The sequence below is a fragment of the Spea bombifrons genome, chromosome 2, assembly GCF_027358695.1.
Source record: "Spea bombifrons isolate aSpeBom1 chromosome 2, aSpeBom1.2.pri, whole genome shotgun sequence".
In the NCBI taxonomy this organism is placed as follows: Eukaryota; Metazoa; Chordata; class Amphibia; order Anura; family Pelobatidae; genus Spea; species Spea bombifrons.
In genome coordinates, this window is record NC_071088.1 from 29,040,964 (window position 1) to 29,113,052 (window position 72,089).

The window sequence follows — 72,089 nt, forward strand, 5'->3', positions numbered from 1 at the left end:
CCATTCCAGTTCATCCCAAATGTGTTCGATGGGGTTGAGGTCATGGCTCTGTGTGGGCCTATCACGTTCTTCTACACCAAACTAATCCAACCATGTCTGGAATGGTATATAATTTCCATAGAAATACCCCAAAATCTTGTGGAAGGCCCTCCCAGAAGAGTGGAAGCTGTTATAGCTGCAATGTCTAGGTATTTAGAATACAATGCCATCAAAGTCCCTGTTGCTAATGCAGTATTGGATCTACACATTAGCACGTACGTAGTGATCAGACTAGAATATTAGCATGTAGGTACTGTCAAATCATCATCATGTACTAAGTGACCAGCCTAAACATTAACATGTGTCAAGCTATCGTTTCAAGACTTCAGCAGGTATCTAGTGACCAGACCAACACATAAGCGTGTGCCTACAAAACCGCCAACTTACTGACCTTAATAACACCATCTTGTTATCCTTGAAGACCCCTTTCCCTGATAGGTTCAGGAGTTATATACTGCTAGCTACACATAACTATCAGTTATCAGGATCAGTGATGGACTTCATGTTTCCACCAGTTTCTGCAGCCTGAAAAGAAGAGCGATCTTCATGATATGCATGTAGATCAATGCCAGTAGTGGAACATATAAGCCAGTGTATATATAGTTTAACTGTTTGCTAACATTTAGAGTTGACTTTAGAGTGATAAGATCATTTTCAGTTTCTATATTTTTTGTAAATTATATATTCAAATGTAAATATAATTATACCAAATATTTATGATAGATCCCTTAGATTATGTACTTAAGTCTCTAAACAAGTTTATTGGTTATCCCTCTAACAATCTAACAGTTGAATATGAAGTAACTTTGAAATATTTAATTATTGAAGATTTGAATGGCTGGAAAGGAGTGTTTCTTTCTAGCTCATCTCTAACATTCATGCTTCCACCTCTTTACTCAGGTGTTTATTTACAGTTAAGAAACAGAAAACAAATCTCTTGAGATGTGAATACATGCACATTCTTACGTTACTTAGTATTCTAATTTGAAATTATTTAGATTTCACACAGCGAATAAGAAAACCTGACATATACAGAGCTCCACAAGTGCCAATGCATTCCCACCCCATTTAATTGAGGCATTTAGAGGTCTACAGTACAGTACGACTGAATCATAGGTCTGCAAATGTACCCTGCACCATATAAACTAAAAACTATAAAAAAAAACAATAGGCATACAATAGAGTTCTGTTCCAATTGCCATCAGTAGCACCAGTAATTTAGAGGGTACAATACAATCAGTGCAACAAGAAATATAAATAAAATAAATAAATTAGAACATTTAGCAATTTTCTATTGATTCTAAATCAGAAATAGTCATAGCCTAGCAAGCAGGTGCAAGTAAAGCAGTAGATGAAACATTTCTGTCAATGTTTTTGGGTAAAGTGCTCTCTTCACTGTTTGATCATATAGTGGCTTGAATTTGAAAATTTTGCCCTAGCTAAAATGGATTAATTTTGTGTGCACTGAAGCACCATGTTTGAGTAGTTACAGACCCATGTCATTAGTATACCCAAGGGTATATACTTCACACTTCATCGTTCTAGTTGTTATATAACCAGCTTGTACTTTAATTAGCATGGATCAGAATAACCATGCTAATCATTCTAGTTAAGTGCTTGACTCTGGGAGCATCGCTTCAACTTACTTCTAAAGCCCCCTGAGAAAAACTGATTTATTTTGCTTTCTTACAGACATTCCTGAAACTGTTCTGCATTAAACCTCATTTCACTTTTTATCTTTTTTAAAAATCATATTCAATCCCTTTACTCTAAAGGCCCAACAAAGTATTACAGGTTGGTCCATCTCCTTAAGGAAAGTCTTGCCTATTTCTTAGTTATACATATATATTATTTTACTTTTACATTATAAATTACTTTTCATCCTCGTCCCCTTCACTCAAACTACTGATGGAGGCTGAAGCACCCTTGGGAGATGAAGGAGGGGACAACTTGTTAATCACCCAAGGCATAGTGGGAGATGGTGAACGTGATGGAGAGCGTTCTCGAGTGGGACTGCTGGTAGGGCTTTGTCTTGGTGATAGAGCTTGAAGCATCCGTCCACTCCGCTCCTGAAACATCTGCTTCTAGAAGAAAATGCATCCTGTTAATCCATCTTAATCATTGGGCATGTGGTAGGGTAATATACAGCCGTGTGAAAAATAAAGTACACCCTCTTTGAATTCAGAAGATAAGAACAGTCATTTGTTCCTTAGCAGGTCTAAAACCTAAGTAACTACAACCACAGATGAACAACAATACTTGACATATTACACCATGTCATGATTTATTCTACAAAAAATGTTTGGAAAAGGCCTTATAACCCTTACCAGATTGATGGGCAGCAACAATTGCTTCTCTAAGATCATTGCTGATGTCTTTCCTGGTCACACTTGCTGATGATCAATTAGTCAAATGCCATTTGATTAGCAGCACCTGTCTACTACTTAGCATGTTTATTCCTATGGAAGCAGTAAGGGATGTACTTAGATTTTCACGCATGGCTTCTCCATTTTGTTGAATAAATCATGACATATGTAATATGTCACGTGTTGTTGTTCATCTGAGGTTGTAGTTACATAAGTTTTAGACCTGCCAAGGAACAGATGATTGTTATTATGTCCTGATATGTAAAACCATAGAATTCAAAGAGGGTGCACTTTCTCTTTCACACGACTCTGTGTTGTCTATAAATGGGGTTGCTTAAGAAGCACTATTTAGGGTACATATTATTTTAATGCAAGCATATTTTTGCTAATGCTAGGGCAATGGGTATAGAAGTGTAGAGGGGGTCCAATGGTATTAAATGTGCACCTATCAGAGGTTGACTGCCTACATTCAATAGTCCAAGAGCAGCCCATATTCTTAACAAAGTGCAGACACACCATTGCCATTGCCATTACCATTACAATGCAAACAAAAGATTCTCCTACATACATAACATGCTGGGACTGTTATCATTATACCCTGAGTTAGTGGCTCGGCACTGCTGTATGCCTTCCTCGAAATGTTGTTCCAAGAATCAAGCACAGAGCACCGGCTGTAGCCAAATATTGAGGGTTATGTTTAAGCGATGATAAGCAGAGGTCTTATCACCATAGCAACCAATGTTCTTGTCCTGACGACTGGACTAATCAACGGATTAATGGTAAAATTAAATCTAATACTTACCCAGGCACCATCAGGTCCAAATAACTCCAGGAAATTTCCAATAAACTCTCTTGATTTTTCCTCCCACTTCTGAATTAGATCATGACTCTTTTCTTCTACTTTATAAACAAACTCTTTTGATTTTTCTTCTACGTTTTTCACTTTTTCTTTCATTTTGTCTACTTGATTTTGAAATCTATATTTTTTCTCCTGGTTTAAAAACAAAGAAATGTAAAAAAAATAATATCTGTAATGATTTTGTTTTATTCTAGAGGCCATTCTCATCTATTAAATATAAATAAATAACATTTGCATCTGTGTTGCACCTCTACAGCAGGGCTGTATAATTCAAATCCAGTATCCTGTAACTCCTTGCCCTCCTGTGTGGTCCTCCATGAAGGGCTTGGAGATGGTATGTCCCAACACTCAGCGTCCATAGGGGTCCAGTGAGTTAAATCTCTATGTTCTCCCTTGGCTGACCCAGGCTGACTACCCACGCTGACTGATCAGGAGCTCCTCATCTCTCCTCCATATGGGTGGTGGAGTCAAGTTGACAAACACATCAGAACTGGGTTTACGGTTTGAGTGTTAATCCCCACCAAGAATATGGTACATACCCTGGAGGACAGGAGTCATCTGCAGTACCCAGGGGGTTCCCAAATGTGTCAATTATATTTTTGGTATCTGATCGATCTATGTTTTCCTGATAATCTATAAACTGATTAACTGACCAGGCAAAACCATTGCAAAAGTTATTAAACCATAATTTCAATATTACTTATTCCTCAGCTATATAAATAGATATATAAAAAAAACTGAGAAACAACTTAAACACTGAGCTTAAAAAGGGGACTTAAATGAAGTCACTCAAACAGTAGTCTTTATACTTACATTTATATAACTAACATTTAGCTCTTTTGCAGTGTATCCCCTCTCAAGGTTGCGCCTCGCATAAACATCATAATCACGTACAATTCTAGTGATTATATCAGAAGTAGAGATACCTTCTGTCCTTTGTGTAGGTACAAACATGCCTATAATGGGAAGGAAAATAAAGCACTTCAACATATCCATTATAGCGGCTGCAGGCTGAACTGAAAAACTTTCTTCAGAACATAAAGCAAAAGATAACATGACTTGTTCAGACAAAAACAGCTTATTTGCCCATCATTGCCTATGCATTTGGCTTGCGCTATACTTTTTGGGGTGTACTTACTAAAGTGTTAGTTTGTTGGAAATTCACTGATATTGTGATGAAGAGGTAAATTAGTCATTCATGCAAGGTAAGTAGGCATTGATAATATAGTGATTTTAGGGAGTTGCAAAGTTTCATATTTTCTGTGAGCTCCCAGGCTAGAAAATATATGCTAGAACTATTTTATATCAAGGGTTGTACAAGGATTTGATTTATCACAGTGGGAACACTTATCAAAGAACCAAATACTTACCTGCCTCCTTTATGTGCTTATATACATCATCTGAACCAGCAGAAGAATAAGGGATATCGTCATGAGCTACAAAATCAATCTGCGAATGGATGGAGGAAATGTCAAATATAATATTTCTTTATATGAAAATCCTAGGTAGACTTGTGTATTCGGATTCGTACAAATTGCAAATTTACGGAATTTTGGCAAATTTAGCAATTCCTACAAAGCCACAAAAACAAGATCACATTTTCACATAATGACATCAATGTTTCAGAAACTGGATGGCAGATGTAGCTCTACCTTATGCTTTTCTAAGAACTCTGGAGTTAGTGTCCATGGGGCATCGGTGATGACTTCATCCACGTAACGACAGTGACGAAGTGCCTCATATCTTTCAGTTTCGTTCATTACTGTGAATCCTTTATACTTGTGGGTTAGCTCATCACTGCAAACTGACACACACATTTAGAAAAATAACATTGTGTTTATATATAATACTAACATACAAGCTAGAACATGTGGTGTTATGAAAATGCCAATACTTAAATAGTTTATCGAAAAAATGTTGGCACTAGTTTTCTGTATGAAGAGGTCATGAAGTTACTGATTTTTGGTCAATCGGTAAATACTGAAAGTAACACAAAATGCTATATACTGTATCTAGACTAGACCTATGTGTATCTAACGTGGATATTCTCAAGTTTGACCATATAAGCCAGACCAGAGGGGAATGGGACTTGACCACTAGGATAAAATGACTGCCCCCGGATAGAAAATTTTTGCCCATTTGAACATTTGAAGCCTCAATAAAAAACAAACCAAACATTAACCTTGGTAAACTATTATAGTAACCCAAAATATAATACTAGATTATAATTTGTTTCAAAACTGTTCTCACCACTGTGCTACTGTCCCCAAATTATCATTCTTTACAATCACAGAAACATACAATATGACAGCGGACAGGAACCATTCGGCTTATCTGGTCAGCCTGTTTTTCTTGCTGTAAGCCTCGAATTCTGAATAGTCATATGCCTATGCTATGCATATTTAAATTCTATCACAGTAGTAGCCTCTGTATTAGACAGTAAAGTATAGCTTCCTTACATTACATCACAACCCTAACCTCATAGTTTTAGATTATAAAACCATTCCTCATTATTTTACCTCCGACTAGCAGGTAGCTGTTTGGAAACAGATGTTTAGCTTGCATTAGGGCTCTAGCATGACCTGAGTGGAAGAGATCAAATATGCCATCTGCATAAACCCTGACCGGGCGGTCAGCTGGAAAAGACAAACAGAAGGTATTACTGTTCACATTTTGCATATTCAAGGGCATATGCTCATAAATATTATATTAAAAAATCATATATTCACATCTCATATTGTTTTACAGGCTTCTAACAGATACATATTAATCCAAGATGTAGAAACTAAACGTACAAGATCAGTTATAATCTTGGATACATGAAGGTGCTACGATGGATATAGATGTGAATTTAATTTCCTTCTATATCTTTTGACATTTCAAAAATAAAACCATAACTGCACGTTACTGATGCGGATATCAGCCGCAAGTCTCAAATCTGAGAAGTTCAAACTTTTCATATAATATAGATATAAATATAATGCCACTAAAAAGGTGGGGCAAAACCTATACCATTATTTCATAAAAATATTTGTAAATAAATTACTGAATTGTGTAACACACACATGTTGTTGAGGGAGATGGTCCCTCTGAGTGCTCCAATTCACATCTAAAAACATAGCGATCCATACAAAGTAGCCAGCATTCTGTCCACCAAAACAAGGCTATCCCTACAATGTGAAATCAAATATGGCGCTTCATTATACTACTGTATGCAACACTAGTCTTAAAGTTTTTTTTCCATGAGACTTCAAATGAATTTACTTCTTAAAAATACCATTGGTCTATTTTTTTTTAATATGGTGTATCTGATCTGAATACTTCTCATTTACTACTATACTAGAGTCAGATGCAGGACTCGCATATAAGTAAGATAAAAAGCTATTTAGGGTTAACAAAGATCTTGAACAAGGACAACATATGTATCAATCTTCATAGTAAGCTATCACCTATATCTAACACCTATTGAGCTACAACTATAGGTTTACAGTGTCCAGCATGTCACAGCAGTGGGTTTTTCTTTATTTGTCGTTTTTTTATATGTTTCTACCTCCTGAGTAAATTACTGTTTGGTACGACACATTTTTTCTTTATTCATATTATATTATTTTATTATATATTAATTATTTATATATTTACATAACTGCAAATAGATAATATATCTATATCCGCAAGATATCGTAGAAACTGTTATAATTCAGGATTAATAGAGCACTTTGGCAGAACAGTTGAGGGTGACATTTTATGGCTTCAGAAGACTAGGTAAAGAGGAGCAGTAGCTCCTGTGTCGCTTTAATAAACTATTAACTATTGTCCTCCCTAATGCATTGCTGCTCCCAACAGGTTGTTTAATAGATCAATGATTTCCCATTAAATTGCATCATTTACACTGTAAAGGTCAGTGCTTACTTCCATATTATACTTTCTGCCTAAATCAAGGTAGAGCTCTGGGATTTGACATCATATTGGAATATGCACAACAACGATATAAGCCAAAGTGGAGGAGGACCCTCATGTCATGGGAGGCAGCTGGAAGTGCTGTCTTGGTTTAGACCTAGGGCAACAACACTCATAAATATACACATCACTGAAATAAGGTGAGAAAGTGTAGAAGTGTAAGTGCCTTTGTGCAAATTTACAAAAAAATGGATGAATACGCCATGTACAATATTTTGATTTGCCATAACATATTGGTCCATTGAAGCATAATCACTGAAAAGAAAATTGCAGACAGGATCAACTGTGCCTTGTAAAGAAAGGACATCTTCATGGTACAATACAATTTGTATTATCACAAAGACTGGACAATTCTTCTTTTATATTCCTGTAATTTGTTTGTCACCTAACAAAGAAATTCCTTTTCAAATGAGAACCCGAGCAATGCTTAAGTCTGCTATTCTGGTTGCTTCCTGCCATCTGTGTTCTCAGCCGGAGGGAATTTGTGAACAAAATCTGAGTTCGACCCAATATTTTAAACATTAGAAAAGGCTTATGAACAATAAATCATTACATAAGCAAATACATACCCCCACATATAGTTTATTCACTGTATGCTCAATTATTTTCTTCTTTTTATTGATATCCATTTATTTTTCTATTCACTGAGTAACTCACAATTTTAAATGAGGATAACCTAACAAAATCTAAAGCATTCTATTTACAAATTTTAAATATAATATTTGAATATTTTAGATAATCTAATAGCATACACATAAAACAATCATCTTTTTCAAAAAAGCCCAAGAGATATTGGGGTATAATAATGTGTTTTTGTGCATCTTTATACAAAAAAATCTAATCATATTTCTTGTCCTCTATTCATGTTAAAATGTAAACACTTTAATTTTCATTTGTAAAAAATTGACACAGGGTGTGGTCAATTTCATGAAATGATTCCAAGATTATTAGAAAATATTACCCTCTAATTAGTAGTATTTGACGGCATTTTGAGGAATACACAGTAGACCAAGCTTGAGTCATGTCATCACAGCTGGAGAGTGAAGAGCATCAGCAGAAGGTGACAATGTCATCTTGGTCTTGTTTTGTTGTGGGGGGGCTAGGTTAAATGGGTACCTATCGCAAGATTTATTTTTTATGTATTTATTTAATTGTCTTACTTTAGTGTTCTCCACTTTTCAGGGGCTCGGTATTAGAATATCATTTTTGTGTAGTGTGTCAACTGAATACTCTTTAATAAGAAGTAACAGACCACAAGCCTGCCTTTTGGATTTTGATTGAATCTGAAGCGATATTTTTAGTGTCTCTGCATACAAGAATATGACATATGTTTCCTAAATAACTGTTATTAACTAAACTCATTGTTCTTACTCACTGTGGGTTTCCTTCAGTCATGTGTGTTTACTTTAGAATACTAGAACAGTAAATTCTCTGTGAGATGTTTTACGTGGTAGTGTGACTCATCGTAAAATGGTTTCATACCTAAATCTCGATGGAAATTGCCATAACTGTTAACATGGTTTATAGATGCAAAGTAGCAGAATGCTGCAGAATCTTTAAATACCTTTTTATTGGACTAACATTATTTTGTAATGACCAGCTTTCAGGGGTCTTCAAAATGCTTTTTACTTGGTAAAGGGAAGACTCGCAAAATAATGTTAGTCCAATAAAAAGGTATTGAAAGATTCTGCAACATTCTGTTACTTTGCATCTACATTAAAGGACTAATACAGCTATTCATTTTTTCTATCAAAGGTAACACGAGAAGGTAGACTTTATGGGGATTCTCAAAAAGTTGTAGGAAGAACTGTTCTGCTTTTCAAAGCTTTTCAAAGTTTCAAACATGAAACTTTCAAATGTTATGTTTCAAACATGAAAGGGTGATGTTATCACAGAAGACAAAGCACATGTTAACTACAGAAATACTAAATGTGTGATAATCAAGATATAGCTAAATACACACACTTACCTGGTGTCCCTAAATGGGCCTGAGCAATAGTTAATTTTTCATGTGGGGCTTTGCATGGACAGCTTGTTTCTATAGCAAATGGAGCAGGTTCAGTAAGAGTCTAAAATACAAAAGGAAGAATAAGTTCCCAATAAGTTAATGAAATGTTTGAGCACAAGCCTAATATTTGGAAAATCTCAGAAAGCATCACTGAAGAAACATATAATCCCGGAGGAGGAATCCTGATGACGTTGGTAGACATTGACAGAAGACATTTCAGAAAGAGCACTTATGGTGGCCATATTATGAAACATATTACTACATAATGTATTGTTATATCAATCTTAAGTTTAAGTAATCCAAAAAGGATCCTTCAACTTAAAGGTGCTGTTCCATACTCTCTGTCCTGTTGAATGCCTATACCCTTCTCAGAAAAAAATATTTAATCAAGTAAAATTTTGTCCTATTCATATTTTTGCAGGCCCCAATGTTATAGCCACAGAAACTGAAGGAGCTTCTCAAAATTGATGTGTTGTTTTTATGAGTGTGTCACGTGTGTTTTGTATTGAATCTAACGTAATTAATCGTCTACCTGCACATACTAAGATTCTGTAGCTAAAGCAGCTAAAAGCATAAAAAAATCAATTGCTTAATTGCTTGAAGGACACAATAGTAATTTAGAGGAAAAAGCAAAATTAGCACTAGACACTTTTTTTTACTACTACTATTCTTAACCAGAAGGCTGGATTTCCTATGATGTACAGAAGAAATGGATGGAGATGGATGTTCTATGGAAAAATATTCAGATATGCCAATAAACCGTAGTGTAGGGTCCTTCGGGACATGTACCTCTGACAGTGGGCCAATTGTACATGTATTGTGTTTGTGTGTAATTGTGTCACTTGTGATAATAAGGACCACTGTGATTTTACATTTAAGTCTCTTTATGAGCCACCTCGCAGAGTAGTATATAGGCATCCACATAGAAGACTGATGTCATGAAGATAACCAGTGGAGATTTAACAGTGCTTTGAGCAACCTCATTACTAGTGATTTTGTTAATCTGTATATAACGATTTCAGTAGTGGTGCGCAAGCTCTGGTTTCAAAAAGAGAACGGTTATATAAAAAAAGATTAAATGCAATTTCAAGTGTGTGGTCGTTAGGGAAATTTAAAAGCCCTGTAACTGGAAAAAATATAAATTCTTCGATGAATATTTAACTTTTAATCTCAAAGGAGATAAGTGTATAAACAACACATCTGTGAAAAAAAATGTTAAATAAATGTGTACCACAATTCTTGACACCCTTTTACTCAACACTTTGAGCTCCCTCCCTTTGCCTATAATGCCCAATGAGATTGCAGAATACATGGCAAGGGATCTGAGGTCATTCTTCCATACAGAATCTATCCAGATCATTGTGATCCTTGGATATTTTTTGGCCATTCGAACCATCCTCTTCTCAGTGTGTTGAGAGAATATAGACACATATCTTCTTCCATGTTGATTCATAACATTTTTATGTCCAAGTTGACTTGGACTTAATTATTGCCCTGATGGTGGAAATCAGCGTTTTTAATGCTTTTGCTATTTTCTTATAGCCACTTCTCACTTAGTCTTACTCTGCCAATGCCTCTCTGCCACTGCATGGTCATGTAATGCATGCTACATAACCCTGCTGGACAACCCGCTCCACCTACTTCAACGCTCCCCTGCAGCCAAACCCCGTTCTTCTCCTGAAAACTCTAGGCCCCGGGAACATGGCGGATCCAAGATGGACAGCGGCATTCTCCATCATGTTAGTGTGTGAACATGTGTTTATGTCGAGGTATGTCTGTGTGTGTATTTTAGTGAAAGTGTCTGAGTAGACTAATATATGAACATGTATCTTTCAGTTTGTTAATGTGGGTGTCTTGGAATGTAAGTAAAAGTTTGTGTGTGGTTATGTTAGCGTGTGGACATGTTTCTGGTTATGTTATGTTAATTTTGTTTTTATTTCTTATTTTTCTTCCTTTGTTTTAGTAACACTAATATAAGTATGAAATAGGTGCTTCATAAAAAGCTCAAACCACATGTCTGATATTAAACACATTACCACTCTATACAAAATCATCCAAGAAACTCAAATTAGCCATATTCTAGCACACAGACCTGCAGGGCTTTATATTTTTTTTCTGAACATAAATGGCTGGTAGTTATGAAAAAAAATACCTTGATGGTTTCTTTTTTTTAAAAACCCAATGATATATATTTTTATATTTAAGAAACGATAACAATATGAACAGAAAATAGCCTTTCGTTATATGGGAACTCTATAAACATGCGGGAACAATGTACATACAAATTCAGTACATGAAGTATGTTACACTTGCTTTATCTTCAAAATCCACAGTACCTCTCTTCCCATGGTACTCAGAGGAACACCTGATGATACGGCTAGAATTGTTTTATTATATAATGACTGTACTTTAATCCTCTTTCTTTTTGAATGGGCCTCAAACCGTGTCTTTATCTCCAAGCAAGGTCAAGTTGCACTATGTATCATGTAGTCCAGTTCACGCTGGGATAAAGAAGAAGGTGGAGAACTTAAACTAATAATAAATATGGTTTGGGGCCTGCAGCTGGTAATCAGTTCCTGCCCAGGCAGAGGATATGCCCTAGGAGATTATTGAAAGAAAATAGGCCTGGGTTTCAACATTTGTTTTCAAACAGAGTAAATGGTTTGACCGTTATTTTCGGGCACTTTTCTATTTCAAGAGAAGATTTATCTGCAGGGTTTAAGTAGGTATAATTTACAAAGTGAAAGTCCACTCAACAGCATTTGATAGGTGGGGTCATCATACAGTTAGGAAAGATCTACATCTATAACACAAACACACAATGACGTCCCATCATGTCCCATGTGTTATTAGCCCTCAGAGAAAGACATAGTCACAGCCACATGAAAAGGCATATACCTCTCTAAATATACTTTAAAATGTACCAAATGCTTTAAATAAAAACTATATATATATATATATATATATATACGGTATATATATATATGTATATATATATATATATATACGCATACATACACACATTCACACATGTATCTATATGTAAACAGATATGGAGACCTCAAGCAAAATCATTTTTGTGGCATGACAAAGGTTTTACACAACGTGCATATCTTGGCATAACAAGAAGGGTCAAAATTATTTGAACATGGAATCTGTTTAGATTATAAGAAGGGCTTCTTTATCTATATATCTTTATATATTTTTTATATAAAGATTATCTGTTGAGGTTTATTCACTAGATGGAGCGTTGTCCCAAGACAGTGCAGGGAAGCTGTGGTTTTAACAATCTTATTTCACTATTCATTACAACATTGGCAAATTTCTTAAGCATTAAGGGCTGAGCTGGCCCTGGATAATGTATAATTGAAAGTGAAGAGACTTTGGAGAAATCTCACTGATTTACACTATACATGGCCAGCCAAGTTCTTGTTGCAGCAGAAGCTCACTGGGGGTGGTCATTTATAATGTATGGTGAAGTCAAGGTGTTAAAACTACAACTCCTGCAATCTCTCCTGACAACTCTCCTGTTAGTGAATAAACCTAATTATGTCCCATAAGTATAACATTAGCAATATAATTGCATTTAGCATTATTTCCATTGCCCCTTGGTTTTCTAAAACAAGCTTACTTCAGTCTCAAGTTTTTGCAGATGACTCAAAGCATTTATAAAACGTGTTAATCATGTCCATATCCGTGGCTCATCTCAGCAGGAACACATCCCAGATATGTTCTTCTCAAATTCCAGTTGTTGGGGGTAGCGCTAGGTATAAAGGACCTCCACAGACTTTGTTCAGCAAGTAATGCCAACTCAAGTCCAGATGTACTTTAGAGAATACAAGAAGTGCTAATTATCATATTTGCCAGGACCATCTCATTGTTGCGGGGCTCCCATGTACTTAATGCTTAATTTTATTAATGACTGCCTAAACCCTCATTATTAAATGCAAAATACCCTTGTTATTGCTTCTAGTATAGTAAATTCACTTATTAAACCACACATAGCTTGTGCTTTTTTTGTGTGATTGTTTAGGGAAGATCTAGGTTAAAACTTTATGATAAGCAGCAGCCTGTGGCAAAATCAGCATTATCTGATCAATATCCTGTCCTGGAGTTCCTTCACTTCTCCTGGGGGCCACCCCTAGAAAAGCTGCCTAAACAAATTAACAAGAGTAGTACCGTAATGCAGATCCTAAGAACAAGAAGTTAAGATACCTTTGCTCAAGATTATATATATATATATATATATATATATATATACACCTAATGATATACGTATACAGATTTTGTGGACATAGGATTTTAAAAAAAGTGGCAGATCCACAGTAAGGGGGAAGATAATGTAACACTTACAGTATGTTCTTTATTTTGATTTTCTGGTCTATCGTGGCCTCTAGCTTGCACTAGTAACCTTTCAGCCTCCTAATACTGTAATTTGTAACTGAAGAATAAGCTTTACCAATTCACCACGTGCATGACTACAGGGGAAATTCCAAAGCAAATATAAATGCCGGGCTCGTGGATTATTATTATTATCATTATTATTTACTAATTTGATTTATATTACGCCATCATATCATAAACTAAACATAGGATGAGTTTCTTTATCGTAATAGTGATTAGATTATCAAAGGCTCATCAGAACACCCTTTTTGCAGAAAACACAGTGCTACTCTGTATCACATGCATTTTGGAAGCATCCCCATTGCTAGCTAATTGGGTTGCTTCTTTCTGTGGTGTGTGTGTATTTCGGGTTACTTAAATGCCCATTAAATCACTTTACATTATAAATCACCTTTTTCCCTTGCACATAACCAACCACACATTATGGATGTAGTTACTGTGAACGCTGGCTCCCAGGCACACACTCACATGGCTATTACCTTTGAATAACTTCCAACAAGGCATTGAAGTATTTCTTAAGAGGGCCATAAGTGAGTCCGCCAAAGCCAGATCATGATACACGCCATAGACGGTGCTAGAAACGTGTGATGGAACTGTCATGTTGATGATTTTTTCAAGGTCATTATATTATTATATATGATATATTATTATATTATTGTGTTAATGTAATTTCTCCCCTATTTAGTCCCACAGGCTGATGAACCACCCTTCAACACCTTTCATGTGGAGTAAAATGTGCTGTCCCACAAAACATGAACACTTTAGCAACTTAAGGAAATAACCCTTAGCAGATCTGTCATTTTATTATTTCCTCTCTATAGCAAGAACCTACCAGTACATGTGCCTGCTTTTGTGTCACATGAAAATTAAGCATTCCCTGAAGAAATTGTGAATGATGCATACCTTTACATAAATAATTATTCTGGTATGGATTATGTTTTTTTTTTTTTTTTGCTATAAAATGTATTGTCTATTATATAATTATTATATACCGTATTATATATATTTATTTGATTTGGTTTCTAATGCTACATTTAGTCATAAAAGTGAACCAGGTTGAACAGTACCTTTAATAAAAAAAAACAGGTTTCTATTGTTCATGAAATGTGTCCTCTGACAACACTAAATGAGACTTCATGCTGTCCATAAACAAACTACAATTAGATGTTACACAATGTAACTCATCAGGAAGTATAATTTGATTTGTGACAATAGATGCAGGTACAATGCACACTATATAGTCATAAGGTAACATTCCATCTAAACAACTTTAGTTTAAGCCGAGGAAACCAAGCAGGTTTGTCATTTTATTATCTCCTCAAACATGGCTTCTTTTGTTGCCATGGTAACAGGGCTTTTCAACCTTGTTTCTTATGTCAGATGACTTCAGCCTAGAATAAAGTATGACTGCAGAACATATGGATGCTGTTATTATTGCAATATATATATATATATATATATATATATATATATATATATATATATATCACAATGACACACTAATGTAAAAATGCATTATGATTTAGACCTTAATAAAACATATTATATTTTTAGAGATGCTAGAAGCTCAGATTATTTAGCCCTTCCTGTTGGAGCCACTGGAACCCTTTACATCCTGAAAAAGGGTGCAACAATGTATATAACCTCCTATACATTTTCTTTAAGGAGGATGGAAGCAGCACAGCTTTCATTGCACTTCACTCCGAAGCAGCATTTTGGCTTCTCCCAATGTGATCTCACCGTCTACCCCATATGGAGTATGCCCTATACAATAACTTATATTAATAACACAATAGACAACACAGCTGCAGGGGACTACAACTCCCATGATTCTAAGCTAGCCAATAGAGTCTCAGCCAGGCATCCAGTTTCCCACCTCCTAGTAGAGTATTGCATCAAACATGATTCTATACATTGTATCAATAACATGTATTAGAACATAATATTATGGAAACAGCACAAAGTGTAAGCAGTCCTGGATCACAACACCCTGGACGCTGCTGCTGCTGCTTTTTAATGCACGTTCCCTGGCTGCGGATACCGTATGAAGCATTCAGCAGATGGACTGTTTACACGATGATATTACATGCACAGCTTCCTTTAAATTCTTTCCGTCTCATGTAACATTTATCTCTACTCACCAAGCGAGGCTGAGGGCAAGTGTGCTCTAATTCCTCCATGGTGTTTAAGGGAAGCTCGCCACAAAGGGATTTTGGGATACCTATTTCTGACTCAGCATCAATGCTGAGAACTGGCATGGCCAGGAAAGGCTCTTCGGTCTACACAACTCCTCTCGGGATTTCAGCCTGATGCTTTTTTTCTCTCCTCCTTTCCTTCTCTTTATCCCTTGAGATAAAAAAAGAAGGTTGTTTCTATCTTCTAATGCAAAAGCTATGGTACTCAGGGCCTGGGCTTATCACTATAACAACCAAGCAGCAGTAAAGCATGTATTACAGAACTCACGGGCTTCGTTTGCATCGCGCCTTCTGATTGGTCAGTGTCTTCCCATCACAGTTTACAGTCAATGATGCTGCCTTTCAGCAGGATGCTTACAAGTAAAGCATACAGATGCTGGGGTCAGTTCTCATTACAATAAGGGGTTAATTATGGGCACTGGTTTACAGGGAAACCTAGATCACAAAATAGTTAAAGTTTATACAGATAACATTACTTTAGAAAACTTGCTGTGTTCTGTGAAGAATGTCTGTACTTAAATGGACACTGGCCATCCTAAGTACCTTAGCACATATGGCAGATGAGAGGTCCCTTTCAATTTCTGTGATGTCCCCCTTGCAAATGCATTAGAAGAGACTGCCGAATGCCGCCATATGCCTCGGCCTCTGTGCCCACCCTGGCTATTTTCTCTGCAGATGCGCATAGCTGGAAACACTGTGATATACCTACCGGATTGTGATATACATAGCGCTGGATTGTGCTATACCTAAAGTCAGCTCCAGTTTTGGCTCTTTGAGAATTTTGAGCAGTGGTTTAATGAAACCTCCATTCGCTTTCCTGTCACTGATTGGCTGCTTCAAGGAGCCAATCAGTGTCCCTAAACATCAGGACATAGACAAGGTGGAAAGCTGCAGCTTCTTTTAAGGTAAGTACAGTTTTTTTTCAGTTTCAACTGATTCATATGAGAGTACTAACGAAGTACTTTCATATGCATTGGTCATTTAAGGGTGACGACGTTGCTTGTGGGACCCATGAAGCACAGAGTAAATGTACCAATCTATTTAGTGGACGCTAAGTAGTACTTTTTGCTAAATGTCAAAATTTTATATAAGAAAAATAAGGCTCCAGGCACTCAAGGGTTCCAGCGTCAGGCAGGTTTATTAGAGGAAGAAAAAAAAAACAACGTTTCGACCTCACAACGAGGTCTTTTCCAAGTATATAAGGACCACAGCTTTTCTACACTACAGGACAGCAGCAATTTTCATGTTTTTACTATGTCTCTGTTCAACCATAATGCCCCTTTTCTTCATTTAAAGCATGCACTCAAATAAAAGTTTTACACGTACATAAATTACACACCATTAGAGCCAACAGGTAAAAAATACCAAAAAATAAAACATTTAACACTCGGTATTTTGCTAGGGTCATTTTGACACTTTTTAGGAGGCCATATTATCACAAAAAAATGGTGGTTGTTTTTCCAGTTTTCACTCATTCTTTGTATGTGTGCTTTTTATTTCTTGCTCAGAAATGTTCAGTAATATCCCTCTGATTTAGTTAATCGTATAGCAATTCATATTACCCTATGTGTTTTTCTAAAAAGTAGTCAATCCACTTTGATATGCCTTTTAACCCCCTATATGCCACTCTGCCTCCAGAAATGCCTTATACCCTCCTATATGCCACTTTGCCCCATGATATGCCTTTTAACCCCCTATATGCCACTCTGCCTCCAGAAATGCCTTATACCCTCCTATATGCCACTTTGCCCCATGATATGCCTTTTAACCCCCTATATGCCACTCTGCCTTCAGAAATACCTCATACCCAGAGTGTCATATAGGGGTTAAAAGTCATATCATGAGGCAGAGTGGCATATAGGGGGTTAAAAGGCATTTCTGGAGGCGAAGTGGCATAAAGGGGGTTAAAAGGCATATCATGGGGCACTCTGCCTCCAGAAAAGCCTTATGCCCCCATATAACACCCCCCCCCAACTTACCAGTGCTTCTGACTCCCTGGTATCTAGTGGGGCAGTGGGTGGAGGCACCGGAAGGTCATGTGACACAGGTGCTCCGTCATAATAGCCCCGGCGGAAGTGCCAGCAGCAGCGGGGGTTGTCTGTGTCCATCACGCAGATGTTCGCCGGCTGCTAGAGAGGAGAATTCCCCGCAGCGCTGCAGGAAGGTCAGGGACGGTCTGCGTGATGCTCGTAGACAACCTCCGCTACTGCTGGCACTTTCCCTGGCGCTCGGTGACAGAAGCCCCGGTGGAGGTGCCGGCAGCAGCGGAGGTTACCAGCCAGGAGGATCCAGGTCCCCTGCAGCGCTGCGGGGGATCTGGATCGTAGTCTCATAGTCAGACCTCTATTTGAGGTCTGATTATAAGACGACCTTGATTATAAGATGAGGGGTATTTTTCAGAGCATTTGCTCTGAAAAAAACTTTGTCTTATAATCGAGCAAATATAACATATAACAATATATATATATATTTTTTAAAAATACTATAGGGATGAGAGGATTTTTACAGACATTTTTTTGTTTGTTTTTATTTTGTCACAGAGCAGTGCACAATGTATAGGGATTCTCTTTGGGTTCTTTTATGACCCCAGGGCCACTGGTGCAACTACAGTGCCCTGTACAGCTCTGTCGCAGGACTGCACCATACCTACACATGCACTAATTGCTCAATGTGCAATCACTCAATGAGTTACTGTGGCAGGAGAGCCCACGATTCCCTGCCACATCATGGGGATTCCTCTGTGTCATAATATTTGGGCATTAGATGTTGGCCCCAGTTGTCAGAGGGGAGACCTGGCTGTCACTTGTTCTCCTTTTATACAAACGCATGTTTTCTTCAGCAAGGCTTAGACTGATTTGACGTTTCTGAGGTCAGTTGTAGGTCTGGGGCCAGGAATTCATGTACACGCGCTTGGCATTAAATAAGGATGCCCCACAGATTCTCAATAAGGATAGTGTATGTGTATTTCCTTTGATTTGTTTTTGTATTTGTTTTATTGGCTTCACCATGATAAGTAAGTGTGCTTTGTGTGTTGATACATTGTGAAACATCCATTGCTATTTTGTCAAGTTGCTTAGGCCAGCTCAATGAAGTTGACTTAAATGGAACAATTCTTCTATTCACACTAGTCAACATGACAGCCAACTTGACTTCATGAAAATGAAAAGCACAGTAACTCAATTTCACTCTCCTACTAACTTGACTGACAACTCAACCCAGTGCAACTAAAGACCCCATCTTCTCTTGAATCAATTCAGCTATATCCATTTTCCTTGCTTATATTTTAATAATTCAAATGTGGGATAAAATTGTGGTTTTAAGGTAACCACGGTCAATTTAAGCTTCCTCTCCTATTAGCAATAAATAGAGTTATGTTGTAGTGTCTTGGTATATAGCAAAGCCGGACTGGTCTACTGGGATCCCGGGAGAAATTTTGGTAGGTCACCTTCCCTGGGGCTGGTATTGAGACTGGTCATCTAATTATGTGTGTGTCCGTGGCCGACAATGAAGCTGCAAAAGCTGCAATGAAGCTGAAAAATAGATTTTGCCCCTGCAGCTGCTTTGGCGCCTGTGGCCATATGCTTAATTACTCCCACTGTGCGTATGCCAGTCAGCGCTGTTCCTACTTCCGTTGGGCCCTTCCAAAATTGGTCCGATCTGAACTTGGATTCGAGAGAAAGTATGTATGTTAGAATGAGAATGTGTGCATAAGTGTGTTAAAATGAATGTTTAAGTGTACTTGGGTAGGCATTTGTGTGGGACTGTCAGCACTGTGTTAAATGTTATGAATTAAGAAAAATGATTATTGAATACTGTATGAATATGAAGGAGGGCATGCTAAGGGTAATAATATGATGGGGAAATAAAGGAAGGGTATTGAGAAGATGAGATGTAATGTTAGGGTGCATGAATATTGATACATACACATGGCCACTCTAACACCATGCACATTCATATAAAAACATCCGTGCATGTATGCATGAATGCACACTCTAACACCAAACACTTAAACATAGATGCACAAATAATCTAAAACAATACACCTAAATACACACATATCCACTCTAATGATATACACACATTCACATAGATACATAGATATATAAGTGTGTGTGTATATACACACTCTCTCTCTGATATTCCATGCAGCTTACACACATCCCTCTCCCTTAGCCCCTGTCTTACATGTTTTTTAGGAGAGCTACTCCTAATGTGTATTACTTATTGCCAAAGTAATTTAAATAACTTTGTTTTCAGTAATTTATTCAAATACGTTTGAAAAAGGTACAGAGCATCCACACTAAAAGTTAACAGCCTTGTCCGATGCCTGCTACAAATGACGTTTAAACTGTGTCTGGATTACTGCCTATATTAATATTACGTTAAGTGAAAATGAATTTGAAAAGTTGTTTTATCAACATAGCACCTGCTGTTCCTGCTGTTTGGACTATGGCACTGTTTTTTTTTCTCCCAAACTTTCCACCAGGATATCTCATTTAGCTATAACCCCATTACAGCACTGAAAACCTTTCCAGATGGAATACTTGGAGTTGTCAAAAAGAAAAAGTGCAGCATGCCAATGGATATATCCATCTTTGCACAGCTGTTAGTTGGCAAATACTACTTTTTTAATACACCACTAGCATGCTTTAGAATGTTTTCTATTGCTAGTTTTTTTTACCATGTTTATGTTAGTAAAGTAAGCAGTTTAAATATAAGTTGGCTTAGTAATAAAGCAGCCTGAAGCACATTTGGAAGTAACATTTGCTATGTATACCATCCAGTCCTGTCCAGACTGAACTGAATAGATTACAGCACTGAAAATCTTTACAGATGGAGCACTTTTCAAAAAAAAGAAAAAGAAAAAAACGCAGTATGCAAGGGATATATTGATTATATATCCTGTTAGTTAGTTAGGTAGTTAGTTAGAGCTTTAGAAAAACATAAAAACACAAATAATACAGAAAAGATTTAGACAATGAGTAATTATTCTTAGATGCCCTTTCACTTCAGATGGGAGGATTTTTTTCAAGTTTGTTTTTTTGTGAAGGGTAGTAGGAACACATAAAATACACCAGAGACAGTAGACAGGCACAGTAGAATAATCAAAATCGGTCTGATCGCTTTTACTTGCAGTTCTCTAACTATGCCGTATGTATCTATTATAATATAAGTCCCGAGTATTCCATTCATTCAATGGTGGTTCAATGAAGGTCAACCAATCCATTGCATGAGTAGGCAAAAGCCTACACTTGTAGACAGGCAGTGACAGACCAAGTAGGTTTCCAATCAAGTAAACCAGTCCCTGCAGGAAGCACTGACCAGAACTCTCTATAAGCTTGAAGGTAGCTGCCATTGCAAGCAGTGCTTGCATAGGTATCCACTCCATCATGCAAACCATCATGTTTGGGAAGGTGGAGATTGTGTTCCAGCCATATACACGATAGTGATCTGTTTGAGTGGCCCAAGAGTGATATCCCAACAGCGGTTCTCCAGTAGGATATCGTCAGACCCGTGCACACCTGTGTCTGGGACCTATTTGTCTGAATATCCAATCTCAACTTCCCCCTTTTCCTGAATTTGATAGACCACATGAATTGGCCGCTCCGATTTGCTACCAAATTTGATGGATCTGCCATGCTGCTGGTGTTTTACTAGAAAGCAGCTTAAAGAAACTTTATTCTACACCAATTTTCCCGGACTAGAATGGCCATTTGCTTCAAAACTGATGATAAAATACAGCTGGTATGTCTAAGATATATTAATTGTGAAGATGCAAGAACTATGAATTACATTATGGGTGATTAAAAAAAAACAAGTCTCAAGAATTTATACATTCATTAAAAACTAGTAAGCCTATTGAGTCAATGAATTGGTCCTGTCTGACTTTGATATCTCATATCAGTTTATTTCCTTTTAGGTTTAGCCTTCAATTAGAGAATGGTGCTTTGCTAAAACCACATGAGAAAAAGCAGGAATCTATATGAAACTACAAATACAATCTGAATGTGGGTCTTTTTCGTTCATTTTAGCAATATATTGTAGGCTACTGACTTAATTGAAAAAATATTCCAAAACATGATTTTATGGCATGAGAATAACTATTATATCAACTCAGAGAAGGCATGTCCAAATCATGATTTAATAGGTGGAATTCAGAAAAATTGTTTCACACTGGGCGCTTTCCAACAGTGAATGCATTAGTGTTCTGTATTACCTACTGGTGTCCTAACTGCTAAGAAACACTTGGAAAATTTTCTTATTTGTACTGTAGATTTGCTGATTATAATTCTACCACTCAAGAACATTTTTGGAAACCCTCTTTAGCCAATAATGTGATTAAAATGACATATTTTCTATGGTGACCCAACCTCATTTCAGAAATGACTCACAGTTTTGAACCAGTAAGTCTATAAGGACTTCAAAGAATTAGCGTCCTATGTAACATTCTATAGCATCCTTTTGTATTCTTTCTATTCTGTTGCATAGCAATTTTATATCTGAACGCTACCACTATTGGTACTATCGGGCAAATTAGACTCAAGATCAAAGCAAGCTGACCTTTTTTTGTAACTGGCTGAGTGGCTAACACCCAATACATCACTGTTTATTTCAATTGGAAGGGTTTCTTTTATGCTATTGCCTGTGCAGACAGTTAACCCATCATTTTAGAAGACAATTTGGACAATTGTGTTTTTCAAAAAAACTCAAAAGGCTTGCCACTGAAAAGAACTCAAACCAGCAACTAATGGCGCATTACTCTAACCTCGTCCTGGATATGCTGTACCGTTATCAGGAAAACTGCACGCCGGCTAGTTAGAAAGTAAATAAGCCATTCAAACGCATCGAAGATAGAGCTGAAAGTACTTAGTTGATTTGCTGATTCCAAATTGCTTCCCAATAGCGCTTAATGGCGATCTCCCACTGCGCTCAAACCATTCAGAACCTCTTTCAACTGAGAAAACCTTTGTTAATGTTAGAGTGGGGAGAAGAATACAGCACCATTCTATGTGTGACCTGAATACATGGAGTCCAGAGTTTTGTTTGGTCAAAAGAAGTATGCGTCTTATTAGTTAAAAGCATTATAAAGAAGACATAAGAGGATGGTAGATGAGTCAAAATATTTCTGGTTGTTGCTATATACAGTATTTTACAAGGGGCTGCCCATCCTTCATTTTCCTACCACTTTTATTGCCTGAAATATTCCCTTTCACACCATCCCTTCACCTATTATATTTAAGTATTCTCCCACTTACAGCAAAAAGCTAAAAGTTTTTTTCTTTATAAATCCACATTCGCTAAATCATTCTTCTTGTTGTGCAACTATAGCATGCTTTATTTGTTGCTATCACAATAAGCATGCTAACATAGGATTCCAAGTTTTCAGATTCTTAGAAAAAATATTTAATGTAGAGCTTGATTTTTCAGTTAAGATGCAGCTTCATAGTACTCTCAAGTATTATGCATGCAGCTCGTTAGGGATGTCCATTGGATGCATCTAAGTTAACTTTTTGAGAGTTAACCTCCGTTAATACGGTCAAAATAATGTTACTTTGTGAGAGTTATGATGAAAATATATTTCAGATTATGCTTGATTATTAGTTCTCTGTTGCTGTCATTCTTAATTATTTAGGTATTCCACTTTTTTGAATCAGAATCAGTCTTTTGCTTGTCTTTTGACTTGTCTTCATTGAATTATTAGTAGCCTGTTAGCTATCATGACTTCTACGTATGTGTCTGTAATTTTACTATGGTGTAATTAATCAGTTGAGACATACCTAGCAAGCAGCCATCTCTTATATCTAGGCTTTCAAAAAACTATCCTTGGCCCTCACAGATCCGTCCAAGTACTATCCCATCTCTCTTCTTCCTCTCGCCTCCATGCTTCTTGAACACTGTCAAGTCCAAGGGCCATTACTCTCTGCTAATCTGAGTCTTTCTGCTACTTTTGACACTGTGAATCACCATCTTCTCCTTTAAACCCTTCACAATCTTGGTCTACATGACAATGCTCTCCACTCACGCCCTACCTTTCTGATCGCATCTGTACTGCTTTTCTAGTAGCTCTTCCCCCTCTCAGTTGGTGTACCCCAAGGCTAAGTTCTAGGACATCTTCTATTCTCACTTTGCAAACTAATCTCAGTCATTGGCTTTCAACACCTGTATGCCGATAAAACTTAGGTCTACCTATCCTCTCTCAATCTCTCTCCCTCCCTCTTAGCTAACTGCCTTGCCTTCGTTTCTAACTGGATGTCTGAATGATTTCTAAAACTCAATCTATCCTAAACCAAACGTCTTATGTTCCATCCCTGCAATTATAACAGTCATTCAACAGTATCCCCTAATGTCAATAGTGTATTCATCACCCCTTCCCCACATGCTTGTTGCCTTGGTGTCACCTTTGACTCCTGCATTTCTTTACATTTTATTACTATTATTATTATGTTTTGTAGAAATAAAAAAAGAGAACAGATCATTAAGCATTTATAGAAATACTTATATGTAATTAGGTAATGTTTTAAGATGCATAAAAAAGGCAAATATACTGTAATAGCAAACACAAACTAAAACACCCTTAATAAAAAAAAACGTTTATTGGGTAGATGGTCAACTAAATAAAAACATATTTAGAAGTGAGACATGTCAATGTATAACTCACAAAGGCTTATAAGCCTTCTTGTTCTCTATCTGTATTGTTAGTACAGTAAGACTTTCTAGAAATATTGATAATTGATTTGAGTTTTAATTTCAGTCCAAGAAGGAATTCCCTGCTTCTTCCAACTAAGCAGATTTTAACTGCTAGTAATGTATTGATGGCAAGAACATTATTCCCCATTTCGCAAAAAGGAAAATCTATTTTTTTAATGGGGATAACAAAAACCCCTCAAGGACAGAGATGTTTTTTATTGTTGTACAATTTATGAAAATGGTTGTTTTAACATTTTTGTGATTTTTTTTAGCTGTAATTTTCCTCTCTCTCTCATTTAGTGTACCCACACAAATTATACATTGGCTTCTTTGTATATATTGGGCTTTCTTTAGATACCATTATTTTTAGCAAATCATCTAATTTATCCTAAAAAAAGAAAATATGGTGAAAACTGAAAAAAGCACATTTTTTCGTACTTTTATTTGAAACATCTTTTACTCATCTAAAAAAATCTAATAAAAAAACAACTGCTAAATAGATTCTAATATTTGTCCCCAGCTTAGAATGTTTGTTTGTTTGCAAGTTATAGGGCAATAAGTACAAGTAGCTTAGTGGTAGGTTGTATTTATCTAATTTTTAGACCTGCTAAAGAACAGATAATTGTTATTATGTCTTGATATATAAAACCATAGAATTCAAAGAGGGTGTACTTTCTATTTCACATGACTGTATGTTTGACAACCCATGGCATTTCAACTCTTTCCATGTACAAATGTTACCACCAGCCTTCGTCAAAGTTTGCAGTAGTGTTTTTTGTGTATCTTGTTCCACACACATTTTGCTTCGGGTATAAATCTGCAGCTCCTGGTTTATGTCACTGCCAATACACATTCAGCAACATCTCATGAGTACAGTAATACAACCCATGCATCGGGTTATCTGGTTGTTTTAGGACTAAAAACCCACCAATTTGGAATTTTGACATGTGTCAATCCTATCTCCATGTCCTACTTGGGACATCTTTGAAGATGGCTAATTCAATTTAGTCAATCAAACCATGTATATTTTTTTAAAACAGGACAACCCAGGGTATTTCAAATCCTAGTATTTTAACTCTTTCCATGCTCTAGTTCTACTACTAGTGTTTGTCAAACTTTTTGGTAGTATTTTGGTGTGTCTACTTTAGGTATGAAAAGAAGAGAGTGATATTCAGCGCTTAAAATAAAAATGCCAGCTATCTGGTGTAATGACACAACTTAAGCAAGTATAATACCTTGGTGCTGCAGAACCAACACACTGACCACAAGTGTGTAAAAGATAATACATAAAACAAAGAAATAAAGTGCTGCGCAAAATTTACAAACGACACCACAATATGTGCTGAAATTAAATAATACTTAAATTCATGTGGATTCTTCAATAGGTTCCACTGTTCGGAAGCCCATAGAGCCCCTTCTGGGGAATGGAGTTTGATCTTTGTACTAGTGTAACAGAAAAAACCGGAGGAGAAAGAGTTGAAAAAAGTAGTAGCTTTAATATAAAAAAAGTAGTATCTTACAAATAAGAATACTTTAACGCTCCCATGGAAAGGACTGGAATAATGCTGTGTTGTAGCAGCTTAGTTCTCACAGGATTCCTCTGTGTCCACTTCCTCAATGGGCGTATTCAGCACAATGCGTTTCACCAATTGGCTTCCTCAGGTGCATAGTCTCTCCACCTCCAGTTTTCCCATTTAATTGATTAATTGAGTCCATTAACCTCTTCTTTACAAAATCACTCAATTACCATAAAAATATAATAGATAAAACATGTAAAAAATATCAATGTTCTAAATGAGGTCATCACATACGAAATAGCCACAAATATATTATACAGGTCTTTTGACACAAATAATTACATATGTTCATAAAGTGCTGCATAACGTGCAAAAGGTTAATAATTATAGCAGAGTACTGGTGTTGCAATGGTTAATTTAAAGTGCAAACTGCTTCAAAGTCTGCCTGTTTATACACATAACCTGCATACACTACTACTTTAGGTATGAATTTACAGCTCCTTGTACGTGTCACTGTTGAACACCACCAATAAGTGTTCGGCAACATCTCGTGAGTACAGTGATACCACCCATGCATAGGTTTGTTTCGTTGTTTGGGGGCTAAAAGGTCACATTTGGGACATGAGCAATTCAGTTTCTCAAATTGTAATTTTGACGTGTGGTCGTGTGTCCAAGTCCTATTTGGGATGTCTTTCAACCCGGGTAATTCAATTAACCCAATCTAACCATATATCTAAAAAATATAAATTTAAATATATTCACTATGACATAACTGCCATCACTTTTTACTGAGCCAGACATTGACAGTGGTACAGCATAACTGCCATCACTTTATACCGTACCAGACGTTGACTGTGTTACAGCATAACTGCCATCACTATATACTGTGACAGATATTGACTGTGGTGCAGCATAACTGCCATCACTATTTACTGAGCCAGACACTGACAGTGGCACCACAATCAGTGACTGGCCCAGTATATAGTCATAGGAGTTAAGATGCATTGTACACCTTAACTCCCATCACTTTGTGCTGATGGTGGTACACAATAGCTCCCATCAGTGCTTTATGCTTTCTAACACCCTTACAATGTTTCCTTATCTTTCCTGTCTCACCTCTCCTGCAGCTCCCCTTTCTTTTCCTCCATCTTTTTTTCTTCTGTCTTCATCTGTTTTGCCTCCTCCTCTTTTCACTTTTTTATCTTCTTTAAGAAATGGCCTTTTGGTCCAGCAGTGGATGCGGCTTAAGTGCTGAGCGCTGGGATATGACATTAAATCCTGGTGCACAGCATAACAAGCCAGCGCTCGTCACAAGGTAGTGTTATATAGAAGTCTGTATCATTGTTTTATATAACGCCATCAAATTCCATAGCACTGTACAATGCGTAGACAGGACATAACAAGTAGTATGTAACATAACAATTTGACTTACAGAGACAACAGGTGAGGAGGGCCCTGCTCAAGCTTACAATCTAGAGGTACTTAGAGTGTAATACACAATAGGTAAAAGCGCCATTGTTGTGGATGGACCAGCCACACTAGAGTATTGCAGGAGAGGGACTAGGAAAGGTGAGCTACAGGAATATGGGAGGGTGTTAATGTGCAATGTTGTAAGCATCCTTAAAAGTAGGTCTTGAGGGATTTTTTGAAGGAATGAAGGCAGGGGGAAAGACAGATAATCTTATAAGCGCGCATGAGAGCTAGAAATGATAGGAGAGGATAGAAGGAGATCATTGGATGAGCGGAGAGACTGGTTAGGAGTGTATTTAAAGTAGGGCTGCAACTAACGATTATTTTCATAATCGATTAGTTGGCCGATTATTTTGTCGATTAATCGGATAAAAAAAATGAATGTAAATTTTTCATTTATTTAAAATAATTTAATAAACAAATTATATTAAATAGAAACAGCAGAATAAAAAAAAACTTTGATAAAATGCATTTCTTGTCTTTATTTCCCAACCAGCCCCCCCCAATTGATGCACATTTGAGCCCAGACATGCCACGCTGCCTCCCAGACATGCCACGCTGCCTCCCAGACATGCCGCGCTGCCTCCCAGACATGCCACTCCACGCTGCCTCCCAGACATGCCACTCCACGCTGCCTCCCAGACATGCCACTCCACGCTGCCTCCCACATATGCCACTCCAAGCTGCCTCCCACATATGCCACTCCACGCTGCCTCCCACATATGCCACTCCACGCTGCCTCCCACATATGCCACTGTGCCTGATACGCCTTATACCCCGATACACCACTCCATCCTCCCCAGACATGCCACACTGCCTCCCAGACATGCCACGCTGCCCTCACCACATATGCCACTCCACTCTACCCCCAGATATGCTGCTGTGGCCCCAGATATGCCTTATACACCCTGATACACCACTCTGTCCTCCCCAGACATGCCACACTGCCCTCCCCACATATGCCTTATATACCGTATATGCCTTATACCCCCAGATATGTCACTCCGTCCTCCCCAGATATCTCATAGTCCCCTCATAGAGTCACAGACCCGTTCACAGCACACTGACACCATACTTTTATAAATAAGTACTGGGTTAATCTTCACTGCCCCCAGGATTTAGATTCCCCTTAGTCTGCCCCCCTTTACCTCTAACTGCACCTTAAGTTAACTTCATTAAATTAATCAAATTAACCCTCAGTCCTCATCATTAAATTAACCCTAAACACCCCTTTAACCATAACTACCCCTAAATTAACTCTAAATACCCCATCAAAACAACTACCCTAAATTAACCCTAAACATGCCATTAACCATAACTGCCCCTAAATTAACCCTAAACACCCCAGTAACCACAGCATCCCCTAAATTAACCCTAAAGACCCTGTCAACTACAACAGCCCCTAAATTAACCCTAAACACACCATTAACCACAACTGCCTCAAATTAACCCCAAACACCCCATTAACCACAGCTGCTCCTAAATTAACCCTAAACACCCCATTAACCATAGCTGCCCCTAAATTAACCCTAAACACCCTATTAACCATAACTGCCCCAAAACACCCCATTAACCATAGCTGCCCCTAAACACCCCATTAACCATAACTGCCCCTAAATTAACCCTAAACACCCCATTAACCATAACTGCCCCTAAATTAACCCCCACCTCCCCTAACTTTCAGCAGCCCAAATATTAATGTTATACTTACAGTTAGATGAGTGTCACAGCCATGTGGTTCTGGCCTTCTGGGAGAAGGAAGGGGGCGGGGCCAGTTGTCACAGTGATTACAGGGAGGGACTGGTAAGTAGGAGCTGCTGCTGTGAGTCAGACTAAACGGATTATATAATGAGGGGGATTTTCAGAACGTTTGCTCTGAAAAAACCCTCATTTTATAATCGATAATAATCGATTCAACTAATCGATAATGAAAACATATATAGGTGACCGCGCCCCTCACACCAAGTGAGTATAAATAATGCAAATGATACCAATTCAATGTAGCTTCAAGGAAATCCGAGCAGTATGTAAAATTCAATCATAAAACAAAGAGAAAAGAAAAAAACATCATAGTGTAATTCATCAAAATAGTTGTGTGTATATATCTAACAGGCAAAATGGACCCTTACGTTTGGTGGGGCTTATTCAAGCCCATAAACCGCGTAGGGGGGTGAGCGGGAGGGATTGTTCGTCTCCCGAATAAATTTCAGTCTCCACCGTAGAATTATTCAAAACTTCGCGATCTCGGAAGAAGAGCGAGAAATCGAGGTAACTACTCCCAAATTCTTCAAAGCACAGATAATTAAGGATTGTTTTGAATATATCTAAGGACTTTTTTAATATGATTCTATATTGTGATCCTGTTTAATTAAATTATTATTATTATTAAATTATTAATATTATTATTAAATGCATATACTTTAATTATAATGAAGAACCCAATTATGGACAATTGACAAATCTATGTGGACAATTTACCATTGATCTAATCAATTAAAGACGGCTATAAACGAGCACAGAAAGGGATCCACCAACGTACCTGAGGAAGTATAGCACGAAACGCGTCGTACGTTGCACGTTGTGACAGAGGAGAAGGAGGACGTGACTTTTATTTGCGGATATACATTCAGGTGTGCAGCAATTGATGAACGCGGGACGCCGTGATTTTGAAAACTGCCGCTAGTCCGATTATTTATTTATTTTATATATTAAAGTATTCATCTTTATCTCACCCTCGCCTCCGGATCTGTGCTTTGAAGAATTTGGGAGTAGTTACCTCGATTTCTCGCTCTTCTTCCGAGATCACGAAGTTTTGAATAATTCTACGGTGGAGACTGAAATTTATTCGGGAGACGGTGAGGTGTACCAGCAGCACATTCACATTTATTTATTTATTACATTTTTTTGCTTGTATATTTGCATCTTATATTATTTATATAATTCTATTGCGCACTACTCACTTTTTATTCTAATCGATAATGAAATTCGTTGGCAACGAATTTCATTATCGATTATTATCGATTAGTTGTTGCAGCCCTAATTTAAAGATATTGAAAGTAAGAGTCAGGATTTCAAAATGATTCCTGAAGCGTACAGGCAGCCAGTGAAAAGACTGACGGGGGCGGGGGATGTTAGTAAAGCGATGGGAGAGGAAGATGAGTCCGGCAGCAGCATTCATGGTGGATTTTAGAGGGGTCAAGGCAAGGCAGGAGATACGCACCAGGGCATGGACAAGAGCCTTAGTAGCATGCTGTGTTAGGAATGGACAGGCGTAGGCAATTTTTCAAAGATGGAGATGGCAGTTTTTAGAGATGTGGGGGGTGAACAAAAGGTCAGAGTCAAGGGTGACACCAAGACAGCGAGCATGAGGAGACAGGGAGATAATAGCACCATTAACATTGAGGGAAACTGATGAGGAATCTTAGCATTGGAAGGAGGGAAGATGATAAATTATTTTTGGAGAGATTGAGTTTAAGACAACTTGCAGAGTAATGGTAGCATGCTTGAAGGAGGATGGGAAGATCTAGTAGTGAGGGAGGGGTTGAAGATGTGGCGAGGGCTGGAGAAGGCTCACTGGAAGGTGTTGTGGTGCTTTGGTCTGAGCACAGACTGGATGGGCAGCAATGAAGGCAACATCATCAGCACGGAGATTAGGTCACCAAAAACGATGATAGCCAAGGAGAGCAAAACAAATCCAAAAAGATTTCTTAAGTACATTAATGCCACAAAATTTAGGAGTGATAATGTAGGTGTTCTGAAATATGGAGATTGTGAGTTAATAAGTGAGATCAGGAAAAGGCAGCAATACTAAATGTATCCCCCCCCCAACGTATATATTAAGGAAGAGCCACTACCTGCTGACTGGCAATTCAGCACTACAGAAACCTTAAATCAATTTTGCAAAAGCATTTGACACTGTTCCACACCAGTGGCTATTGTATAAACTAGGACAAATCGGTCTTGTCTGTTTTTGGATTACAAATTGCCTTAGTGACAGGATGCAAAGAGTTGCTAATGGTAAATTCTCAAGATGGACAACTGTGGTAAGTGGGGTGCCTCAGGGTTCTGTCTTGGCTCCAGTTCTTTTTAACTTACTTATTGATGATCTTGCAATATTGGAAGTCACTTATCTGTGTTTGCTGATGACCGTACCTGGGAACTTCTGCCCTTCGCTTGCGGGACGCGGCCAGGACTGTACACTGATGTTGGTGGACGGTCCCGCTGACGTCGGCGGCATTCCCGCTGACATCGGGGGAGTTCCTGCTGACGGCAGCGGGAAACACCCCCATTTAAAGGAAAAATGGTCGGGGAGCGGGGCGTGTCAAGACCCCGCTTCCGCAACTCGGAGGATTCGGGTCTTGACCCAGAGAACCGGCGGAGCAGCGCTCAGCTGCAATCTCCGGGTCAAACCCAGAGAGTTCCCAGGTATGCTGATGACACAAAATTAGGTAAGGTTATCAAGTCTGACCAGGATGATTTAGATAAACCAGGGGAATGGGCAAATAAGTGGCAGATGAGATTCAATATAGATAAGTGTAAGGTAATACACTTTGGTACCAAAAATAAGCATTCAACTCTAAAGGGCAGTGCATTGGTTATAGCAGAAAATGAGAAGGACATAGGTATAACTGTAGACCATAGACTTCGCAACACAGTGCAGTGCCAGTCAGTGGTTGCAAAAGCCAGTAAAGTATTGGCATGCATATTAAATCAAAAAGATGAAAATATAATTTTACCTCTTTATAAAGCAATGGTGAGGCCTCACCTTGAATATGCAGTGCAATTTTGGGCACCATATTTTAAGAAGTTAATTAAAGAAATAGAGAATTTTAGTTATGAAGAAAGACTAGAAACACTTGAAAAGAGATATCTAAGAGGGGACCTGATAGCTTTGTACAAATACATACAAGGTCAGTATAAACAGCTCTGTAGTGATCTATTCACCAAGAGGTCTCTCAGTTGAGACTTGAGGAAAGCAGATTTCAGCATCAGCATAGGAAAGGGTTCTTGACAGTAAGAACAATAAGAATAAGAAATTATCATAGTCAGTGGATATTTTTAAGAAAGGTCTGGATGCTTTTCTGGTTAACCATAACATAAAGGCTACAACTGTTAAAAGGACAGTAGTATTAGCAAGCAGACCCAGGCAGCAATCTGATTGCCACTTTGGAATCAATAAGGAATTTTTGTTCCCTGTTGTGGCACTATAGGAAACTGCCTCAAGTAGGGTTTTTTTTCCCTTTTGTTGGATCAACTTTAGAAGTATGTGGTATGTGTGAAAGATTTGTCTTTTTCAACCTACTATATCATACTACCTTTATGTGGAGATTTACTGGTCCAAAAAACACTCTGTATGTGTTTCAGCAGGAACATCATTTGATATGCGGCCCAGATCTTATCTCCGAGTGGGGGTATGGTGGCCAAACAAGGTCTGGAGGTATCGCATGACTAGGAACACTCTTTTCTGGAACAAGGGAATTGCTGTGACAGAGCATCGGCACAGACGTCTTAAGTCCCCAGAAGATAGGAGACCGCATAATTAAAATGTGATAGAAAGGGCCCACCTACCTTGCCTAGGAGTCAGGCATTTAGCGAGATTCTTATGGCCTGTGAGAATTACAATTGGCGTCGGTGTACCCTCTAACAGATGCTTCCGTTCTTTGAGAGCCAGTAATATAGCCAATAGTTCCCGGCCTCCAATTTCGTAGTTTCACTCCACTGGGCTTAACTTTTTGGAGTTGTAACTACGTGGGTGTAACTGTCTCTCAGGAGTGGGGCGTCGAGACAGGAGGGTGCCTACTCCTGTTTTAGAGGCATCAACCTCGAAGGGTAATTTGGGATTAGGATGTGCCAAATTCAGAGGTGACAACCGAAGGAGTGACAGGAGCAACAATGGCCTGTGGAGGTGGTAGAGACAGATGTGCAGTGCCAATAAGGAGTGATTGTAGGGGTAACACAAACTGGTCCATTGCTGGTCCAACCTAGAAAATACATTTGGAACTTGCCTGTACACCCTGGCCTCAGCTGTTGTTATTCCTAGATACTTCCACTTCAAAATAATAGCACTTACAGTTGGCCAGGATAGATCCAGCACAGCAGAAATTTCATGAACTATGTGGCATAGGTGGCATCCTATGACGGTGCCATGATTGAAGTCACTGAGCTCTTCATTACGACCCATTCTACCGCCTGTGTCTGTCTATGCAGATGGCTGCCTATGCACTTCATTTTATACACCTGTTAGCAGTGGGCGGAGCTGAAACAGGGGAACTGTAGTTAGGAGAGGTTTCCACATAGTTTGCTAATATACTGTTACCAGCAATGTGATTTTTTGTTTTAGAAATTTCACATTTTTTTACCGTGACCAATAAGGATACAACTAAGCCCTTCTTCCAATTGTCCCTCCGTAATAATCTCTTCCTAATTCCAGATTTAGTGAATCATTCACTTTTTTATGCATTTCTCATATTACATGGAGTGAGTTTCACAAGGGAAGGGTTTGGACATTTAAACCAAAATATGTCTTGAAAAGGTTTTTCTCATTTAGGTGAGACTTGTGATGCCTTAAAATGTTATCCTAACTTGTCCTTCGGCATACAGGGGTTACATATCCCTTTGAGGAGCGTGGCCCAGAAGATGATTATTGGGGACCCTATATCCTTCTGTGGCACCTAGCACCCTTTCAGTAGAGCGTAATACATCGAGCTTTCTATATTAAATCACATCTGATTTTGCTGCTATAACAGTTAAACCACCGCGCGTCAGCACGAATGAGACAGGCGGAAGGTTTTCTAAAAGCTGCTGATGGACATGGGTGTCCCTGCCCCTCCGACCCCGTGAGCACTGAAACATCTCCCCAGGCTCCTGTCGCTCAGACCCCGGAGACGTTGTTGTCCTCTCTTCTATCTTCTTACATCTTATAACCGTAACCGACGCTGCCCCTACTTCTGCGACGCAATCTGAATCTAGCGTGTTTTCGGCGGGATGATGTCACGCCACGGGGTTTCGTCAAGTTTTCCTCTGATTGGTGAGGCTCGTTACGCCTTTTGCTGATTGGTCGGTTATGTCGCGCCAGTTCGATTGCTCGGTTCTGTATGTCCGTGTTGTCCTGTGGTAGTTTTGGCGCCACGATAGTCCAGCTCTCGTCAGTGCTGTAATACAGCAAGCATGGCACCTGTGTCAAGCGGAGACAGCGGGCAAAACGGTAATCCACGGGCGACCAAACAAGGAGGGTGTTAAGGGAGAGTGGCTAGCGAACATGAGTGACAGGAACGCAGAGAGGAGTCATGAATGATTGTCCGGCCGGCATCAGTGGGGGATTTACGAGTTCGGCCGCTGAATGAACCGTTGCGGTCACTGTCTGTGACTTGAAGGCTGCAGTTTGCGAACATATCAACCAGATGTTGGATTTGAACAGATTTAGTTCTAAATGTGTTGGTGAAATTTTAAAACGCCCCGTAGTTATTGTTAACTAAATTTCAATGCCTGTGTCTATGCAGAAGTGGGTGAATAACTTATGGGAAGTAAAACATTATGTGTATTTACTCCCTTTAGGCTTGTCTTTAAATAGGCTGTCACTGAATCCAGAGTTCGATAGTTCTGGTGTTGCAGACCTGTAGGTCTCAAACTGTTATGGAACTACATATCCCATGATGCTCATCAAACCATTATTTAGGATGCTAAACAGTTACCATAGGGTCTGTTCCAAGATCAAAGCAATAGCAGCGATGCTATTTACATTCGTTATGTATGTTTATGTTACTAATTACAAGCTCAAAAATCTAAGCGTTTCAAAGTGCATATTAGTGTGTTGCTTTTAGACATTAAAAGTGCTGGCGCCGACTCTGAACTAAGTAATAAATTGGTCTACAGGTCTGTAACTGATTTATATAACACACAAACACCGTAGGAATAGTTTTGAACGTCATGTTAAACCTTGTGCAAGTTTTAAGATTTATGGTAACATCTATCTTTGTCTCGGCAGTCTGATTACCATGTTGCTGACCTTTTACAAAAGATTATACTTTTTTATTCTTTATGCGGTATTAACATAAAGTGCCTGGGTTGACAGTTGCACGTGAAGTATACGCACCCCAAAAACGTATGTACCATTTGGCTTGACATTCATTTTGAACTTTTGTCAGACATGGCGGATTCCGAGAGTTTTGCTGCATCGCGCTCACGACGTGAAAAAACTGTAAAGAGAGGTCGCCAGGAAGCATTGGAGCGATTGAGAAAAGCTAAGGCAGGCGAAAAAGTCAAATATGAGGTAAAGTTATCTTTCTTTTCCCATTATCCTCTTTTGTGTTTTCTGTGCAATGCATTAATAACAAATGTATATAATTAGGGACTGCAGTAAAGAGTGAATACATTGAAGACTATAGTCCATAAGAGCCTATAAGTAGGCCAAGAGTGCCAAAAAGCTGGCTCAATTAAAGTTTTCCTGTAGCAGCAAAGATTTAGCTGGGTTGCTTGGCTTCTGTTCCTTAGCATTTAGGTTCATTAGTGAATGTTTTGCCACCTTTCAGCTTATATTTATTTCGGTGTTGAAATTGTTCTCACTGAAGTTTTAAAATACTGGCTGTTTGGAAGCTGTGTGATCTTCACTAAGGCACTGGTTTTGACTTTTTGATTGTCGTGTATATTTCTGCATTGATATAATTGAATTGATTGTATAATGGTTGGAACTTGTCGGTGTTGGTCTAGATCACAGTACCACGTAAGAGCAACTTTACTTTGTGCTAAGTAGTTTTTTTCCAAACCTGATATGTGTGCAATATTTTAATACTATTTTCTGTCATAAGGTGGAAGAAATGTCAAATATATATGAAGAAGTGGATGAGGACGCATATTCAAAGATTGTTCAAGAAAGACAAGAAGATGACTGGATAATTGATGACGGTGAGTTAATGTGGGCTATGTATTGTTCTAAATTGCTTGGGATCCTGTAAGCGTATGGATGCTCATCATCTCATTCTGTATATTAGTCTATAAATTGCTAGGATGGAAGATGAAACTACTAAAACTTCTTTATTTTCAGAATCATTAATTCCCTTCTGTGTAACCATTTAGGTTACTACAAGTTTTGCGTTATATTTTTGTAGATTTTCTACAACTATCTATAACTGTTGTGGCTGTTACCGTATTTGCTCGATTATAAGACAAGGTTTTTTCCAGAGCAAATGCTCTGAAAAATACCCCTCGTCTTATAATCGGGGTCATCTTATAATCAGACCTCAAATAGGTCTGACTATGAGACTAAGATCCAGATCCCCCGCAGCGATGCAGGGGACCTGGATCCTCCTGTGTTATGCCCCCCCCAACTTACTGGTGCTTAGTCCGGGCAGCGTGTGGAGCTCTACGCGATTCGCGTAGACAACTTCCGCTGCTGCCGGGAGGAGGTGTGGTTAGCAGCGGGGGTTGTCTGTCAGAGATCAGAGTTCCCTGCCGGGGAACTCTGACAGCTGGGGAAGGTCTGCGCGTTGAACACAGACAACCCCCGCTGCTAACCGCACCTCCTCCTGGCTGCAGCGGAAGTTGTCTACGCGAATTGCGTAGAGCTCTACATGCTGCCCGGACCACGCACCGGGTACTCAGAAACACTGGTAAGTTTGGAGGAGAGAGGGAGTGTTAAATGGGGGGGCATAAGGCATTTCTATAGGCAGAGTGCTCTATAAAATGCCTTTTAACCCACTTAATGCCACTCTGCCTCCAGAAATGCCTTGTAACCCTCTGTACGCCACTCTGCCTCCTGAAATGCCTTATACCTCCCTATATGCAACTCTGCACCATAATATGCCTTTTAACCCCCTAAAAGGCCAGAGTGGCATATAGGGGTATAAGGCAATTCTGGAGGCAGTGGCACATAGGGGGTCAAAAGGCGTATCATGGGGCACAGTGGCATTTAGAGGGTTAAAAGGCATATCATGGGACACAGTGGCATAAAGGGGGTATAAGGCATTTCTGGGGCAGAGTGGCAATCCTGGGGGCAGATGTGCATAACTGGTGGGGGGCAGGTTGAAAATAAAGGAAATAAAAACAAAAAAAATCTCAATCATAGCTTTTTATTAAAAAAAAATTATTCACATAGTTTACATGAATTAACATTTACTGGTAAAACTTTTTTCCTATAAGGTCGTCTTATATTCAGGCTTTTTCTTTTTTTCATAAATCAATATTCAGATTTTGGGGGGGTCGTCTTATAATCGAGCAAATAAGGTAAATTGGATTACATTGAGTTGTGTAGGGAATAGGCACGCAGAAGACTTCTAAGAGCCGTTTTTTTTTAAATGATACCATTAGAACTTTTAAATAAACATTAATGTAATATGCTTTTTCCCTGCATTCCATAGATGGGACTGGTTACGTTGAAGATGGCAGAGAAATTTTTGATGATGACCTACAAGAAGATAGGCAGCCTGCTAAAGGTAATTTTACAAACTATTTCTCTTGCCCAAATTACCAAAGAGCTTAACACTGATCAGCCATAGCATTAGGACCACTGACAGGTGCAGTGAATAACACTGATAATCTTGTTATGTAATCATGGCACCTGTCAGTGGGGGGGATATATTAGGCAGCAAGTGAACATAGAGGGCCCTACACATTATTAGGTGGTCATAATGTCATGGCTGATCGGTGTAATTGGCCATGTTCAATCACTGATTCAGGAAGCAAAGCTAGTGTATTCATATTTTGGTAGTGCCAGCTTGCACTAACCATGATTTACTCATACAGCTGGGTTTGGATCGACAAAATTTGTGGTGAAGATACCCCTACACTTAGGGTGGTATATATCATATAAGAAGGCTTACTTTCATAACCAACTAGTGAATAATTGACATCGTGGTTAAGTCCACTCTTTTAGGGTTGATCTGTAACGGTTATTGGTTAGCCTTATAGAGGTGGCACAATCATTATTAACGCCATTTATCTCCATTTAGGTCCATACCATTTAAACCCATTTTAGGTATATAGATCACTATGTTAGTGGTCTATAGTGTTTGTGCATCACTGTATATATTATCATTTTTTCTTTTTCACTTGTATATACTTACACTAGTATTCAGAACCTTCCTTTTGATATTCAGGGTTTACGATATTCAAAAAAATAATGTAGGCTTATTTTATAAAACATAGGGTACCAGCTTTTGCAATTTCTGGCCCATCTCTTGGTATGAAGGCATGGGTTTCCCAGTTCCTAACTGATCCATATGCTTTGTTCTGAGCAGCTCATGTGGATCTCTAGCCCTTCACATGTCGCTTTGCCACATACACAATGCATATATATATTTGATATATAATATATATATAAAATATCTGGTAGTTTAAAATACAAGTGCAGTGTTTTATGTACTGGGCCATGCAGGGGACCCGATGCTTACATGGCAATGTTTTTCTTTCCTGCAGGAAAAGAGCCCAAAGGACCAGCCAAAGATAAGGGCAGTGTGAAGAAGTCATCTGTGTGTAAACCAAACAGTATCAAGTCAATGTTTATTGCAAGTGCTGGGAAAAAAACTGCTGATGTAAGTCCTCTTCCTTTCAATAATGCTATTAAAAAAAAAAAAAACAAACACATCTTTTCATTGTAATACCTTGGCCAGTGGACGCTTATTGTGTTTTTAATAACAACTATAGCTTTGCTATCTGTTTAGGTGACCATTAATTGCAGGACTAGACATAATTTTGTTGAATCATTGGGGGAAAAAATATTTTTAAAGTACAGCTTGTTTTGGCATGTCAGTATTTTGTCAGACATGCCCCCATCTGCTTTAATGTACCATTTAATGAGATTTTTTTTTTTTGTTTCTCAAAGACTTTCTCTGAAAGGAGTTCCATCCACACTTTAAAGTGACATTGATGACTGACCACGAGAAATACACCTTTGCATTACCATGGGTATTCCTCCTAAAAATAAAGCCCTTAGTGGTGCTGGTGTCAATATTTGTCATTCATGCCAAGAGATTAAGTTTCCCTGTCTGCTGTAATTAGTATACAGTCAATGTTCAGAAGTAGAACGTATAGGTGGGAAAACATGTATAAAATGGCATGAGAAAATAGGGGCTGTGAATAAAATTTAGAGACAATTTTATTTTGTATACACTGTTTTTTGTTTGTGCTTTGCCACTACAGAAAGCTGTGGATCTGTCCAAAGATGATTTGCTGGGTGATTTACTGCAAGACTTGAAAACACAGGTAGGTTGTTTTAGGAACAGGTTGTAGTTTAGCTCTGGACATTGAAGTTCAGAAGCATTTTTTTGTTTGTAAACCATATACCTGTTTTCCCTTGCTATGACAATTGTGACTGTACAAACTATATATACACTTTTTTTCTGTGCTGTGCAGGGTAAAAAACCTACAGGAAACAAACTGATTGAGGGGCATTAGGCAAGCCTGCTCTTGTGCCTGTAATATACGGTTGTGCTGATTTTTTGTGCAGAATTTCTCACCTCTGTAATCATTTTTGTCTCTAACATGAATAGTTCAAGGCGGATTTATAACTTAATGTTCTTTTTAGGGTACCCAGATTGCAGCACCGCCACCTGTCATTACGCTGAAGAAGAAGAGACCTGCTGGAACACCTCTTAATCCGTTCTCTGTAGTGGCTCCTCTCTCTAAGGTAACACCAAGTTTACTCAGAAGTTACTCGAGAAAAATGCACACCATGACTGTATTTAAAACCTGGTTAGCCTGTACCATTTCAGAAAAAAGATATCCCTTATTAATGTGTGCCCCCCATTTTGTAAAGCATGTAGTGTTACCTGCAATTCTTTGTAATACATGTTAGTTTGCATATTAATGGGGGCAGTAGCTTCTGTCTGCAATTTTGAATTGCTATTAACCCCCTTAAAACCTTCTTGAAGTTTCATGCCATCATGAAAAACTATCATGACGGTATGGGTCGTCATGAAAAAAGCAGCAATGCAAATTCCCAAATCCCTGCATCGCCCCCATGCATCAACGTGAACCGCCATTCATGACCCCACAACGGAAGTTTTACCCAATCATGCAAAACTTCCATTATGAATGGATGCATTGTGTTCTGGGTGACCGTAATGCTCCATTTGTGTAAAGTGAGTGCTGCTGATTGGCCCATCAATCAGCAGTGTCAGTAAAGTGAACTATTTTTTTTTTTGTGTGTATGTATATGTGTGTATATGTATATGTGTGTGTGTATATATATATCTCAATATAAGAACAAAAAAAGGTCCTTGGGAGCTACTGTTAACCATATAATTTCTGGAAATCTTGCACAATGAAGCAAGACTCTCATAATTGTGTTTCGGTTAACTGAACTGGTTTGGGACCATTTTCATATTAAACCAAAAAGTTTTATTTTAATGTAGTATTTATACAGTGTGGGTGTCTGACAAATTATAAAGAAGGGCCCTGGTTAAGCAACGGTGAACCAAAAAAAATGTTTCTTGGTTTTTGGGCATAAAACACCCTCGGTAAAGAAGGGTTTAATCAACCTGTTGATTTTGGTTCTGACATCCTTAGTAACTTACGTTTTTCTCGTTGCTGACAGTTTATTTTCTCATTGTTTGCCAAAGGTCAGCCCAGCAAGTGTCAAAGCATCTCCTTCATCTAGATACCCGCTGCAGTCCTCGCGTTCCAAAGTGTGCAGCTCTTCAAAACCATTGCAAGTTAAACCTGAACCCAGTTTTGGTGTTGAAAAAGATCTTGCTAAAAACAGCGGCTCGCTGAAAGAGGAAGGTAGTACAGCAGGTATTGTAGAATACACTGTGAATAGCTTTTTAAACAATGACTTTTTTTTTTCTTCTTGTTTATCAATGTTGAATGTGTTTACTGTCTGGAATGTTGCAGAGATGGACAAAAGGTACTTCTCCAGCTGATTTTAAAAATGGAATGACCAGTTATCCTTTGGGTCATGTGCAGAGATGCTAAAGCTCAACATCACACGTATATAATATTAGCACACTGAGGGACAATATCGTCACAACAACACTTTATTTATTTCAGAAGAACAGGAAATGGTTGAATTTGATGATGGGGATTTTGATGAACCCATGGAGGAAGATGATTCAACCCAAAGCACTGCTACTGTTAAAGAGGAGTCAAAATACAGTATGAATGTGAAGCAGGAAGAGCTGCCGCTTGAAGAAAGCTCTACCCTGTATGTACTAGAGCTGTTCATAAAATATTCAATCACAGATGTTTCTTCAGAGTATTCTTACCAGGTCATATATGTTTGGTGTAAAATAGTAGAGCACCAAATTCTTTTAAGCACTGTTTTATGCTGCTTGCCTTGGGTTACGTGTTTATGTGTCTGGGTCAGTCGAGCTACTTATTTCACTGTATTTCTTGTTCACATTTGGTTAAATGTAACATTCTGTAAATGCCTGATTATTTCTGTTGCTTTTTATTTTATGTTTTGCATTCAGAATTTCTGTTACTTCGAATGAATCTTGTTGGGACCAAATGCCAGATGAAAGTGAAACTGTTTCCAGTGAGGTTCAAGTAGATTCAAGCCTCCTTCCCTTGGTGACTGGTGAAGATGGTGATCAAGTTTTCAGGTTTTATTGGTTGGATGCTTATGAAGATCAGTATAATCAACCAGGTGAGAAAACATGGGGTTTAAGACAAGGCTGTCATAGAACTTTTATTAGACTGGCAAGATGACAGCAGTGCTGAGTAAATGTACCGCCCTGCCTTCTTTAAGTTATCCCATATAAAAATAAAACTTTTATAATGTTCCCGGTAAAAATATGGACATATGATGTGTTCAGTCTTATTTTAAAAGGCAAAACCTTAGAGCTGTGGATAAGGAGAATTATACATGATTAGTGAAGTTTGCTGTTAGAACCTATTGTCACTATTTTGGTTCCCAACAATGAATTGTTAATGTGGAAGCAATGAAAGTGACATTGAGTGAGATAACAGGAATGGGAAAATCCACATAAGAGCCTAACATTTATGAGCATCTGACATCTGTGTGTTTTAATGACTGCGCTGTGTGAGACCACTGTATTTAATGCACTGTGGAGATCCCTGACCTAGGAGTCACTGATAGTGACATTGGGCTTGTGGATTTTAGGATGTATTTATCTGAAATTCTGCCTGTTTGGATAAACAAGTTTTAAAGATTACATTTTCTAGTCTCGTTCTTGTTACTTTATTTTAGCACTGATCTTAATGTATTTTATATTTTTGAAAACTGTGTTATATGTAGGGCTGCAACTAACTATTATTTTAATAATCGATTAGTTGGCCGATTATTTTTTCGATTAATCGGATAAAAAAATACATTATTTTAAATTGAAGAAAAATTGCAATAAAAAATGTACAATTTACACTTTCATCTCTTTATTGCAATGGCCTCTCTCTATTCACCTTCTTATTTTACTGACATAATAAAAGCTACAAGAACCCAAACACAGTGTTTCTCAAACTAGGTTTTAATACAAAGTTATTAGTAAATATTAATTCATATGTTAACTATTTTTCATATTTAATAAAAACTGAGAAAAAAGCCTTGTTTAAATTTTTTTTATTAACCAAACTGCCCCCAGTTATGCACATCTGACCCCCAGCTTGCCACTCTGCCCCCATATATGCCTTATACCTCTTATATGCCAGATTCCACTGTGCCCCCTGATATGCCTTATACTCCTTAAATGCCAGTGATATGCAACTGAGCCCCCTGATATACCTTTTACCCCCAGATTTGTTTTATGCCCCCCTGATATGCCTAATATCGATATGTCTTATACCCCCTATATGCCACTGAGCCCCCTGATATACCTTTTACCCCCAGATATGTTTATGCCCCCCTGATATGCCTAATATCCATATGCCTTATACCCCCTATATGCCCTAAAAATTCATAATACCCCCCATACACCACTCTGGCTCCTCCCCCTCCCATACACCACTCTGGCTCCTCCCCCCTCTCATACTCCACTCTGCCTCCTCCCCCCTCCCATACACCACTCTGCCTCCTCCCCCGCCCATACATCACTTTGGCTCCTCCCCTCCCATACATCACTTTGGCTCCTCCCCCTCCCATATACACCTCTGCCTCCTCCCCTCCCATACATCACTTTGGCTCCTCCCCTTCCTATACTCCACTCTGCCTCCTCCCATACACCACTCTGGCTCCTCCCCCTCCCATACTCCACTCTGGCACCTCCCATTCTCCACTCTGCCTCCTCCCCCTCCCATACATCACGTTGGCTCCGCCCCCTCCCATACATCACTTTGCCTCCTCCCCCCTCCCATACTCCACTCTGCCTCCTCCCCCTCCCATACTCCACCATGCCTCCTGTGAACCTCCGTTTCTGACAAGACACCAGGGAGCCGGGTAGAGAGGCAGAGTGGCGTATGAGAGGGGGAGGAGCCAGAGTGGTGTATTGGAGGGTGGCTCCCATACACCCCTCTGACTCCTCCCCCCTCCCATACACCGCTCTGCCTCTCTACCCGGCTCCGTTACTGAAGGCACTTTCACTGCAGCTTCATAGAAGCCACAGTGTAAGTGAAGGGCAGTAACGGAGTCTGTCTGTGCGATGCAGAGAGGATGATTCTCTGTCAGCCGGTGGGGGTCTGCATCGCACAGACAGACTCCGTTACTCACCTTCACTTACACTGAGGCTTCTATGAAGCTGCAGGGAAAGTGCCTTCAGTAACGGAGCTGGGTAGAGAGGCAGAGTGATGTATGGGAGGGGGGAGGAGGCAGATGGGAGGGGGAGAGAGACGGAAGTGAGAGACCGGCCGACAGTGAGGGGAATCCAGGTCTCCTGCAGCGTTGCGGGGGATATGGATTCCGGTGTTATAATCCGATCTCTGTTTGAGGTCGGATTATATAAAGAGGAGTTTTTTAGAGCATTTGCTCTGAAAAAAACCTCTTTTTATAATCGATAAAAATCGATCCGATTAATCGATGATGAAATTCGTTGACAACGATTTTAATTATCGATTATCGATTTTATCGGTTAGTTGTTTCAGCCCTAGTTATATGCAGTATCTGTTTTAATAAAGACATAGAATGGGGTTTAATATGAATTCCAATTTTAATATAAATCGTATCTAAAAATGAGTTGCCACTATTTACTTGCTCTCTCATGTGCGTTTTACACAACCTACTATTTTAAGACTGGGAGATAGATTACATATCGCTGAAATTGCCATTGTTGGCATAATTGTTTATCAACGATCCCCCTTTTCCATGGTAAGTGTACCCACAAAAATTTATATATTTTTCATGGACAGATAAAACTCCCTTTTGTATGGTCATTTATTAGTAATTCAATGGAAAAAAAATGAAAAAAACAAAATAGAAAAAAGGCACATTTTTGCAATTTTACATAGGATTATTTCCACCAAATTGGAAGGTCACAGGAAGAAAGCATATACCCCGCAGCATTGGTCTAGACCAGAGGTAGGCAACCTTCGGCACTCCTGATGTTGTGGACTACATCTCCCATAATGCTCTTGCAGTCATAATGCTGGCAAAGCATTAAGGGAAATGTAGTTCACAACATCTGGAGTGCTGAAGGTTGCCTACCCCTGGTCTAGACCATTCTAGAATTTCTGATTGCTCTCCCTTCTGGCCGATCATAAGCAATGCGATTACCATTTGAGTCTCTGAAGACTTGCTTCGTGATCCATGTGATCAGTGCAGGAGAGATTGCAGGGAAGAGAGTGAGAAACAATACTTCTCCCTCATCCCACCTAGGGAAAAAAGTGTAATTAATAGTAACGTAAAGAAACAATACAGTGATATTGCATTGAGAACGGTGCAAAATCAAATAAAAAGAAAACCCTTACATCTCATTGCCTTGGTAGAAAGTGTCACCCCCCAATCCCCATAAACCAGAGATATTAAAAATACTTCTCTACGGGGTACTATGATAGAGGTGCATGTGGCCCTTTTAAAGACAAAATAAGTATGTAGGCTATGTCTGTAATAATGGGATGTTGCTGCAAATAAACTGGGTCATTGTTCATCATGGTCAGAAATCTTAAGAAAATTGCAAAATGATTTTTCATTTTTTTTTTTTTGCATGTTTCTATTCTGAAAAATATGTATAATTTGTATGGGTACATCAAATAGGAATCTTAATTAAAGCCACATATGGTGAAAATGGTAAAATAGCTCCAGGATTTGAAAAGACCCACTGGGACTCATTGGCTTAATTTTACATATAACACTACATTTTTTTTCATCATTGGAATTTTTTTTTCTTCTACAGACAGATTTGTGAGTGGCAGGTCCTCTTCATTTAATTTGTGTATGTTGTGTGTATTTGTAGTTTGAGGGGCATGAGGTTTTTGGGAACCTATTTTTTTCCCCCTCATGCAGGAAGAGCTCATCAAAGGTTTGAGTCTAATGACAATCTGATCTTATGTGTACCAGCGGGGAAGCATTCCTAACGGTGCAATAGTCATAAGACGTACTATTACGTCCTATAAAACATTCTACAGATAACAGAAAATGCAATAGTACATCCTGTCACAAAAGTCATCAATCCTAAAATTAAAATATATACAAATTCCATCTCTATTATGTGTCAGGAAATGCTTGATAATCCGCACTTGTGAAGCAGGTGGAAAGAATTGCTTGCTGTGATGTAGCAATCTGGAAATTACTGGGATTGAGTGATGGCGATCTATTGCTGAGCAGCACTAGGGTTTTATAAAAAAACAAAAAAAAACAAAAAAAAAACAGTGGCCGTAAATCCATTTTCCCTTCTCTGCTTTTGCATGAATCAGCATTTATTTGGAGCAATGGCACCTTTTTTTAAAAGCTATATTTTTGTGCCACTCGCAAATACACTAATTGCACTGTAAATTATTTTTGGTACTGGCCACTTAATAACATAGCTAGTATTCTGCAAGCAAATGTATCAATTATAGTACTACTGTTTTCAGAATGTTTTTTTTGTTTTTTTATTTATTGCAATGTCATGGTGTGCTTAAAATACTACTAGTCAGGCATGTATTTCTAAGCGACAGGTCATCTTTGTTTACGTTTTTAACTTGAATTATTTTTTCCTGCAGGTGTGGTGTATTTGTTTGGCAAAGTTTGGATTGAGTCAGCTGATGCGTATGTCAGTTGTTGTGTAAGCGTGAAAAACGTAGAGAGGACAATATATCTTTTGCCACGTGAAACAGTAAGGCAGTTTTTTTTTTTATTTTGTACTTTTAGTTTACATTTTAGCTTCATATTTGAAAGTTTTTTTTTTTATTTAACAAAAGTCTTAATTCATGTAAGACTTTATTGGGTTGAGATGCAGTGGTTTTCACTTATTGGTTACAAATTTGTAAAGAAAGCTGTAAAAGCATCAGAAATACATTTGGCTGTAATTGGTAATTTTCCTAGCTTATGGCAGTGGTATAAGTAGACCTTTAAGTGAACTTTTCCACAGGTCATGTACTTGGAAAAGTTTTTTTTTTTAGGAAGTGAAATCTCTTGAGAGAGTCATTTTTAGATCATAAAATTCTGAAATATTGGTAAAGCTGTCTACATTCAAATATAAAATATTTTTGGAAGTATGTGTATGATTCATGCATATTATGCCCTTTTCATTGTGTAGGTGAAAGGTTCACTAAAATATACATATTTTATTGTCGATTTAGTATAAGCCTACAGAGAGAAGTTTGAATTTGAGAACTGACTGAGCAATATTTTTAGTGTTTCGGGAAGCCCTACATTGTAGAAAAAGCTGAAAAATCCCTCTATTTGATATCAAAGTTGAGTTTTGATTTCTTACAATTTGAGAACTTAGCTAGAAATATAGTTGTGCTATCTGACCAGAAAATGTGTCGGACAAAGCAAGAATTTAGTGCAGACCCAGCAAAAATAAATATCAAAAAACACCTATAAAGAAAATTAGCACACGCCAAAATTGGGGTACTTTGATGTAATGGCGGGATAAGCAATATATGGATGTATAGTGTGACGGGATCCCCAATATTTATGCCTTAGGTGTTTTAAATGGTGTGCACTGAATTCTTGCTTTGTTTTGTGTACTTGGTCGTTATTATAGAAACAACCCTGGAATCTGAATGTGTATGCCTTTTATGCTTTTTTAGCTTGTACACTCCTATTTTGTATATAATTGTGCAGATAATTCATAGGCACCACAAATTTGGTCTGTCCCATAAGTTGAACTTTGACACATAGCTTGGCATAATACAAAAATAAATTCAACGCAATTTAGCACTAATTTTTTAATTATTTGCAGAGAATGCAGATTTCTACGGGGAAAGATACTGGTACTCCAGTCAACATGATGAATGTTTATCAGGAATTTAATGAAAGCATTGCTAATAAATACAGGATCATGAAATTCAAATCCAAGGTGTGTATATAATATATATATATATATATGTATATGTGTGTGTGTATATTTCATATTATGAATGGTGTTCCCCAGGCAACTTTCTACAGGAAGAGCTTGACCGGTCCTGTATAATGTAATTTTTACTTTATCGAGAGGGTGGTGGTTAAGTGTAAGGGCCTCTCATCGGAAGTGGTAGAGGCTAATACTGTGAGGGAGTTTAATCATGCATGGTATTGGCATATGGCCATCCAGAATCTAAGATCAGACCAAGGACTAATTAAGGTCTTTGCATCAGTAGGTGGGCCTGAACGGTTCTCATCTACCTTCAAATTCTGTTTTTCTATAGTTTATATCAGTGAGACTTCTTCAGTCTCCATGTCCACTGAATTATACAATATACCAAGTCAACTCTGCCCTTCGGGCTAGAGATGTGTTCAACCTTCATAATAAAATCAGGGAGTTGAAACAAAGATCTTTCATGAATAATAAAAAAAAATCTTGTCTGTATTGCAGTACAGTGTGATAAATTGCTTTTGATTACCTATTTCTTGCAGAAAGTCGAAAAGAATTATGCGTTTGAGATACCAGATGTCCCAGCCAGATCAGAGTATTTGGAAGTCAGATACTCAGTAAGTGATACACAACTAAGTATTTAAAGGTGTTTTGCTCATTATTAGTATCTTGCTCAGCTGAAATAAGACATTAACTATTTATACTTAAAAGAATAATTCTGCCAAGGATACAGGGGAACAGACGGATATATATTGTCTTGTTAGCGTAATATCTGTTTGTGGAGGATCACGCTTGTTTAACAATAACACAAAGTTTGGTGATGTTAGTGAGGTTTCTGTCTGTCGGTGAAAATGTATTTAAATCAAACTATTAACTACCTCAAGTGTATTTAATTGAGAATAAGTTTTTCAAGCTGTGAATTGGAAACTCGTTAAAATAGAGAGAGCTCTGCTATGTACTTGGTGTTCTTGACTGATTTTCACTGTGTGCTTTTTTTTTTTTTAGGCAGACTTGCCTCAACTTCCCCAGGACCTAAAAGGAGAAACCTTTTCCCATGTCTTTGGAACGAACACCTCAAGCATGGAAAATTTCTTGCTTAGCAGGAAGATAAAAGGGCCCAGCTGGTTAGAGATAAAAAACCCACGTAAATATATTTCTTAATTTAGCTGTTCTTTGTGCCTCTTTTTTATAGTTTTTTTGACCTTGATTTCTCCGCGGGTATGTCGCCTACTTGCATTTAGAAGGTCAGCTGGTGTTGAAATAAAGGATTAATGTAGCAATCACCTCCTGCATGATCATATTTTAATTTGCACAGCTTTGTTTGCAAAATTATGCAGTGGGCTATCTGTTTTCACCTTTTTTTCTCCGCTTTGTCCTTTTTTGTGTTGGCTTTCTTTACATGTGAGCACCTGCTTTGTTAAATTAATAACTTTTTAAATGATGCATTTAAAGAAATGTTATTTTAGTGCCTGTTAACTAAAATTGCTTCCATCAGAGATTACATGTAGAGTTTTTTCTGCTTCCTCTAATTATGTGTTAACTGTATTTTAATTGAATTTGAGCAGATTATTACTCTGAATTGGATCTCACGTTCTCTCTTATTAATGATTTTGGCCTGTGCATGTTAATAATTTTTTTTATATAGAGCACCAGCAGATTCCGTAGCACTATTTTAGTCAACAGAGTGAACATTAACAATAATGTTAAAACTGACGTTACTATTGATGCGCATTAACAGGAACTGGTACTGAAAGAAATGTTGGCTCTGCTCTTGCAAGTTTACACTCTTTTAGGAGATTGAGGGGGACTTAGAGGGCAAGGGAGAGACTTTTTGGGTGAAGATATTTGATTTTAGGAAGGGTAAGGTGTAGAAGTCACTGGCATGGAATGTGGGGAGAACAGATGGTCTCCGGATGCGGGTTTATTGTGTTAAAAGGATAGATTGTAAGCTTTTTTACATAAGTGGGTTTTGTTTCTCATTGATTATCCATTGCTTTTTTGTAGAGCTGATCGGCCAGCCTATTAGCTGGTGCAAAGTTGAAGCGATGGCGTCCAAGCCTGATCTTGTGAATGTAGTGAAGCACCTGCCACCTCCACCTGTTGTTGTCTTATCTCTCAGTATGAAGACTGTACAGAATGCTAAAAACCATCAAAATGAGGTGATGTCAGCAGACCTTTTCAGTACTTTCAATCCGCTTTTTACATACACAATTTAGGTTTGGTTATCTTGCCCTATAAAACCACTGTAATTAACCAGCATTTCCAATTGTGGTCCTCTAATGCAACAAAAACATACTCTTTAAATGGATTTACCTTTTGAAATTAAGCTTATATATATATAAATATATATATATATATATATATATATATATATATATATATATATATATATATATATATATATATATATATAATTATATACTGATAATTTCTTTCAGATTGTTGCTCTTGCTGCTTTGGTTCATCACAAATTTCCGCTCGACAAAGCTCCGCCGCAGCCTCCGTTCCAGACTCACTTTTGTGGTAAGCAATAAACAAAAAAAAACAAACAATCCATTTAAACTTTCATAGTTTAATAATAAACTGCTATTATAGTGTGACATTTGGTGATACTTAATCATCATGTAGCCATCTTATTTATGTTTTTTTCACTTTTTATGTTCAAGTTCTCAGCAAGCCCAGTGACTGCATTTTCCCCTATGATTACAAAGACGCAATGAAAAGGAAGGTAATTAAGTTTCTCTTTTTTTTATGCGAGTAGAAAGTGTATTATGTGTGTCTGTGTGTGGCAGTAACTTAAAAAGTTAGATATTAAAAAAATAGTGATTCTGTTTTGTATAGAAGGCAGTCAGTCAGTATGGTGGCAACACAACTTTTCACATTGCACTTGAATCACTTCTCATATATAATATCCCTAATTTTATAGATTTAAAATTCATTGTTGGACAGTAGGTTATATTAAGTGATCACAGGCCTGGTTTGTTTGTTCGCTCATTGGCACTTATAAATTTGCCTTTTTCATGTACATGTACGGTGCTGTGAAAAAGCCTCCTTCTGGATTTCTTTCATTTTTAAATGTCAAATTGTCCAACTAATTTTAATATAAGACAAATACAGCGTATTAACACAATGCAGATTTTAAATGATCTTTTAATTTATTGAATGTAAAATTGGATTCAAATCAGGACTTGAAAAGGCCACTCTAGAACCAGCATTTTTGTTTCTTTTGAGCAATTTAGGGATGGACTTGCTGGCGTGTTTTGGGTCATTGTCCTGCTGCATAACCCGTCTGCGTTTAAGCTTTAGGTGACAAACTGATGGCCAAATAGTCTCCTTCAGATTGTGTAATGCTGTGTTAGCTTTACGTCTGATGTAACTAGACCCACGCCCTCCAATAACTTCCACTCTTGATTCAGTCCACGAAATGTTATCCTAAAAGTCTTGGGGTGGGTCATCAAGATGTTGTTTTGGGAAATGTGAGGCAAACCTTTGTTCTTTTTGGATGGCAGGGGTTTTCGCCTTAAAGCTCTCCCATGGATGTCTTATTAGGGTCAGCGTTTACAATTCCACAACTGAGGAATGTAAGGTCTGCCTCACATGTTAGTCTGGTTTCTTTTGTGGTCTCCTGGATGGATCTTCGCTGTGCTCTTGGAGGTCGGCCTTTTAAAGAGAAGGTTCTCCACTGTTTCACGTTTTGTCCGTTTGTAGATAATGGCTCTCAACGTGGTTCTGTGGAGCCCCAGAGCCTTGGAAATTGCTTGGTAAACCTTTCCCATCTGAAATGTCAATTACTTTTTTTTTTTTAATCTGTTCTTGAATGTTTCTTAGGCGTTAGCATTTTGTGATGCTTTTTTAGCCTACTTCATTTTGCAAGACAGGTTCTATTTAATAGATGTTTAGGTTCGACAGGGCTAGCATGCCAGGGTGTGTAATGGAATTGAACCAAGTTATCACTTTGGTTAGTTGGTTGATTTAGCAAATCATTTTTCACAGTGCTGTATTTTGGCAATTTGGTGATGCTACCTCTACCCTTAATCCCCTGTTTTGCCAACTAATGCATACTTTTGGAATGCAATCTTCCTTTCAATATTGGTGATTTGGTTATTACTGAGATTTTTGTGTTGCTTGGATTTCAGGATCTTTTGGAGGGGGAGACTGCTGCCTCCTTTTGCAATTTTGTTAATAGTTTTGATATAAGCTAACCCTTATTTCTGTGTCCCTTTCCCCCTTTCTAGAATGCTCACATTGAGATTGCTTTAACCGAAAGGACTCTTCTTGGCTTTTTCTTGGCAAAAATACATAAAATTGATCCCGACGTAATTGTGGTAAGCATTTTTTACTTAGTTTCATTATTTTTTTTGTTTAATTATGTGTAGTTTATATATCCAGTTCCATACCTGATTAGTTTGTGGAATTGTTCATGCAAAGTAGGGCTTATGGAAAGAAACATATTGTTGTAATAAACCTGTTTGTTTTTCTAGGGCCATGACATTTATGGATTCGACCTTGAAGTATTGTTGCAAAGGATCAGCGTGTGCAAAGTTCCATTCTGGTCCAAAATTGGAAGGTTACGGAGATCAGCTATGCCAAAACTAGGGGTATGAATGCCTTTGTGTTAATACTCATCCTTTTTAATTAATCATGCAACAAAAGACCTTGCTTTAAATGTTAGTTTTAAGAAATGTTGAATGTGTGTATAAACACCGATCAGCCGTAACATTATGACCACTGACAGGTGAAGTGAATAACACTGATAATCTTGTTATCATGGCAGTGGGTGGGGTATTTTAGGCAGCAAGTAAACATTTTGTTCTCAAAGTTGATGTGTTCGAAGCAGGAAAAATGGACAAGCGTAAGGATCTGAGCGACTTTGTGATGGCTAAACTAATGTGTCAGAGCATCCCTAAAACCCCTTGTGGGGTGTTCGCAACCTGCGGTGATCAGTGCTCCAAGAAAGGAAAAGCGGTACACCGGTGCCAGGGTCATGGGTGGCCAAAGCTTACTGATGCCCGTGGAGGGCGAAGGCTGGCCTGTCTGTACAAAGACAAATGGCTAGCTACTGTAGCTGAAATTGCTGAAAATGTTAGTGGTGATTCTGATAGGCGTCAGAACACACTACATCAGTTTGTTGACTATGGGGCTGAGTAGCCCCAGACCAGTCAGTCCTGCCCACTGCTGAAAGCACCTGCGATGGGCACGTGAGCATAAGAACTGGACCACTGAGCAATGGAAGAAGGTGGCCTGGTCTGATGAAGCACATGGATGACCATGTGGTTCCTTTCCTGGAGAACACATGGCACCAGGATGCATCCATTTAGGCCCCACCACGTAACTTACAGAACTTATAGGATCTGCTGCAAACCTCTTGGTGCCAGATACCACAGCACATCTTCAGAGGTCTAGTGGAGTCCATGCCTCGACGGGTCAGGGCTGTTTTGGTGGCAAAAGGGGGGCCTACACAATATTAGGCACATGGTCATAATGTTATGGCTGATCAGTGTGCATATGTATTATTTGTATAATTGCGCATCTTCCTCCTCAGAATTTTCTGCTGTGTTTTTTTTGTGTTTTTTTTTTATCAACTTTGGCATTTAGGAGTATAATAACCTGGTGTACTCACCTGAGAATATGTTAATAAACATTCTTTTAGTAAACTAATAACATATCAAAAATTTTAATCTGAACTGTGAAGCAAAACGGTGTCCCCTTTAAATAATGTCCCGGTTATAAGAAGCTTTTTGTTCTCTCCAACCGGCCTATTTGCACTCTGCACATCCTCCATAGACTTAATTAAAAGGTGCTATGTGCCTTTAAGACCTGGATATGATGTCATATCCCGATGGGCCTTTTTATTGTACTTAGGGTGCTGACCACAGATGGGCCTAATGGGGCTCCCTCTCTGGAGATATAGATGTATAATCTCAAGCCATCCCTTTTCATGGGGTTCTCTTTATACTTTCATTATGTTCAAACATAATGGAATGGAAAAGCTTGTTATTGATCTTTAAGCATGAGGCTAACCCCCCCCCCCCAAAAGTTATTTTTGCAAGTCACAAAAATCACCACTGCTTTTCATGTAAGATTTATTTATTAATACTCCTTGTTCGTGCAAAATGTAATCCAAATGCAAACATTTGACTTTTTCACGTAATAGGGTCGGAGCGGTTTCGCAGAAAGGAACGCAGCCTGCGGCCGCATCATCTGTGACGTAGAGATATCGGCCAAAGAGTTAATCAGGTGTAAAAGCTATCACTTGTCGGAGCTGGTACATCACATACTGAAAACAGAGCGTGTTCTAATCCCACCTGAAAATATTCGCAATGCGTACAGGTAAAAAAACACACAGCACTTTTCCGTGTTAGTTGGACGGTGAATTAACCCACGATAATACCTCATACACGATAGTATACCTGTTCTCGCTACACCTGTGCATCATGTCTTTTGCCTTTCATCAGTAGTTTTGGGTATTGTCAGCCATCCATAGGTTTTTAATTCTTCCAGACCCTTAGTGAGTCAAAATGTGGTTAAAGCCGGCTATAATAGATTGCCTGGCTGAACTGAGTTGCTGAGGAAACGAGCCTGAAAATTGCGTTATATTTCCTTGTCATGTGAGGATTTTTTTTTTATCTGGTCAAATTTTATAGTTTACACGGAACTCTAATGTGGACTTTGGCTACCCTTTTATACATTGAATGCGATTTGTAATATAGGCAGATTTCATAATGTGTCCTTCCCGACCCTTTATGAACCTTTACTTTCTTCCTCACTTAAAAACCTTTTTGTCTGCAGGTTTTGTTTGTCGGGACCGGGCAACATTTTATTTTAATCTTCCAGACCACAAATATTCCATTTAACGATACAATGCACCTTCACGTCTAACCTTGGATAGGTCATAAGCAAGACATTCACAAGGAAAATTGTCTTTAGTATGAAAAATATATGCTGACAACTGTATATTCAGCTCAGTGACCTGACCAATCTAGGAAGCAACAACCTTTCTAATGGAAGAGGCAGCTTTTTACATTGGAAATAATGCACAAGGAGAAACTTTAATGATACGTCACTTTGTCTGTGAGAATGACAGACTGAGTGCTGCTTTAAATGAAAGAGCCACGTTTTCCATTATAGGGCATTGTTCTGGACGTTGAACTAAAAACATCCAGAAATTGCTCTTACCTTGGGCATGAATTTTAAGATTTTGTTGACTTGCGTTTGTACGACCTCTGCAAATCCAAGTTAAAATAAGAAAAAGAATGTATTCACTTCTAATGTGAAAATGTTTTTTTGGTTTAGTTCTTTTCATTCCTTTACAGTAATAGTTGTGTGGCATTTTTATAAATCTGTCTGCATTACTGATTTGTCTGTTTAGCGCCGAAATTATACAAACATTTGTCCAGCGCTGAGTTCAAATAATGTATCTACAAACGCACTACCTGTTTAAAGCAGCTACGTATTGGGGTTTTTTGTCTGCTACACCCATAGGTGAACAGACCGTGCCTTTACAACTTGACAAGTTGCAAACTCCGCTGTTTCTTTCTAATCATGTGCCCTGAAAAAGTAGTATATTATATCATCCCTCCCCTAAAGTCTGTCTCTGTCCTTTCTTGCTTGCCTTTATAGGAGCAACGGTGCAGATATTTCATATCCGATAACTTCAATAATAAAGTTGACGCTATGTGGCAGGGTCCGGCGGCATTAAGCTTAGTGGAAGGGTTAGTTGTGGTAGGGCGAAGGAGAGAGTTGAAAGTACTGAAGAGGTGTTTAGGGTTATTAGGGAGGTATAGTATAGTACATAAAGTCAGACGTAGAATGAGACTTCCGCTAACTATAACTCTGTATAGCTTCAAGACCTAGAAGATAAAATGTACGCCTTTCCTTTGTTTTTCCCCTGGAACATCTGGGGTGGTTGTAACGAGATTGTTTGTTTTCCACCCGTAGTGATTCTTCACATCTCCTCTACATGCTGGAGAACACCTGGACAGATGCCAGATTCATACTGCAGATCATGTGTGAACTCAATGCTCTCCCCTTGGCCTTACAAATCACAAATATCGCGGGAAACGTAATGGTAATGATCTCATTTCGTTGCTACTGTTTGAGGATGCCATAGCTATAAATACCGTACGTGAAATATCCAGTCCACAGTTTGGCACTTTTTACTTTGTGTATATATGTGTGGTGTGAGTGTGTGTGTGTAAAAGAAAGTATTAAAAGCTGGATATATTTGGATATTTCCAAGTCTTGTCTGTGAATACAGTAATGTATCTACTAAGAGTAGGGACATCAAATGGAAGGAGTAACTTGTGTTCTAATCGGTTTTGTGTAATTGTATTTGTTGTGGAGAAATAAATGATTGACAGTTGTTTCAAGTGCACTTCAATTCAATTTCCTTTTATGTCATGTAATCTCCCCGGCCATCCGCCATTCCTTTGCTGTTGCACCACCGCAAAATTGTTTGAAGTTTGTCTTATCTTTCAGCCTCGCTTAGATCTTTTACGCTTATTTTTTTTATTCCCTTTTCCACCGAGTGCATCAAATTCAGCTTGAAATTTCTAATGACTAGAAATGATCGAGTTTCATAGCATGTCGCTCTTACTGAATCGAGCGTCTGTAACAAACTCGCTCGGTTGACAGAGATGTGTCTTGTCACCGTATATATATATATATATATATATATATATATATTTCCAAAATCGCGTTGTGCCAGTTTAAAAGGAAAATGTCACTTTAGCGTGCTGTTTCCTTTCAAACTAGTTCTACCCAACAAGTAAATGTATTTTCGGTTTTGTGCTAGGTTTGACTGTGCCTTTTATTTTATGTGGTTGTATGAAACTGATAAACTTTTAGCTGGGAAAAGATTTTATAAAGCATTCTCTTCCTGTAGGTGTCATTGTCATCATTTCTAGGCTGCAGCATTACCAATGTATATGAATTTCCGAAGATTCCAAAATGTTACTATAGAATTTTGGCGCAGCTTGTGTTTACTTTTTGTTTTGTCAGTAACATGCATACTTAAATACTGAACGTTGAAAAGCAAAATCAAATTAAAATGTTTCTTTTGTGTAGTCAAGAACATTGATGGGAGGACGCTCCGAACGAAATGAGTACCTTCTGCTGCATGCCTTCCATGAAAATGAATTCCTAGTGCCAGATAAGCCGGTTTTCAAGAAGAATCAGCCTGCTGTGGTGAGTGGCTTTCTTAATTTCCTGTCTAGGATACCCTCATTTCTATCTCAAACTTGTCCCTCTCTGTAATTATCTCCACTAGCTGTACTGGGAGGTTATTCTGCATATTTGCCACTCTCTCAATAACTCTTTTACGAATATCTCCGCTCCTAATTTTAGACTTGTCCACGTTTCATTGACAAGTTAGAAAAAAAAAAACGGAGTTCTATGGTATGTAGCATGGGGTGGAAGATCTAATTATATTTGTATTATTATGTATACAAATGTGTGAATGCATTTTTGTAAACGATTATGAAATAATGCCACAGTTTGGTGTTAAGTCAGCTGTAAATTAAGGTCCACCTTTTAATTAAGTTAACCCAGTCTTAAGCCAGAAAATTTGTAAGGTTCTTCCTAGTTGATCTATACATCTGCAAACATTTTATATTGACTGAGAGGTCAGTAAATAGGCGGATGTCTTGTGTGTTCTGCCCCAGTTCACCCACAGATAAACCCAGCAAGATAATGCTGATGCTGCCTGCCAGCCCTACTCATTTGCCCTTGGCAGGGATAGGGATGCCCAATGATATATAAATTGTGTTTATGTGATTTATATATAATTACACACAGAAGTTAAGCACTAGGAGGTTATTAAACCATTTAGTACTTAATATGGACCAATGTGATATATGTACTTTATATACCATGTGTCTTTTCTGTATAAATATGTTTAAAATGATGTGAGTGGATACTGTAAAAAAACATATCCCATTCCTTAGACTTCCTAACAGTTAAACCTGTAAATGTTTTTGTTCCCCATTGTTTGACTTAAATCCCGACTTCCAACCCAGTAAAAAAGTACCTATACAACTTTTTTTCTGACACTTCAATGGATTGCCTGCGTACCTTCTACGGGAAAAATAATTACCCCTAAGTCCGTCTCTTCTGTTGTCACTTACAGAACAGTGCCCCCAAGGTTATACCATGCCTTGGGATATTTACATTTATCGACATTAAAATGTGACGGCCACACTGTTCTTTCAGGGAAAAGAAAAAACCTACTCACCCTATTGAGAGTGTGCCTTGACGTGGCGGGTGAGCTTAATTATGCTTTGGCCAATTCATATAACCAAAACCTCTCATTTCTATTATGTTTATATATTTGTTTAGGGCTGCAACTAACGATTATTTTAATAATCGATTAATCGGCCGATTATTTTTTCGATTAATCGATTAATCGGATAAAAAAAAACAATATGCAAATTTTTCGTTTATTTAAAAGAATTTAATGAACTGGATGTTAAAAAACAACTTAAAATTTACATTAACATTCTTATTTTGTTATGATGTAATAAAAAACAATATTTTCAAAGTACAAGAACCCAAACACAATATTTATGAAACAAAATAACCCCAAACATTCTGAAAAGAGGTGGACTATTACTGTTCAAGAAACTTTGCCCCAGCACTTTGCACTTTGCACCCAGCACTTTGCACCCAGCCCTGGCACTTTGCACCCAGCCCTGGCACTTTGCACCCAGCACTTTGCACCCAGCACTTTGCCCCAGCCCTGGCACTTTGCATCCAGCACTTTGCACCCAGCATTCAGCACTTTGCACCAGCACTTTGCACTTTGCACCCAGCCCTGGCACTTTGCACCCAGCACTTTGCACCCAGCCCTGGCACTTTGCACCCAGCACTGGCACTTTGCACCCAGCACTTTGCACTGTGCCCCTGCACCCAGTCTCTAACTCTGCCCTGCACCCAGCCCTGCCCCCACATTCTGCCCTGCCCCCACACTCACACTCTGCCCTGCACCCACACTCACACCCTGCCCTGCATCCCCACCCCCACTCTGCCCTGCACCCAGTCTCCCACTCTGCTCTGCACCCACACTCACACCCTGCATCCCCACCCCCACTCTGCCTTGCACCCAGTCTCCTGCCCTGCACCCCCCACCCCCACTCTGCCCTGCACCCCCACCCCCACTCTGCCCTGCACCCCCACCCCCACTCTGCCCTGCACCCACACTCACGAACCGCTCTGTGCGAATGGAGTCACTCGCACAGAGCGAACCGCTCTGTGCGAATGGAGCCACTCGCACAGAGCGAACCGCTCTGTGCGAATGGAGCCACTCGCACAGAGCGAACCGCTCTGTGCGAATGGAGCCACTCGCACAGAGCGAACCGCTCTGTGCGAGTGGAGCCACTCGCACAGAGCGATTCGCTCTGTGCGAGTGGCTCTGTGCGATCCGTGCACATAGACATGAAGAATACTTACCTCCGGAACGCGTCACATCCGTCACGTAGCTGAAAGAAGGCGGAGACTGCAGAGCGTGTAGCAGAAGCGGGGAACGCTCGCGGAGGTAAGTAAAAGGAGCCGAGTGCTCCAACAACGAATTGATCACTCGATTAATCGATAACGGAAATCGTTATCGATGATTTCCGTTATCGATTATTATCGATTTTATCGATTCGTTGTTTCAGCTCTATATTTGTTGCCAACTTCATTAGGGTAAGAAGCGCAGACAGTTTTTGTTTCTTGTATACATTGTACAGCCAATACACTGTTTCTTGCAGCATGCTTACACCTGTTTGGTAGGCCTTGTATTACACGTTTGTATTATTTGAGCCTGAGACTAGCTTAGCGCACCGACATTTTTTCTTTTCCCTGTTTGCACATATTTGAGGTTGTTGGCTCCTCATCAGTCTGGTTGCAGCTTGCTGTCCAGGGGTTAATGGGGAGGAGGTTTAATTGCACCTCCCCCAACACATTAATAAGGTTTTGGTAGCAGTATAAACTGCTTTGTGTGCCCACTATGTAGGAGGTGAGAGTAGGTTCTCACACTGTTCTTTCAATTTAATCATTTGCCATTCAGCTTGTTTCACTGTGATCATATGAAATGGTTATGGATTTCATAAATTGGTAATTTTCTCTGTCTAAAAAAATAATCTGTAAAACTTGTATCTCATAATATTGGGAGGCCAAGCCTTTTAAAGTTTTGGATATTTGTTTTTGTACCTAATAAACCCTTTGTCCTCTTCTGCCGCAGTACAGAATAGTAAGTAGTGTGTTTTCCATTAACATTTCCATAGATGATGGGTTGGCTTATATTTAAATTTGACACTTATTTTTTTATTTTTTTTGTTAGGTGGAGGATGAAGACGATATAGACATGGATCAAAATAAAAACAAGAAGGTGCGAAAGAAAGCTGCCTATGCTGGAGGCTTGGTCTTGGATCCCAAAGTTGGTGAGAAATGTTTATTATGCAATAACTTATGCCCGTCGATTAGTTTCAACGATTAGGTACTACAACAAACTTGAACATTCAGGCTTTAGGAAAGGCTGGATACGATCTGGTTGCTGGTTGCTTACTTTTTATACCAGACTGTTCGAGTAAATATCAAATTTTTTTTTTTTTGGTGAATTTTTTTTAATTTTTTTAAATTATAAATAGCTTGTGTAAATAATACAAACAATCATTTGCTTGGAATATTAACCTTTTTTGGTAAATATAAATATAAAAATTCATGTATTTTTTTTTTTGTAGGTTTCTATGACAAGTTCATCTTGCTGCTGGATTTTAACAGTTTGTACCCCTCAATCATCCAAGAGTACAATATCTGCTTTACCACAGTGCATAGGATGGTATCCGGTACCCAGAAGGCCAGCGAGGTGCGTGAGCAGAACTGTAGAATTATGTAGCCGTATCTGTCTAGTTATTCACTATCATCTCCCTTCTTGCCCGCAAAACACATTTAAAATTTGGCATATTTATAAATATAGAAATCTTGATTTTTCCTATGTTTCGTATACATTTTATATGATGCATGAGCAGCTCTTTATTACATACCATACTTGCCGGCGTATAACACGCACCCTCCCCAGGACCGGAAGTGAGGGAGACGTTGCTGCAAATCGTGCAGCTCTAGGATTTATCGGCGTATAACACGCAGGTAGGGTTTCAGCTTCGTATTTAGGTTTAAAAAGTGTGTGTTATACGCCGATAAATACGGTATTTAAAATACCTGACCTAATGATTTATGTAAAGGAAACGTGTTTGGAGCTGGTCAAGGTGGATTTTTAAAATTAGTGTAAATGCAGTTTTGTATTTATCCATTTGATAACAAGCACAATTGTAAAGGCTGAAACATGCTTCCTGGTATGTGTAAAATTGCCGGTATTTTGGATGCAGACTGCTAGTTTACCCCCCCCTTTTTTTTTTTTTTTGGCTGCTTGGCGTCTTGCGAGATAATCAGCACATTGAGCAGGGGCAGCATTTTTGGACAGATTGTAGCTGCAAGAGGCTAGGAAATGATTTAAGGTGCACGTCCGTGCTGCAAGTTACTGGTACAAACACAACATGGCTTTGTTGTTTTTACCTGCGGTTGTCGTTGCAGAGTGAAACCCAAGAGGAAATTCCAGAGCTGCCTCATCCAGATCTAGAAATGGGAATCTTACCTCGGGAGATCCGAAAACTGGTGGAGAGAAGACGTCACGTCAAGCAATTGATGAAGCAACCGGAACTCAATCCTGACTTATACCTGCAGGTAATAATCATTCAAGACCTGATTCTGATGGAGGCGTGGGCTCTCTGTGCTCTTATTTGCTCCAACCCAAACAACCAACTTGTAAACAACAATGACCCCCCCCAGACCTTGTTCCTCCTAACTTGTTCAAGCTCGCTATGTCATTTCAGTTTAGTAAATATTCATTTATATACCATTATAATGAGCTGATCGTTTACTTTTCATTTATTTGCACTGTTTAATTGGAGAAGATTTATTTTGGTTTCATTCTTGTCTCTTTCTGCAATATACAATATGTGAACATCTTAATGTTTGTAGGTATAACTATACCGTTTATTTATTCCACATATTAGTGATTGACTCTTTTTATTTGAACTTTGTGTATAATCTATAAATGACATTTCCCAATGTATAAACTAAAAGAATAAGCCGGAGGCTATCACACTAGGCTTCTATTTCTGTTAACTCATTGTGTATGTGGAATATTTTATCAATATTGAAAATGATTTATATCGTATGCAAATTCCTGTGCAGGTCGTTCTGTATGCTCTGGTAAATGGGGTATTTTGGCTTTTTGTCTTGTTTTTTCTTTCAAACGTGTCGTTCCTTTTTTGTCTTCTCTTTAGTATGACATCAGACAGAAGGCTTTGAAGCTTACGGCTAATAGCATGTATGGCTGTCTGGGCTTTTCCTATAGCAGGTTTTATGCTAAACCTTTGGCCGCATTGGTCACCCACCAAGGGCGAGAGGTGAGTTCCATCAAATTGTTTTCCAGGGCACGGTGTTCTCTTTACTCTGATTTACAATTTAAAAATGCAGTTTCTCTAGAACCCAGTCTTCTAGGTATAGGAATAGGCAAGCCTGCTTTAACCTGGATGACAGATGACACATATGCAAGTTATTGCACTGCTGTTATAAAGATGTCTGTGATTGGGGGGGTGGGGTCGGTCTGTTGTAGGGCACGTTGTGCATGGATACTATCTTTTCAGCATTGAATGTTTCATGTAAATCTGTTAATTGAACTGGACTTCTGATAACTGCTGTGTACATCGATCTGTGCAAAGCAAATCCTTTATGGGAGAATCAAGATCTGTTTGATATTCTCATAATGGTGCCTTTACCACCTTTGAACGGGGGGGGCACCTCCTGAGTTTGAGTCACCGATTTCATTTATTTCTCTTTCCTTTGCAGTAACATGACGTAGAAAAGATTGTACGCTCGCGGGCAGGGCTCTCTCCACCTAATGTATCGGTTTGTCTTAGTCGGTCAATTCTCGTCTTGTCATACCCCTTGAATATATGTATTGTATTAAGCGTTTCCTAAGTTGTTGGCACTATATAAATAATAATAATAGAAAAACCCTTTAAGATAATTGGGAAAGCATCTGTGTAAACCGCCCCAATGCAAACCTTGTTGGATTTACTGGTAACCATGTTCGTAGTGTAGAGGCTCATCTCACGGACGGATGAAGTAGTCCAGCTCGTGCTCTCGTGAGTTTTTCTTTTGAGGCGACATGATGTAGCGAGTGACGAGAGAAATGTGTTGTCAGTTTCACTAGGTGGCGATAGATACTTTGAGATCATTAAGCAATTAAGAGATTTCATGCGTGTGAACTTTTGTTTTCACTGCTACGGAGTCTTGTAATAAAGTGTGAAAGGGCTCCAATTAAGCTTTTGTTTTCCTGCCCTATTTTCTGAATTAATTGTTTGACACAGCGAGCATTTATCATAATATCTTGAATTACTTTTGTTGAATTTTTTATGATTTCTTAGACTGTTTAGTATTCATTTGTGTGAACTGCAGCTCTGATATCTGTATGTTTCTGATGCGTGTAAGAATACTAGCCTTGCAGCTCTCTGGAAACCCTTGTGTTTATGCGGAGAGTATTCAATTTGTCTGTATAATTAGAGTATTCACTTAATACTTCAGTATATTTTAGCCAGAAGAATTTTTTTTGCTGGTTAGTTTGAATGTGATTTTTCTTTTTTTTCCTGAACTAGCCCCGCTTTTATTATCTTTAGGTTTTATTTTCTTTCTTTGATTTCTGCTGTAGTGGAACAATTTTTTTTTTTATTTTTTTTACAAATTCTTTAGCCATTGAATTTAACATTAAATGCAACCGTATTTAAGGTTAAAAGGGATGCAGAAGAAAGAAGGGCAAGATAGAAACATGCCCATTAACTCCTTCAGGAGCATGCCGAACACATGATTCTACCTCTTTATACCCTTCGCTCTTGATTATAAGCCTAGTTTAGTTCTAAAAGATTAAGCTGTTCTTTTCCGTTTTGGTCCATGCACAATGGCTCTGTTTTCATAGATCATGTAATCGGTATGTTACGACATAGTGATGCAGCTGTGTTTCACATACAGATATACATGCTTACATGTGATACGTAGTCATTGTTTTCTAATTTGCCAGCAGATTTCTGAGTGGTTTAGTAATAGATGTAGCTATCCTATTTCCTTTTTATATGTTGGCGCCAGTTTCCCTACTTGCAGCTGGCTTCCGTATTTTTTTCTTTTTATGTATGCGAATGATGCATTTGAAAAACAAATTCTATGTATGTGTATAATTGACCTTTCTACGCTCAGTCACAATGCTGCTGCCCAACCGAATAAACCGAGTAACCATGAAGGAGCAGAACCCACTAAGTCGTGTTCGAAACCGAGGGCAGTCGTATCTGATCACTGACATTAGCAAAGGCCTGGATGGAAATCACTAATTTTATATTTGTATGCTGGGGGCTGACTACATTGGTAGCTACATCCCCACCCCACATTCTAGAGCCAATTGTTTCTTGACTATCATTTAACATCCTAAAATGATTAACATTACAGAATTAGGAATCATAAAATCTCTTTAAATTGCTATCACCAATTTGGTGGCATCTTGTGATTATTAGGCCTATCTTTTTATGTTCTTTGTACTGTGCAAATGCGTTGTTTTTTTTTTTTTTTTTATTATCCTTTGCAGCTGGTCTAGATAACAAGGCAGAACCTCTTGGCTAAGCCCAGCAACCATTCTCTGTTACACGGGGCATGCCAGGCATGTATGATAGATCATCGCGAAGTTCCTGCTATTGGTAGAGATTTGTTTCGCCCCTGCCCTTCCGAGTTCTGACACAACTGAAAGCTACACCATGTTCACAACTGTTCATTTTTTTTTTTTGTTAAATTTTATTTATAGCTTGCATTATCCCAGCATTTCCCGCAACACTTCTGAACCACACCGAGGAAATAATTTCCAATAGTTTTATGGGCAATGCCTGGCTTTCTACCCATTTAATATTCACTGATACACACAGGCATTGCACAATTACCGAGTTCTGCCAAGTCTTGCTGAGACGGCGTTTGTAAAGTCATTTAGTTTGCTGTGGTAGTCTGAGAAAATGCTATAACTCATTTATCATACGAGGTTGAGTGTACCATGTGGCTTTACATCACTCCAAAATGCAAACTGACAACTTTCAACTGACATAATTATTGTGAAGGGTTTTGTGCGATTGTTGGCTTGCCCCGCGAAGCCTGCAATGCATCTTTTAAATCAGGGCATCCACTTTATAAATCGCCCAGTAAGAATGTATTGCGACCCGTTTCTGTAAGTATGATATAGCTATGAAATCAAATTCTTGTCAGAATGAATTGAAACAATAGCAACCATGTTAATGGTGACATGTAATGCTTTCATGTGACGGTGATCAAAGCAGGAGCAGCGTGCCATCCGCACATATTTATACATCTACGCTTCAACAGTTGTTGGAGTATGAAGGTCATTTTTTCCCTCTTTCTATTTCCTGGAATAGCACGTAGCCATCAGTGGTTTTCTTATTAATTGCCTAAGGGTTTATTTCTTCTTTCTTCTTTCTTATTTCAGTGCTGTGGTGGGCACTCTCTTCGCCATTATGTGGTTGGGTTATTGTTCGCTATGGTGGGGTCTCAAAGAAACCCACCATCTGCTTCAGTGGGTGCATGTTGAATGCTACAAATGAACGCTGTAATATAGTGTTCTGTACACTTTATCTTCGCTTGCAAAAGTCAAATTATTTTTTATCTCTATTACAGTCTTATTTTTTTCACCATTTCTTTTGTGAAAATACATTTAATTTTTTTTTTTTATAACTCGTATGCAATATGTATGTTGTGTGTTTTCAAGATATGCACGTCCTCTTAGGTGGGAAAATTGTACAATACAGTATTCGCAGAACATCCACAGTTCTCCACTTTTAACTGATCAAAAATGGTGTTTATTTCATATTTTGCTTTCTCAAGTGATTTCTGTGTCGGCATATACAAGGGAATATATTTCCTCAAGATTACCACTTGCTACTCTAAACTCCGGACCATTGTACTTTCATATAACTAGGATGCAGTGAGCGAGTATCCATGAAATTCAGTGGTGATGAACTTACAGTCCGTAGACGCTGATTTGCTCATCTGGGCCTGAGGTTATGCTAACACTCATAAGAAAAATAAACTGGCTATATGGTCTCTTAATTCTGGAAGCGGCTTTAACAGTTGAAATAGCTTTGAACCAAAGTTCAGAGGGCGAACAGAGTCTGCCGAAAACCTGATATATTTATGACCCTGCAAAAATGCAGCTGGGGTCAGAATGAAACAATAGGAATTTTTTGTTCATAGTTTATTTGTGGCAGTCTGTGAAGATGTATGTTTATTTGCATGCTTTAAATTTCCAGCTGTAAAGTGACACTCTTTACCAACTAGTAAAATTAATATGTCTACAAAGAGGAACCCTCTGAGACATTCCACTAACGCCAGAGCAAAGACAACACGCACTTATTCGTGTGAAGACTCTATCATACATAGAACTATTACGCCAGCTTACGTGGAAATGTAGTTCTTTGTAGGACACAGTTACAATAAATAACGTAGTCCGCTCTTAATAAAAGCATGCGTTATACGGTGCGAGTCAATCTGATTAAGGCTGGACAAATGCCACGAGCCAAAGTGAATTGTGAACTGTCACTTCTGTCATTTATTCTATATCTACTTATATCGGCTGTTGTTTTCCCAAAATCCTGTGTTTTACAGTTTAGTAGAATCTTGTGAAGTGTCTATTTACAGATTTAAAATCTGTGTTTAAAAAAAAAAAAAAAAAAAAAAAATTTTCGATAAACAGTTATTAACTTCCTAAATTCTTTTAAAATTATCTCCAGAGTTCCACGCTGATAAAGTAATGGAACACGGATCATCAGCAACGACTCGGATAACAGTCCCTTTTAAAACAACTACATTTACAAACAAATAGGAAAGTTATATGTCGGTTGTTTCAATTACCATCACTTCTAGTGCCTTTTTTTTTTTCTTCTAAAAAAAAAAACAAAAAAAAACAAAAAAAAAACAGAAAATTACTCAAAATCTGAAATGCTTTATACAAGCATGGGCTGACCATAGGGCTTTAGGAAACCGCTCTGGCCCCCGCTTCCTATAGGCACTCGCTTGCGAAGTAGTAGTAAATGGTAGCGCCAGCCTTGACGCCGGTCATATATGTTCTGTAATATTACAGGACTTGCTACGCCAAGCGTGCTCACAAATACTAACCTTTTTGTTACAATATTGCTAGCGTGTGAGAGAAACAAACTGTCGGGACTAGCTGTGTATTTGACTCTGTGTGTAATCTGTTTGATAGGAAGGAGAAGTCGAGAGCTTAACATGCTCTCCTCCTGCCTTCTAGAGTTCTGTTTAGCTTGGCACTTCCAAGTAATAAATTACTTTACATCTAAAGCCCTCATAAAAGCCAACATATGCCACATCTCGTGCTTCTACTGACAGTTGTGTGTTGCCTTTTTCATGCTTTATACTAGTAATTTTATGGTCTGTGTTTAATTTCTCTGTGTGTAGTCATTCTAGAAGTCGATTTTTTATTTTACACAACTTTAATGCGATACTTTGAGTATGGAAGTAGTAGTAGCGAGACACTTTGTTACAAAAAAAGAAAATAAATATTGGAGAATTCATGGAAAATACAATTAGCAGGGATGCAAATATTTAAAGCTGAATAACTAGAAATAACAAGGTTGAATCTAGGATGGCCAGTGTCTGTTGTTTCATATAACGGGTTGATACTCTTATGTCCTCTTGCTAAATCTTGAGTCAAGGGTTCTATTTGAGTCAATTTGGTTCTATTTTTCCGTGACCATGTTTAAAAATTTATGAACTCAACGGTACGTGCTTGCATGTAAACATGTATGTAAAAATGTCATACAAAACATTAATCTGTCCAGTTTCATCACACCGCATAAAAGTCATTGTCTCCGGGTATAATACCTGTGCTCCACTCGTATGTCTGCATTTATAATGACATTCCCTCATGATTAACCTGCTCACGCTATTTATTTTTTATTTTTTAAGCACTATTGCTAGTTCTGCATATTTGGGGACAATGATGTAAGAACATGTATGTTTAGTTGGCGCTTAGAGCTTTTTATCAATTCACCTGTTACCATCTTTCAGCACTTCTCTGACTTCTTGTCTACTGTGGGACTTCTCCATAATACAACAATTTTAATAGCTCAGCTTCCGTGTGGCCTACAGGAATTTGTTGATTGAAGTCATGGAACCAAAGCAATATTTTTCAGCTTGTCGATCCAGCACTTGGATTCAACAAAATGACAAGGAATAGGCGAGAATAACGAGAATTGTATAGTCCTCTACTGAGGAAGGTAGTAAATAAATGTAATTATTAAGCTGTGTCATGATAAATACAGACATATGGGTGGAATGCAGATATTATACCCTGAGAGAATGACCGCTCAAATATAAAATAAACCAGTGTTTATTGGGTCCATTCACTAAAAGGAGAGCTGGCGTTTCAAGTTCCTCACTTGGCTATACATTATAAAAGGCCAACTCAAGTGAGCTTCTGCTATAGGAAGAGCTTGGCTGGCCCTGTGTAAAGCATAGTTAAATCAATGAAGTCTCCTCACCTTGAATTATACATTATACAGAGCCAGGCAGATAAACTTACTTGGTCTTCATAATAGTGTCATGAAGGACTTGGAACCACAGCTCTCCTGGCAACTTTCCCTTTGGCAATTAAACGCTTTTGTATTTCAGAACTACATAAATGCTATATATCATGACTCTGATTATTCCGGGCTATTTCTGTCAGTCTACCACGGCTATGTGCTTCTACCTCATTTTGTCAAGTGCACATCCGTGTAAAAAAGATTCCCCTGCCAACCAGATTAACTAAGTTTTGTGACAGTTGAGGGAGGTTGCCGTATCATATTCCAGTTAAATTAAGTGAGCAAACTGACTGATGTCTAATAAATGAAGGGAGTCCCTGTGGCAAATAGTTTAGCACTCAAGTGATTGAGTGGCACTCCCTGACAATGTTAAATTGAGAAGGATTTTTTTTTTCCACTTGCTATCCTGGATCGCTGCTTCAGATCTTTGCCGTCCTTGTTGTTTTTAAGACAAGTGCAGTTGGTTGGCATGTTTATGAGGGACAGGCTGCCATGTCCTTGAACCCCCTTTTAAATGGAAGAATGAGAGACCTTAAAGCAGCTTAAGTGTCCGCTCCCTCGGCAGCTGACGGGAAACTGATCCGATACTTGGCCTTCCCTATGTGCTCAGTTCCCAGGTGTCAACATGCCAGTGTCATGCAGCAGTGCCATTTTGAGCAGCAGACTCGCGTGGCGGGGGTCAGCAGGCTTCATCATCATTATTCTTGGATCCTCTCAATATCATAGTGACTCCTTGGATGATTCAAAGCCAGAAGTATTCCTCTTATCTCACCCTTTACATGTTGGGGCGATCCTGTTCATTATTTTATTTATGATATACTTTAAGGTAGCGAACGGTAGGACGCATTGTGTGTTAAAGAGATGAACACATTAATTGGCTGTTCTACAAGAAAAAAATCTTCCTTGTTTTGCATCGCGGTAATATCAGCCGCTTGCCCTTTAAATTCACTTTAAACGTTAGACACCTTTCAGGTCATCAGCCGCTTCAACGCAAAAATAGAACTGCATTTTTAAGCTTAGTGTTTGTCCTGCAGATGCCTGCGCTGCGGAAGGGGTTAAACCAAGTGGATTTTTTTGGCACTGGTCAAGATGATTGTCTTACAAGAGGATCAAAAAAAAAAGTTTGCCACAGCTGCCTTCTCTGTCAAAACAGAAGCTCCTCGCGGGGTTAAAGGTTGACAAAAGCTGTGACTAACTTGAGACTATTGATGTTAGGAAATCTAATTAGTCAGTAAAGGCAATTAATTCAATCACTTATGTATTTTCAAGTTTTGTGGGGGTTTTTTTTTTTTTTTCTTCTTTCTGGCTTTTGGGGGCAAAAATATCTTAAGCGCTTGTACATTAGCAGTAAAAAGTTTTGTCCCATGTGTTGTTCCTCTTTTATAGTTTTACCTTTTCAATTCTAGCTGCTGTTTAACCCCTATGTAAGAGGAAAAAAATTATTGGGGCCAAGTAGCTGACCACCTAAATCTTTTCTAATTTGCGTCTCCAAAATAGAGAAGCATAATTTTATACTGATTTGTTCAACCCTGAAAATGAATCATAGTATTTTTTTTTTTATTTATTTTTTTTTTTTTTTACTTTTATACACCTGCCAAAGGTTTTATCTGTGTTAAAACTAGGTAATTGGACAAACGTTTAAATTGGGGCTATTAGCTCATTAATGATGTTGGTTTAAAAACCCCTGGTCTCTTCAGGGCCGATTTGTTTATAATACTTATTAGCATGACCAGAGCATAATTGACTGTTGGAAGAAAACAATTCCTTCATTAGTTTCACTCTGCTCTGATGGTAAGAGCATGCTGAAAGACAAAGATGATCTGGTGTTACACGAAAGAGGACAATCCCTTGCTTTTTCATGATATGTAATCAGATTATAGATTTTGGGACGATCTTAATCTAAACAGAAAAAGATTTAAAAATAAATTACAAATCTCTGTGTAGGGGGTTTGGGCTCTCCCTTTTCTACTTGGACCTCTAAACTGCCCTAAATAAGAATAAAAATACAATTTTATATATATATATATATATATATATATATAATTTATAAAATAAAATACCACAAATACTGATAAGACTTCTGTGTGGTGGTGGGGGGACTTTGGCAGCCTTAAAAAATAAAATAAAAAAAATAAAAAATAAATATATATATATATATATATATATATATGTGTGTGTGTATGGTAACCACCCAGTGCTGGACTTCTGTGTTACACGCGTGTCAGTCTGCTAGGTCCTTCTGTTGTAAGGGTTTTTTTTTGTTTTTTAGTGCTTCCTTTTATATTAATACCTGGTATTGAGTATTGGCCCGCGGTTATACCTTGTATGGACTTTTTGTCCGTGGTTATACCCTTTTTGGATTTCCTTGCTGGCCGTCTGCGGTTTGCCTATTTTATTGTGGGGGCAAAACTGACGGATTCCCCAAGATTCTGGCCATGAGTACCGACTGCCTCTGATTTGAAAGTGTTTCCAGATTGTCTCTTTTGGTGTAGGTGACATTCTTTGTGTTGAAGGTTATTGTGAGGAGCTTTCAATCTACAGTAGCTTGTATCAGCAGTCCCGTTTTTTTATTTTTTAAATCTTTTTGATGGCACATCATTTGGCTAGAGTTCAAAGGTTAGCTATGATTTGTCTGACCTTGTAGCAGAAACCTGACTGTGTCGCGCCAGCAGTGTTCCCGCTGCAGCTGCTGAATTCCAGCAGTCTTTGTGCCGACATCTCCTTGAATCAACGTAGCTGGTGCTTGCTTGGCGGAAAGCAGCATTACTGTCTGCTACATCGTTGTATGTGCCATGGATACTATGTATACTGTATAGCAGCGCTTCTTTAGTCCCCTTTCCATGAGAAAGCACTGAATGTGTGTGCAGCTGTATGTGACCAGTGATGTGACGCCATCTATTTGACAGCTTTGGGCAGGATACCAAAAAAGCAGGATCTATATAAATTTGTATTAGAACTTTATCTGGGCAAAGTAGGATGGAAAAAAAAGATAAGCGAACACCCTCTAAAAGATATATATTTTATATGCACACATAGTTTTACATGTGATCTTACATTATGCAAAGTTAAGTCTGTGAAACGAGTTTCTGGGAATTTTATTGAGTTAACTATAGATTTTTATATAGGGCCAGCCAAGCTCTTGCAGTAGCTCACAATTGGCCGTTTCACTCCAGTTTAGTGTAGTGTTAATTCAAACAGTCTCTTTAGGGAATAAACCCTAGAATGTATTTTCTAACCATTGATTGTTTTCAGCTTTTAAATACTTTGTATGAGCCATTATAAAAATATATAGCTTTTGACATCCGTATAGCACAGCATAAGAAGTTGTGGGAAGCATGGCTTCTGGAAAATGCCCTGCTGTGTTTATAACATGAACATTGAGTTTATGAAATTGGATGAAATGCAGATCAGCCGTGTTAGAAACGATATATATTACTTTGGATATGAGATCTGTAGGCTTTTAAATCCGAGATAAAACTGAGGAGCGCGAATCACTCTGTTAAATATGAACAGCTACGGCTGCTTAAAACTTATTCTACCGGTTTCTCTATAGGTAAGGGTGGAACTACTTAAATTTTATATAGACG

At 38.4% G+C, this 72,089-nt stretch overlaps 2 protein-coding genes and 1 pseudogene across 4 annotated transcripts in view; 1 reads left to right on the plus strand and 2 right to left on the minus strand.

Moving 5' to 3' along the window:
- Positions 1-909: 909 nt before the first annotated feature.
- PCYT1B (phosphate cytidylyltransferase 1B, choline) lies at positions 910-16,068 on the minus strand. Of its 2 annotated transcripts, none has more exons than XM_053457335.1 (8): positions 15,775-16,068; positions 9,191-9,290; positions 5,784-5,900; positions 4,917-5,068; positions 4,635-4,713; positions 4,078-4,220; positions 3,208-3,396; positions 910-2,120 (listed from the first exon to the last, which is right to left on the minus strand). In XM_053457335.1, exons 1-8 carry the CDS (start codon positions 15,889-15,891, stop codon positions 1,911-1,913), a joined length of 1,107 nt encoding a protein of 368 aa, XP_053313310.1. In that variant the 5' UTR covers positions 15,892-16,068; the 3' UTR covers positions 910-1,910. The 2 variants fall into 2 exon arrangements, with proteins under 2 accessions (XP_053313310.1, XP_053313309.1); XM_053457334.1 differs by having other exon boundaries at positions 910-2,123.
- A 4,922-nt stretch (positions 16,069-20,990) lies between these two features.
- LOC128475439 (ER membrane protein complex subunit 4-like) lies at positions 20,991-21,467 on the minus strand (annotated as a pseudogene).
- A 13,095-nt stretch (positions 21,468-34,562) lies between these two features.
- The window catches only part of POLA1 (DNA polymerase alpha 1, catalytic subunit), a 114,768-nt gene continuing 77,241 nt past the window's right edge, over positions 34,563-72,089 (plus strand). The window contains exons 1-26 of one of the 2 annotated variants that reach the window (XM_053457337.1): positions 34,563-34,707; positions 35,648-35,772; positions 36,308-36,404; positions 37,856-37,930; positions 38,913-39,028; positions 39,636-39,698; positions 40,021-40,122; positions 41,057-41,231; positions 41,487-41,640; positions 41,909-42,084; positions 46,524-46,636; positions 47,711-47,827; positions 48,364-48,438; positions 48,827-48,965; positions 49,826-49,980; positions 50,260-50,344; positions 50,488-50,549; positions 52,057-52,146; positions 52,303-52,419; positions 53,976-54,151; positions 55,760-55,889; positions 56,888-57,007; positions 60,138-60,237; positions 60,538-60,662; positions 61,388-61,537; positions 62,143-62,265. In XM_053457337.1, the coding sequence (XP_053313312.1) occupies positions 34,671-34,707; positions 35,648-35,772; positions 36,308-36,404; positions 37,856-37,930; positions 38,913-39,028; positions 39,636-39,698; positions 40,021-40,122; positions 41,057-41,231; positions 41,487-41,640; positions 41,909-42,084; positions 46,524-46,636; positions 47,711-47,827; positions 48,364-48,438; positions 48,827-48,965; positions 49,826-49,980; positions 50,260-50,344; positions 50,488-50,549; positions 52,057-52,146; positions 52,303-52,419; positions 53,976-54,151; positions 55,760-55,889; positions 56,888-57,007; positions 60,138-60,237; positions 60,538-60,662; positions 61,388-61,537; positions 62,143-62,265 (2,997 nt within the window). In that variant the 5' untranslated portion in view covers positions 34,563-34,670. The remainder of the gene's footprint in view (positions 34,708-35,647; positions 35,773-36,307; positions 36,405-37,855; positions 37,931-38,912; positions 39,029-39,635; positions 39,699-40,020; positions 40,123-41,056; positions 41,232-41,486; positions 41,641-41,908; positions 42,085-46,523; positions 46,637-47,710; positions 47,828-48,363; positions 48,439-48,826; positions 48,966-49,825; positions 49,981-50,259; positions 50,345-50,487; positions 50,550-52,056; positions 52,147-52,302; positions 52,420-53,975; positions 54,152-55,759; positions 55,890-56,887; positions 57,008-60,137; positions 60,238-60,537; positions 60,663-61,387; positions 61,538-62,142; positions 62,266-72,089) is intronic. The other variant, XM_053457338.1, reaches the window with a different exon arrangement.

Bases quoted from the DNA above. Each gene is read 5' to 3' on its own strand.
- PCYT1B (XM_053457334.1), bottom strand. From the start codon at position 15,891: ATGCCAGTTCTCAGCATTGATGCTGAGTCAGAAATAGGTATCCCAAAA. The intron at 5,901-9,190 runs GTAAGTGTGTGT...TGTCTTTTCCAG, and splicing joins GGCCCATTTAGGGACACCAG to CTGACCGCCCGGTCAGGGTT. The intron at 4,714-4,916 runs GTAGAGCTACAT...ATCCATTCGCAG, and splicing joins AGTTCTTAGAAAAGCATAAG to ATTGATTTTGTAGCTCATGA.